The sequence below is a fragment of the Hibiscus syriacus genome, unplaced genomic scaffold, assembly GCF_006381635.1.
Source record: "Hibiscus syriacus cultivar Baekdansim isolate YM2019G1 unplaced genomic scaffold, ASM638163v2 tig00110287_pilon, whole genome shotgun sequence".
Classification (NCBI taxonomy): domain Eukaryota; kingdom Viridiplantae; phylum Streptophyta; class Magnoliopsida; order Malvales; family Malvaceae; genus Hibiscus; species Hibiscus syriacus.
Window position 1 is genome coordinate 91,432 of NW_024062662.1, and position 70,882 is coordinate 162,313.

At 32.8% G+C, this 70,882-nt stretch overlaps 9 protein-coding genes and 3 pseudogenes across 13 annotated transcripts in view; 7 read left to right on the forward strand and 5 right to left on the reverse strand.

Moving 5' to 3' along the window:
* Positions 1-8,333: 8,333 nt before the first annotated feature.
* On the reverse strand, positions 8,334-9,170 carry LOC120116181 (vimentin-like). Its single transcript, XM_039136725.1, has one exon. The coding sequence runs from the start codon at positions 9,168-9,170 to the stop codon at positions 8,334-8,336; it is 837 nt and encodes a 278-aa protein (XP_038992656.1).
* Positions 9,171-9,177: 7 nt separating this feature from the next.
* LOC120116182 (trichohyalin-like) lies at positions 9,178-10,155 on the reverse strand. The gene has a single exon (XM_039136726.1). It carries the CDS (start codon positions 10,153-10,155, stop codon positions 9,178-9,180), a length of 978 nt encoding a protein of 325 aa, XP_038992657.1.
* Positions 10,156-11,527: 1,372 nt separating this feature from the next.
* Positions 11,528-15,433, reverse strand: LOC120116175 (39S ribosomal protein L45, mitochondrial). Of its 2 annotated transcripts, XM_039136721.1 has the most exons (12): positions 15,285-15,431; positions 14,956-14,990; positions 14,744-14,847; positions 14,556-14,630; positions 14,241-14,320; positions 13,706-13,757; positions 13,302-13,391; positions 13,002-13,070; positions 12,762-12,863; positions 12,451-12,519; positions 12,098-12,154; positions 11,528-11,731 (listed from the first exon to the last, which is right to left on the reverse strand). In XM_039136721.1, exons 1-12 carry the CDS (start codon positions 15,359-15,361, stop codon positions 11,645-11,647), a joined length of 897 nt encoding a protein of 298 aa, XP_038992652.1. In that variant the 5' UTR covers positions 15,362-15,431; the 3' UTR covers positions 11,528-11,644. The 2 variants fall into 2 exon arrangements, with proteins under 2 accessions (XP_038992652.1, XP_038992653.1); XM_039136722.1 differs by lacking the exon at positions 12,451-12,519 and having other exon boundaries at positions 15,285-15,433.
* An 811-nt stretch (positions 15,434-16,244) lies between these two features.
* LOC120116204 (putative uncharacterized protein DDB_G0277003) lies at positions 16,245-44,701 on the forward strand. Of its 2 annotated transcripts, XM_039136740.1 has the most exons (13): positions 16,245-16,414; positions 16,523-16,592; positions 16,731-16,859; positions 16,954-17,005; positions 17,098-17,185; positions 17,336-17,420; positions 17,516-17,572; positions 18,061-18,177; positions 18,797-18,867; positions 19,053-19,498; positions 39,270-39,273; positions 42,925-42,934; positions 44,691-44,701. In XM_039136740.1, the coding sequence occupies exons 1-10, from the start codon at positions 16,314-16,316 to the stop codon at positions 19,483-19,485; spliced, it is 1,203 nt and encodes a 400-aa protein (XP_038992671.1). In that variant the 5' UTR covers positions 16,245-16,313; the 3' UTR covers positions 19,486-19,498; positions 39,270-39,273; positions 42,925-42,934; positions 44,691-44,701. The 2 variants fall into 2 exon arrangements, with proteins under 2 accessions (XP_038992671.1, XP_038992672.1); XM_039136741.1 differs by lacking the exons at positions 39,270-39,273; positions 42,925-42,934; positions 44,691-44,701 and having other exon boundaries at positions 19,064-19,209.
* Positions 23,375-24,584, forward strand: LOC120116206 (E3 ubiquitin-protein ligase ATL6-like). Its single transcript, XM_039136742.1, has one exon. The coding sequence runs from the start codon at positions 23,391-23,393 to the stop codon at positions 24,489-24,491; it is 1,101 nt and encodes a 366-aa protein (XP_038992673.1). The 5' UTR covers positions 23,375-23,390; the 3' UTR covers positions 24,492-24,584.
* LOC120116208 lies at positions 27,481-29,415 on the reverse strand (annotated as a pseudogene).
* On the forward strand, positions 31,429-34,106 carry LOC120116207 (probable E3 ubiquitin-protein ligase LUL4). The gene is made up of 4 exons (XM_039136743.1): positions 31,429-31,835; positions 32,859-33,378; positions 33,810-33,908; positions 34,000-34,106. Exons 1-4 carry the CDS (start codon positions 31,492-31,494, stop codon positions 34,039-34,041), a joined length of 1,005 nt encoding a protein of 334 aa, XP_038992674.1. The 5' UTR covers positions 31,429-31,491; the 3' UTR covers positions 34,042-34,106.
* A 6,246-nt stretch (positions 44,702-50,947) lies between the features above and the next one.
* Positions 50,948-57,880, reverse strand: LOC120116183 (annotated as a pseudogene).
* A 554-nt stretch (positions 57,881-58,434) lies between these two features.
* LOC120116243 (heavy metal-associated isoprenylated plant protein 34-like) lies at positions 58,435-60,388 on the forward strand. Its single transcript, XM_039136783.1, has 3 exons — positions 58,435-58,672; positions 58,765-58,846; positions 58,935-60,388. Exons 1-3 carry the CDS (start codon positions 58,643-58,645, stop codon positions 60,341-60,343), a joined length of 1,521 nt encoding a protein of 506 aa, XP_038992714.1. The 5' UTR covers positions 58,435-58,642; the 3' UTR covers positions 60,344-60,388.
* Positions 60,389-61,641: 1,253 nt separating this feature from the next.
* LOC120116245 lies at positions 61,642-63,084 on the forward strand (annotated as a pseudogene).
* Positions 63,085-64,724: 1,640 nt separating this feature from the next.
* Positions 64,725-70,073, forward strand: LOC120116209. The gene is made up of 12 exons (XM_039136745.1): positions 64,725-64,844; positions 65,290-65,630; positions 65,707-65,857; positions 66,416-66,753; positions 66,826-66,976; positions 67,311-67,651; positions 67,725-67,872; positions 68,109-68,443; positions 68,518-68,647; positions 68,824-69,149; positions 69,225-69,342; positions 69,475-70,073. Exons 2-12 carry the CDS (start codon positions 65,298-65,300, stop codon positions 69,939-69,941), a joined length of 2,838 nt encoding a protein of 945 aa, XP_038992676.1. The 5' UTR covers positions 64,725-64,844; positions 65,290-65,297; the 3' UTR covers positions 69,942-70,073.
* A 783-nt stretch (positions 70,074-70,856) lies between these two features.
* The window catches only part of LOC120116211 (nuclear transcription factor Y subunit C-9-like), a 2,003-nt gene continuing 1,977 nt past the window's right edge, over positions 70,857-70,882 (forward strand). For all 3 annotated transcript variants that reach the window (XM_039136748.1, XM_039136749.1, XM_039136747.1), the window contains exon 1: positions 70,857-70,882. This exon is cut by the window's right edge and continues 120 nt beyond it. The gene's annotated coding sequence lies outside the window, so the exon portion shown is untranslated.

A 70,882-nucleotide genomic window follows, 5' to 3' on the forward strand; every position in this document is an offset into this window, starting at 1 on the left:
GCCAATAATTTTCTAAGCTAAATGCAAAGTGAGTTCGAGATGAGCATGATAGGGGAGCTCTCATATTTCTTGGGACTCCAAATCAAGCAAAGAAAAGATGATATATTCATCAATCAAGCTAAGTACGTCAAGGACATGCTCAAGAAATTTGGATTGGAAAATGGGAAACCCTATGACACTCCAATGAGTTCTTCTACAAAGCTTGACTTGGATGAAGGAGGTAAATGTGTGGATGTTAAATTATATAGATACATGATTGGTTCATTGCTTTATCTAACCGCAAGTAGATCGGATATTATGTTTAGTGTTTGCTTGTGTGCTAGGTTTTAATCATGTCTTAAAGAATCACATTTACTAGCTGTTAAGAGGATCTTTAGATACCTTAAGGATACTCCTAGTATAGGACTTTGGTATCCTAGAGACTCTAGCTTTAGCTTGCATGCTCAGATGCGGATTATGGAGGATGCAAATTAGATAGGAAAAGCACCTCCGGTACTTGCCAATTCCTTGGAAATATGCTAATTTCTTGGTTTTCAAAGAAACAAAATTGTGTTGCATTATCTACCACTGAATCGGAATACATTTTAGCTGGTAGTTGTTGTGCATAAGTTTTATGGATGAAACAACAACTTTTTGATTATGGAATTGAAATAGGTACCATTCCTATCAAGTGTGACAATACTAGTGCTATTTGTCTCACTAAAAATCCCATCCAACACTCTAGAACTAAGCACATTGAAATAAGATATCACTTCATTAGAGACCATGTCACTAAGGAAGATGTAGTTCTAGAATTTGTTGATACTTTGCACCAACTAGCGGATATCTTTACAAAAACTTTAGACAGTGAAAGATTTTGGACACTTAGGAGAGAATTAAGTTTGACCAACCTATCTTCACTTAGTGTTTAAAAATAATTTTAACATTTTTAATAATAAATGAAAAATGCTTATAATAATAATTTTTGATTGCATTCATTGCTATTAGTTAGGGGGAGTTTATGATTCTTGATGAAAAATTAATTTTATGTTCAAATATCGTTTAAAGATTAATTTAATTGTTTGAACATGATTAATTTTCAATATATGAGTTGCCAATACCACTAGAGGAAATTAATTTAGCATTTTAGGTGTTTAAAATCGGATTTTAGCATTTTGGTACAGAGTGAATCGATCCCCCCATGAGGGAACCGATTCCCCCTTTGAAGGGTAACCGATTCCCCCCACAGGGGAATCGATACCCCCTGGGGTTATGGATATACACGGGCAGAACCCTTCAAAACTTCAAACCCTCTTCTTTTCTCTTCCTTGCCGCCTATCACTCATCTACTCTCTCAAATCTCTATTTTTGCCTCAAATCAACGTTCTTAATCGGAATTCACTTCAAATATCATCTTCTAAACCTGTTGGAATCATCAAAAACGTACAAACTTCATCTAATCTCACTCAAATCCGAAATCCTTCAAGGTATTTTTCCAAAACTTCTATTTCATCAATTTATGAATATAGAACTAGTTTTAATTAGTTCTAGGATGAACTTTAGATCGGGCATTTAGTGTTTAGTGATTACAAACTAGATATCACAACTAATTTCATCAAAAACACAAGAATTTTCCAAAATTTTTTAAATTTTCGAAATAAAAAAAATGTTGATTTTCAAATTATTGTGTTTTGATTGAATTATGTTGTTGTTATGAAAACTATACATTTATTGTTTCTCAAAATCGTATTTTTCAAAAGTTTTTAAAAACTTTTCCCATTAGGATTGATTTAAAGAACCTTGAAATATTGAGGACTCAATTGAGTTTTGGGATTGATTGAATTGCATACATGTGTTTTCTAAATTGCAGGTTATTCATTCTATTCTGATTTCCTAAACCATGTCCAATCCTAAACGTGCTAGGTCATCATCTAGTCGCTCACACCGTCAACCAAATCCACTTCCAAATCCTCAAAATCCAATTCCTAATCCTAATCCCATTGATCCTAATTTGACTATCCAAAATTCGTGCTTCAATCATCCTGGTCCTAGAAATCATCGTTTTAGGTATTATCAATATTTCGACTCTTACAAAATCCGGGAAGAACGTATTCCTTCTCGTCAAGCTATGTTAGATATTAATTTTAAATATCTTCCTCTTTTACAAGAGTGAAAATTTGACAAACTTTTTATCTTGAACCCATTGTCTACCATCAACTTGTTCGTATTTTCTATTCTAATGTCATTTGTGTTAAAAACCAAACTGAAACCGAAACCATAGGAATTCGTTCCTACCTCCTAGGAAAATTCTTATATATTGACGCGGGTTACATAGCCAATACATTCGGATTAGATAACGATGATATTTCAAATGAAAAACAAATCTTAGGATCTCGTTATAAAAGAAGAGATAGTGCAAGTGTCTAAGACCTTCATGAACGTTTTCTTCATATAATGATTTCTTGGTGGTTTCGACCATCCGGAGCAAATACTCCGGGAGCTAGTTCTTCACGAGCTCCACCAGAAGCTGATGACGATCTCGAGCTTGAGCAATTAATGCGAGACATCGATGAAGCCGAAGATGAACCTGAACAGCCCGAGGAGCAAGCACAACAAACGCATCAAATGCCTCCATATTTTTAATCCTTTATGAAGACATTCGATTTTCGATATGCTACCATGGATTCACGCTTTACTTCTATAGAGTCTCATTTATCCACAATGGGAGCTCAACAATTAGAAATTCTTCGGGAGATGCGTGCAAACAACGAAGCAACCAACGCGCGTATTAATGAACTCACTCACGAAATGGCTGCTATGCGAGCTCGTTTTCCTCCTCCTGATCCGGATATGTGATTCTGTGCTTAGACTTAAAACTTTGAACTAAACGATTATTGCTTCAACTTTTTGGATTGTTTGATTTTGTGACTTTGGATTTGTCTGTTTGAATTTATATATTTTCTTTTTTTGGTTTAGTTAAATTTATTGCATCATTTACATCATTATAGCAATATGATCAATTTTTCCATGTCACATTAATTATGAATATTGATTATGAAACTAATGACTAATGTTTCTCTTGCTTGTGATCTTAGCAGCTTAAACTATAATCAATTGGCTAAATGATTTAAAACATTGTTTAAATTCTTTAAAATGTCTTTTTGATTTAAAAAAAAGGGGGAGAAGTGTTAAATGTGTTTTAAATGATAAATAGGAGAAGTGTGTTAAAGTAAGGGGGAGTAATTTCAAAACTTGATTTCAAAATCTTAAAATTACTAAAATGTTTTGTTATATCAAAAAGGGGGAGATTGTTGAAAACATTTTGATATTTCAATATAACAAATTAAGTTAAATGAATTTTAAGATTTTCCAAATAATTTTCTAAGTATATTCGATATAACTATTCGAATATCAAAACATTACTCCAAATCTTTCAAAAATCATTTTTAATCCTTACTCAAGTGTAAAATTAAGTTTTAATTTAAAACAATTTCAAAATAATTTTACAAAGTATTTCGAACCATTTCAAAGCCAAAAATTCCAGATTGCTCATAGGGAACCGATTCCCCCCTTAATGGTTTGGCTTCGAGAATTCCAGTATGCTCGGAGGGAACCGATTCCCCCAAGGGGGTACCGATTCCCCCTTGTATAACGGCCGAAATATTTAAATTTTACACTTAGGGAACCGATTCCCCATAGGGGGTACCGATTCCCCCCACGCTCTAAGTTGTTTTAATAATTGTTTTCACACTAAAACGGCTATAATATATTCTCTAATCATCCCCAACGTTTAGAAGTGATTCAAGGTGTATTTAAGCAAGCTTAGAAGCCATTGATCAATAACAAGAAACATCAAGAAACTAGAATCAAGAGAGAATCAAAGAAAAAGCATCAAACCTCAAGTTTGAGCATTTCAAGCCTATTTTTTATTCAATATTCATTTTGCTTTCAAGAACACTTATTGTGCTCAATTGTATTTATTCTTGAGTGTTCTTTCTTTGTTCTAGAATTGTGCAAACATATTTGCCTTGTGAGGTTTTTCTTGTAAGTTTGCAAATTTGTAATCTTCTCTTTGAGAAAAGAGTGTTCTCAAGAATTGGGGTATATTATTGAGGGAGTTGTAAGGTTATCTCTTTGGCCTCAAAAGAAAGAACAAATTAGTGAATTTGTTGGAAAATCCTTAGTGTGGATAGCTAAGGTAGTGGACGTAGACTTTGGTTGATAAAGTCGAACCACTCTAAATCGCTGTGCAATTTCTTTCAATTTTCTGCAAAAGCTTCCACCAAAATTTTTATTGCCAATTCACCCCCCTCTTGGTCGATTCTGTCAATCGATTAACTCAACAAGGTTTGAGCTTGTCCCCCGAGCTTTGCAAAAAGCACCCCCAAACGAAAATATGTAGTTTTTACCAAAGCCACTACAGGTAAAGTGACGTGCACCCTTTAAGGTTGAATTGATTGCCTCAGCCAAGTTGGTCGTCATGTGTCCATATCGATATCCATCATCATATGCGTTCGTCCACATTTATTTATCGATGAGGCTGATGTAATCGTATCCTTCCTCGTTCTTCGCCCGCAAATCTTGAAGCATTGATTCAAACGTTCGAGGAAGTAGTTCGTAACCTGATCAAAAAATGTATAACTTACTAACTTGCTTTATTTGCAAAATTAAAATGATCAAAAAATGTATAACTTACTAACTTGCTTTCACTTACCCATGCGCACAATTAATTGACGCTCATCATTCTTCTTGTACCTTCCATGATAGTTCGCATCAATGTGTCGGGGACAATACCTATGTTGGACAAAGGGTGGTTGCCACATTGGACCCAAAGACTCCATTGCTGTTTTGATCCCAGCTCCGCGATCTGAAATGACACAGATTTTTTTCCCTCGTGATAACATGTGCACGTAAATTTCGGAGAAAAAAAGACCAAGTATCTGTATCTTCTCCTTCGACAAGAGCAAAAGCAACTGGAAGAATGTTGCGATTGCCATCTTGGACAACTGCCAATAATAAAACTTGCTTGTATTTTCCATACAAGAAAGTCCCGTCGATCTGGACCACAGGCTTGCAGTATTTGGCAGCATTAACGCATTGTGGTCGGGCTGTCAATTTGATCAACTTGTTCAGCCAGCCCATAGTGTGAGCTTAAAAATTGACCCCAAACAGCACGCACTTGAACAAAATGTGCATACATCTCAATAGCGGCGTCTGAATAATTACTTTGAGCTTCAACCATCATTTGAACATCATCATTGTTCGAAAGTTCGAACGTTGTATAAGTTAATGGCAACAATGATGTTGGAAATCTGTACTGCAACGATGACATTCTTCTGTTACTTCCAACATGAATCTTCCTCGAAATCTTCGTTATCATCTCCTCAAGAGTTATGTTTCTCTTTAATGATATTTTAACATGCTCATTTGATACGAAAACAACGCCGGTTTCATCTTCTCGAATTTCACCATCATAATAAACAATAGCTGAAAGTCGCTCCATTCTTTGAGTTTAAAAGTGCAGCAATATTATATCTACAAAAAAATAACTTAAACAAACCTGATTAAATAAATTATATATGAACGAAAATATAACACAAAATTTTTTTTACACATCAACGTAAATAATTTAAATAATATAATTTTATATTATTACCTGCACCGCAAAACTATTTTGACGTATGCTCCCGCTTTTCAATTTTACAAACATAAAAATTAATTAAAAAATAATTAGTATAATATTTTTTCAAATAATGATAATAAACAATAAGTATAATTAAAAAACTATAACAAAATTACCTTATAACGAAAAATCGCACGAACTTCTAAATCAAATATAAAAAGATTGTCAGAATTATTACTCGATGACGGAATTGCTGTATTAATTTATAAGAGAGGAGAGATGCGAGGAGATGTGAGGAGAGATGCAAGAACGGGAGGTATTTATAAACAGTACATGCACCGCGTTATATGTAATTATTATATAGCGCAGATCAGGGACCGCGTTAAATATAATTTTAGTACGGCGTATAGCGCGGCTACTGATCCGCGCTATACCCCTACGTGGCGTATAGCGCGGAGCAGGGTGCGCGCTATACCCCACGTGTAACCCAGTCAGCGTATAGCGTGGTATAGGGGGCACGCTATACTCCACGTGGCGCCAAATCAACATATAGCGTGGTTCAGGGGGCGCGCTTTACTGCTACGGGTGTTAGATCGGGAAATATAATCTGACCGGTGTTAGATCGAGAAATATAATCTGATCGGTGTTAGATCGGTATATATACCGATCACCGGTGATTTTTGGAGAAAATCGCCTAAAAAAACGTGATTGATTATAAAATTAGAAAATGATTTATGAAAAATAAAAATATACGATAATATGAAAGTATAAAAATGTTTTCAATATTTTCATTAAATTGTCTTGAAAATTTTAAAAATAGAAACAAACGAGATTTAGATTTTTAACTTGTACATGTTTTCAGTATCTGAAATTTTCAAACTTTACAAAAAAAAAATCAAAGTGATTCCAGAATTTTTTCACATTCAATGTGTTCCTTAAATTGAATTTTTTAAATTATTTGATTTTTTAATATTTTTATATGTACTATATTAAATATATTAGTAATTATTTACATTTTATATTTTAAATTTAAATAATTTCTTAATTTTTATAAAAAATAATTAAGTCATTGAATTTTCAAAAATTCAATGGCTCCTCAAACTTATCAAAAAAACAATTAAACCTATTTACCATATCATTGCATATCATGTATTGCCACAATAACATCATGAACTATCATATCAATAAACTATCATATAAACGTCGTGACTATTAACGTTTGATTTTGTTGGTTATAGGATTATATTATTTTTCTCACTTTAAGGGACACATTCAGGGGCTACACTAGTTTTTTTCTAAAAAGTTTAAAGGTTTTAAATACTAACTAACTGACTATATATATTATTTTAATGACACTTTATGTGTTATTGTTTACGATATGTACAATAATATGATGAACTACTATATTAATATTGTGTTATCATGTAAGTTTTGTAAATTGTCATATAAGCATCATAACAGTCAACGTTTGATTTTGTTGGTCGAAGGATTAAATTATTTTTTTCTCACTTTAAGGGACACATTCAGGGGGCTACACTAGTTTTTCCCTCAAAAGTTTGAGGATTTTAAATACCAACTAAGCATATATATATATATATATATATATATATATATATTATTTTAATGATATTTTATGTGTTATTGTTTACAATAATATTTTTTAATTTAATTGATGTTTAATATATATTAATATTATATTCTTATTATAAATTAAAATAATTTTTATATTGTGAAAAAAGTTATCTAACTTATTACAAAATAATGGCCATTGAAGAAAGTGAAATGAATAGAATAGCCTCAAAATACAAGAATTGGATGACATTTGTGACTGTCTTATTTGCCACCCTAACTTGATAAAGGTCGCATGGCCTCTTCTGAGATTGGAACCCAAGTATTGAATGTGTAAAATCAAACTATGTTATTCCGACTCCTTATTTTTCTTTAAGTTCGAATACTCATGTGTAAAGTATATTCGAATATGAATACGAAGATGTGACTTTCCATATACATGAAAGAAGTTTTTGAAAAACTAAACTAACTTGTGTTGAATATATCTATATATATTCGAAACTCAAACCCAAATCCGAGAAACATAGGAGCCAGCTACAAAAGATATCACAAATGGCTCATCTCCTATGATATTTGTTCATGCATTTATATCAATACTGAATTAGTCATCATGAAACATACCTAGTGAACAAATAAATTTCAGAACTTTACTTTCTAACCTACTGACAACGTACACACACCTTACAAACGCAGTTACTCGAACTCAGTATTGGCTTGTATTGTTGGGTTCTCCAAAACTCACACGTTAACCCGGATAACAAAGACGTGTAATCAAACAGTATAAGCAACAAAATGACATATAAGCAGACAACACATGAATGGCACTAGAAAAATATATGAAGCATTGGCATGTAGCAGTTGAAGAAGGTTATGATTCTTTTCTTATCCAAGAACCCATTATTGATCACTGAGCTAAAAGTTCAAAACTAGACAACATACCATGTTGTACATTAGAGTTTTCTCAGTTAATCCTACAAGTAAACGAAAAAAGTTGAGCTGAAAACAAAGTTAACCAGTAAACCACAAACCACTCAACGTCCTTTTGCAGCATATGCCAAAGTAATTGCAGCCAAAATTGTTGTTGCAAAAGACACTAAAGTCCAGAAACTCTTTTTCTTTTCGGTTTCCGCCATGGATTTCTCCATCAACACAACTTTCTGCTTCAAGTCTTGAGCCAACGTCTCTTTGTTCTTAAATGCCTTTTTGATTGCTTCCAATTTTTCATTGCATATGCTTCTATTTCATCTTCGAGTTTCTGTTCAGCAACAACGGCTTCTTCCTTCGATTTCCCATTGTTCTCAGCTTTAAATTGACATAACAGTGAAGCAGTGTTCTCCAACAGAGTCGATGCTCGCTCGTAATTAATGGTGGTCGATTCCATTTTAGCTTTCAAATCACTGAAACTTCTCTTAGCCTCCAAAAGTTCCTTATGCAATCTATCTCTATCTTCAGCCATTGATCTACTGTGACTCTCCATCTCTTCCTTTCCCTTGATTACGTTCCGCCATTCAGCCTCCTTCCGTGCTAGCTCTTCCACAGTTTTCTTGAGTGTATTCTCCATTTTTGTAACTTCTGAACTCAAGTTAACACCATTATGCTTCTCCCCATCGAGTTGTTTCAAAGCATGGTCCTTCTGAAGTGTTACTTGATCAACCAACTCTTGATAACAGCTAACTTCAGAAATCAATTCAATTTTCTTCTTTTGATGATCTGAGCATTCCTCTTGCAGCTTCTGCACAACATTCTTCAGCTCAATCACTTTATTGTGTAACTCTATATTTTCTATCTCGAGACGGCTTTTGGCCTTCTCGATCTCGATTTTATATCCAGACAATTCCTCAATCTGCTTGTGCATATCCTTTAATTCATTCTCATTCATTTCCAACACCCTTCCAGCCGCAGCAATTTTGTCCAACAACTTCTCAATTCTTCTCTGCCTATCCCCTGACTCCACCATTGTTGCCTCCAATAATCTCGACACAAAATCCTTTTCATCCATTAACCTTTCAATGCTCCTTTCTTTTTCTCTCCTTCTCTTCCACCAATGCACCGATCTCTATCGCTCTTTCAGCCTCCCGATCCATTGCTTCACAATAGTTGTTTTCCAACTCGAAAATCTTCGACCTCAAAATACCATCTCCCTTCCTCAAACTCGATATAACTTCATTCATTTCCCTCATTTCCTTTTCCATCTCATCAATTTTCAATCTTTGCTCATTTTTCTCAACCTCAATCCCTCTCTTCTCCCTCACAATTTTTTCATTCTCCCTTCTCAAATTCCCAACTTCCTCCGCCGCATCATTCATGTTCTTCTGCAACAAATCTCTATCTTTCATAATCAAACTCTTCACTTTCTCCAAGTCATCTTTCTCCCTAACCAACCTATCATATTCCGCTTTCAGTTTCCCAACCTCTTGTACAAATTTCCTCTGATTTTCCTCCATTTCCATCAGTTTCTCTTTCATCAACTTACCCTCATTAACCTGCAATTCAAAATCTTTCCTTACCAAATCTCTCTCTTTATAAACCAAACTCAACCTTTCCCTCTCATTTTCAAGACTACCCATCAGTCCATTCACTTTTCTTTTCAAGTCCCCGATCATCTTTTCCATCTCAACACCAAGTTCCAACATTTGGGTCCCCGTGTAAACTGAAAACAGTTCACATTGAAACTCAAAGCTCACATCTTTATCACTCTCCTCAGCTTCAAGTTTCTTCTTTTCACTCAACTCAGCCTCAAGAGCTTCCTTGGCTTGAGCCAAGGATTCAATCTGTTGCCTGCTTTCAAAGGCCTCCTTGACAAGTAAAGAGTTTAGAGACTTCAGATTTTGGAGCTTCTCCTTAGGGTCTTCAATGGAAGATTGGCGGCTCAAAGGGTTGGAAGATTTTGTAAAGGTTGAATCTTTGGAAGGGTGATGGGTTTCGTGAGATGGGTTTTGAAGCTTGGGATCATTGGATTGAGGGGTAACTTTCTTTTTGCCCATTCTTGGCAGTAATGGAGATGAGGTTTGGAGCTTGAAGACTAGGGTTTTTTGTTTTACGGTGGAGAAATGGGAAATGGTGGCGACAGACTAATAAAACAGGATTATATGATACGAAGAAGAAAAAGGAGGGATTTTTTGAAGGCTAGTTTTGAGATTCAAATTTTGGGACCAAAGTTCAAAGCTTTTCTTCGGAACTAAAAATAGAAAAAAAATTATGGGATTTTAGGGTTTGGTGAAGCCTCTATATGGTTAGGACTTTATTTTTATTTTTTTGTTAATTTAGGCTTTGGTAGGGGAGATTTTTTATTCGGTCAAGGATAAAAAACGTAATCTGGATTAAATCTTTTAGTTATTAATATAAAATTTAAAATGATTTATCTTATTTAATTTTAAAACCAATAAATATTTCATTAATATTAAATTTTCAAAATAAGACTCAAATCTAATTTGTCTATCTAAAATATATTTTTATAAAAAATATTCAAATAAAAAAATATAGGTCAAGACTCGAGTTTTTAGTTTCAAAACTAAAAATACCTTAAAAGTAATTAGATATTTAGAATAAGATTCCATACTCTTTTAGTTTTCGAAAATACAGAGTTAATTTGATATTGCTTTTAAAAAGTATTTTTGAAAAGTAAAATTTAAAATTTAATTGTTTGAGATTATTGTCAAAAAGTTATTTTTGAAAATATAACATGTTCATCGTAGATATAATATTGTAAATTAAAAATATAACATTTAAATTACATTTACATTTATTAATACTATGATATTTGAAATATATCAATTTAAACTATAATAAAAATATAAAAAATACTTTAAAGATGATTCATTTATAATATTCTTATATATGAAATATTTTATTAAAAATAAATTATTAATATTTTTTAATATATAAACTTAAAATTATTATGAAACAATAATTTCGATACTTGTTTTGATAAAAAAGAATTGTATATACTTGAAGCAAAAATACTTTTCATAACAAAGTCCCCCACACCACAACTATAAGTCATTACTTTTGCTTAAACAAGTGATTTTAGATTGCCAGAGGCAATCCCAAAAGATTTGTTGACTTAAAAAGTTTGAACGCAAGTTGCATAACCATATTTCTACTCAATATCAGGTAATTTAAAAAAAATCAATTAAATTAATTATTTGTTTGATATATATATTATATTAAATCCTTAAATGTTATATAAATTGTTTTTTTTTGCTCATCCAATATATGAAATATTACTTTATCAATTATTTTGCCCACTTCCATTACACATAAGTGAAAATAATAGATCATTCGTAAATTAACATATGACGTATTTTAAAAAAATAAAATTATTCACTTAGGGTATAATAACAAAATTAGTCTATCCAAATCCATAGAATTAATGTACGACATACCCCAGCAAACAAAATCGGGAAAGACCAATTTATTCGACATCACCATCCCAATTACATCGGTTTGAACTCGCAGTAAATTATAATTGGCTCACACTTTAATTCGTCCACACAGACGCCAGTGAGCTCCTTTATGAAAGAGAGATTTCTCAAATACCCAGATGGACCGGACAAGAACCTGCAGATCACAGGGGCAAGACTTATGTGCATAGTTCAAAGCAGAGGAAGCCACGTATAATCATGGTATTGTTTGTGCTTCGATACACCGATGCATGTCAATACAAAGTAGTATACCATCTAAGTGCAACCCGACTTTACGTGTTTCACAGTTGTTCTTTCGACGTGATATAACATCTTCAAGTAGGTTAATTCCAGAATCTCCAACTATCCTAAGCAATCTAAAATAAATTCTTAAGCAATTGACTTTTAACCTTCTACGGTGAAGTCATAATATCACAGAAAATTAAATCCATAAAAAGGAAATGAACTTAAAAGGGAGGAAACAATCAAGCATCCATGTCAAATCAAACATGACGAACAATACCTCCTTATTTTTATCCCCAGCAACAACAGCACCTTTTGAATCATATGCTTCGAATTTCTGTCAAAACAAAGGAGACATAATCGAGATCAATCCATGATTATACTTTCATCAATTAGATGATATTAATAAGTGGTTTTCAACAATTGTTGCGGAAGAATCAATAACAAAGGATAATATTTCATCCGATAAACAACAAAAGACATGGCTGCAATATTGCATGTGCATCATACCAAGGATGGGTATCTTCGAAGTATGGGTCGACAGTGTCATGATTTAAATATGTTACTGCTATCAAATTGGCATGCATGTAGCCATACAAAGAAGTCAGGGAAGTTGAAGAATAATCAGTTTACCTCTTTAGTCAGGAACTCAAGAGTAAGTTGGATAAATGCTTTATTAAGGTCGTTCTTATCAACACCAATCTGTAATACAGAACCACCAGAAGGCAAGACATAAGTTAAAATAACGAAAAGGTGACACCAGTAATTAAGATTAGGGTTTTAATCTGTATTTTTCCTTCATTTGCATAGAAGCATCATTATGATAGAAAAAGAAGGAAATACACTATATTACAATCATATATGAAGGGTTTGGTTCCACTAGGAGTCTAAATACAATATGGAGATGAAAATATCTTCAAAGAAATAATAAGTCGGGCACTAACCATTCGGGCTCGCAAAGTTCGTATTTTAACAATAGGTTCAACCAACTCCCAGTGAAGGTTGCTCCATATAGATTCCCTTTGCTTAATTTCATTTTTGAGTGCCTATCATAAGTCAAACACAAAACATGCAAGTATGAATTGGAAAGCAAGGTTCTGTCAGTAGCCTAACCAAACCAAAAGAATAAAATAAAATAAAAATTTTAAAGAAAAGAATGATCGCACGTAGGAGTAGAGACGTACAGAGAACATATTCTCTGTAACAACTTTTCGTAATGATGTCTTGTCACCATTTGCTATTAGAGTGTTCATCTGTGGGAAATGAAAAGCAGTTCCATCAATGGAATTTTACAAGCAATACCACAAGAAAATATAGATCTTTATTTTAGAAAAAGAAGAAGCTAATTTGCTCATGTTTTCCAGAACACCATAGATCCCGGAGTAATGATAGTTAAAAACCGAGTTCCAGAACCTATTGCACAAATTTAAAAGAGTGAACAAATAAAAGTAATAGCAAATTCAGGACATTTTCAAACTGCATACCTCTTTATATAGTTCTACGGCCTCCTTATAGAACTGATTTTTTGAGTATCCAGATTTCCTCAACTTAGCAATGGCATAGGCGCTCTTTAGCTGCAAACAAGAAACTAGAATGTAACTAGACAATGATGCAGTGGACCTCTACAAGTCTAAATCTTAAATTCTACATTACACTTTGCATATGCCAGCTTCACATTATCACTATTCTGTCTTTACGGTATTTAAAAGGAAAGGAGAAAAGAGATCTTTCAGAAGAACAGTATATTATGGCTAGATATTATTGCATAAAGCATGCAAGACAGTTATGGAATCATAAAGCATGCAAGATGGTTATGGAAACAAAGTGTTCTAACATTATACACTTGAGTTAGAACAAATAAATAGCATAAAGCATGCAAGACGGTTACCTCAGACTTGATATCTTCTTTTGTTCTTGTCCAACCAGTTCTTGTGAAATACCTGATACACACCAGATAAGAAAACAGACAAGGTAAAAGGCATATTGGTGATCTGTTTGCGGAAGCAAGTTTAAAAGGCTATGTACTACAACACAAGTCAAGTGAGAATGAACCAAGAAATTTTCTAAACATCAACAGTAATGCATGTTTTGCAACTTGAAGTTGGACCAGTTCTCCCTCCCTCAATAGAAACTTTACTTTTACTTTCACAGATGACATTACACCTTCATACTGGCAAGTGACACAGCAACCAAAACATTTTATAATTTTAGTTGGATCTGATTCTTCAAATTTATTAACCTTGTCCTCAAATATCTATGTCCAGAAAAGACAACTTCCCAATTCAGTTTCAAGAATTTTTATCTGCATCTCCCCAATATTGATCTCACTTGACAAAAGCAGCTTGAATATAATGCTACAGCTGCTTTTAGGAGAATTCTTTTTAAACTTAGTCTAATAACAACTTCCCGAAAGTCAGACTAACCTCTTCCAAAATGGCATTGGTTCGCGAGGTGCATAAGGCTCATAAACAAATCCAGGGCTAGTCATAGAAATTTGAGCTCCCTGAAATTGCAAACGATGCAAGCATAGGCTTAAATTAATTTGTAACCCTGATCATAGAATAATAGAACACCTTTATAAGTTTCCTTCATCTATGTTCTAACTAATAACATATCAGAAAACACATTTATGTATAAAAAATGCATGATAATGATGCACCATGAGGGAAACAATCATCATTCCAAATCTGAACAGAAATGAATAAAAATAGAATATGGCCAGTCTAGGTGTTTCATACCACTTTTCGTACTTGTGCAGTAGCTTGCGTAGATAAAGACTTTTTTTCATTCAAAGAGACCAACAATTCAGCAGCCTATAAAAACAAATAAAAGATGACACATTAAATGTATTAGCAATCTAACATCAAGAAATCCAATAAAAACGAAAAAGTAACTAACTTCTGCATTTCATACTTCAGAATGTTACCATGGTAGAACGAAGTGTCATTGTGTTTCTACAAGTCCAAGGTAGAGCATTATTTTCTGTCTTATATAAGCAAGAAGTCACACCTTGGCCATAGAATTGAGGCACTGAGAACAATGAAACCATATAAATTTATGATAAAAAGAACTTTCTTGTATGGATATAAAATTCACTAAGCTCATCTGATCGCGTTTGACAAAATGAAAATTTCTTACCATTTGAAAACCCACTGGAATATCTTCTTAAGCTTCTGCTCCAGAAAAAAAAAATCAAAGCTTTAACATGAACAAAAAAATAAAAGAGACTAGAAAATGTATATTCTTCTGTTTTCTATCATATTTCCTTCATTTTCCGAGTAACCAAACATTGCATTTTGTAATATCTCGAAAATGTAAGACAAACCCATATATCTAGAAATGGAGTTTCCTTATTTAAACAGGAAAAAAATCAAAACATCTTTTTAAAAATCTGAAGAAAAAAAGAAATTCTATAAAATTTTGAAGGACCCAAAGTGGTAAATTGGAAGAAGTAAATGAGAGCTTACAGGAATGAAGAAGATTGATGAGAATCAAGGATTTGATAAAGGGAACGCATAGTGTTGAATCTCCTCATAAGAGCCATCCTTTTTGGGTTCAAAACCGAACTTAAAAATTTGTAATGATCTTGATTTGATTTTTGACGATGAGAGAAAGCAGAGGGGTTTTGGTTTACGGTTTTTCAAGGGTTTATGGTACATCGTGGATGTATGGAAGATCTATGCTGCTTACATTTATGGGTTTAATGGACCATGTATTGGGCCTATTATAGGAATATTCAATAGATATACGAGTATATCTAGTTTGTCAAGAGCCCATGGCCGCCACTCCTCCGCCGACAATTGGATAAGAGTTTTAACTTAAAATATTGAGTCATAATTTTTCGGATAATTCTGATTTTATTACTTAAAGAAACAGAGTTTGCTACAAAAAATTAATCACCAATTAAAACCTATGAACAATCTACTTACAAAATCAAATGATCAGTTAGACTATTCTCCATAAATTACAATGGTTAAAATTAACATTATCTAGTCTATTAATATTTTTCTCTTTTATATCCTTAATAATTTTAAGAATCTCTTAAGCTGTTCTGGACCAGCCTTGGAAAATGTTTTGGTTTCTTTCCTCCCACATGGTATAGATATAAGCACACCAATCGCTCTTTAAAAAAAAATTGAGTCATATTTTGAATTAGGTAGAACTCTATTAAATTTGAATTAAATCAAATGCATATGAAAAGATTTAATTTTTGAGTTAAATTCGAATGGACTAAAAATCTAACTCAATTCAACCCGACTGGCTCATAAACATTCCCGATAACCTTAATATAGCTACCACATAAAACATTTTTAAAATATAACCAATTTGACAACCTTTTGAGTCATTTACTTAGTAGTACTAAATTGAACATATTCAAAGTACAAGTGATATATTGACAAATTTAACAAACTTTGGTGTTATTTATGACATTAACCCTACATAAAACTTTAAAACCTCCGAAAAAACCCATGGTATGACCCGATGAGACGCCAAAGATGGAGGAACAGGAGCTGGATTCGACGTCTCCGCTGCAGCTCCAGTTGCTCTCCGCTTTTCTGGCCATGGAAACCACCGATACGTTGCTCTGTTTAGCCAGGTTTGTTTCCATGAACCCGGCACAATTTAAAATCATTTTTCATTTAGTATCATGCATTTTTAATTAATTTATTTGATTTTGGGATACGTATTATATATATTTTGGTAGGGAATGTGGTGGAGGAAAGGTGACTGAAAAAGTTCAAAGCTTTATTTGGGGTCATTGCTTAACCAAAGCTGTGTGTTTTGTTTTTAATTTCGATTTTTCATATTTTAAGTTTTATTTTGGATTATTGGGAATTTTGGTACCGATCCTTTTCCCCCCTCTTTTTATTAATGCCCATTAAAGCTTGGTTCGGTTTTATGAATTATAACAGGTTGGAAAAGGGTATGAATCTTATTTGAAGAAGTTTGTGAAGAAGCTTATTACAGAGGTTGAATCAAACCATGGCAATGTGTTGGATGAATTATATGAACAATATGCTTCCTACATGATTTCTTTCAAGGTAATGATTTCGACACAGTTCGGTTCTCTTTAGATCTTCTAACTTTATTCTTTATGGACCTTTCATCGTTTTTGATGGAAAGTTTATCTATTAGGACAAAGAAAATGAGAGAGTCTGCAAATGCATTTCTTTCCTTTTTCCCGGGGGTAACAGATGCTACTTATCACTTGCTGGTTTTGAGGTATTTTACAGCTTATTTGCATTACCTCACGTTTAACTTTATATTGGATCTATGTAGATTGTTTTAATCTATCTAGTTGTCCGAAATCACGGAAACTCGTTGTCCCACTACAATGTTCACTCAACATGCTTGAGGGAGATACTGGGTATGTTTAGTTGATTCACATTTGTCTCTGCATAAGAATTGCCGCATTTGGTTCTGATTATGCAGATTGAGTTTATTATTCTTTTTTCATTTCCCTATATTCAGCATGTAGCTAAGATGATTTTGTTTCTAATGGGTTTGGTTAATACAGGTGCTCAGTTTGGCCCTCCAGTCTTTTCCTCTCAGAGTTGATACTTTCTTTCCCACATATTTTCTCAGGGAAATCATGCTTTGAGGTTGGATACTCATTCGATGTTCTACTTGGCTGTGTAGAATATCATCTCGAATTCAACTTTTCGATTTACTTCAGGATTGTTATTTCTTAAAACAGGTTGGATCCGGTGTTGGCTTGGTAGGAATTTGTCTAGCTCATGTAAAAGCCTCCAAGGTTTGTTATTTAACTTGGTACAGTTACAAAAATTATCACCATTTTTATATCATCGATGTTGCTTAATTTTGAAGGAATAACTTATTTTCTTAATATTTGTTGCTTGGTTGCAAGTTATAAAATGTCTGCTTTGGAATATTATAGTTGCAGTGGAAGCCTTCTGCAACATGATCTAGGACATGTTTAAGTAATCGCTCTTTATGACTATTAAGTCTTCCAACCGTCAAATGGAAGTGTTTTAGGTTAATAGTTGTTCATGTTTGTTAATCTTTCACTTCCTTGACTATCGTTCTATGGAAAAGGCTGCTAAAAGCAAAATTTATGTTTTAACTAGTAATGGGATTGCAGTTCTGTTTGAATGAGGATGTTTAGTGTTTTCCTGGATGGAATTTATCCTATTTTTTTTAGGGGAATCATTACTAACATAGAATTCGTTGTCGTTTAATGTTAAATGATGATGAAGACCACGGTAATTTTACCTGGTGCAGGTGATATTAAGTGATGGTGATTTTTCGACTTTAGCTAACATGAAGCTTAATTTGGAGAAGAATCAGCTGAACACAGAAACCGATTTGCTCGAAACAAATATCGAAAATCATAATGTGGTGAGTTCTCGTCATAGGCATTTCATACCTAGCCATTTCCTTCTGCAGCCATTAGATGGTTGTGTTTCTTGAATATATTGGTTTTATTACAATATTCATGGATATACCTTAAGCCGAGGTGATGATGGACTATTTACATGAAAAGAAAGAATGTTCCTTGAAATTTTATATTGGTGACAGCTATAATAAACATGCAGTGATCGGTCTAAGATCCGGCATTGTTGAAGATTCATTGTGATAAATAACTAACCGGATGAATCATTTCATTTATCATTGTAGTTTGAATCTTTTTAGTTGATCCTGGGTTTTGGGGCGTTGTTTTGAGTACTTAATTGGTTCGTCTTATACTTAACATTCGAAACACATCAAGTCATCAACCGGTTAGATCTTTGGCTTGAACCCTATGAACCATTAATTTTGCTTTCAATATTATCATGATAAAACCAATGAAGGAAATCTATAACTTTTTGCATCAAATGCGGGCATGTGAGGCTCTTTCTTCGCTGACTTTGTTACTTGCGCAAAAGATATTCATTTATACTCAAAGGTCATACCTGTTTAATCAAATTTTAAAAGTTAATTATTGCATCATCAAAGTTTAAATAAATGTTATTCTTAGGTCAAATGCATTCATTTACCTTGGGAATCAGCATCAGAAAAGGAACTGCAAGACTACATGCCAGAAATTATGTGAGTATATTGGTCCTCTTTTAATTTGCCCCTTTTCATTGATCGGGAAGAAGAACACGATTACAATTCGAATTTTGAAGGAAGGGTATTGATGATAAGTCTGCATTTTCTAATACAATTTCTGATCAATTGTTAGTTAAATATATACGTAGTGATAGTTGTGAGATTGATGTTGGTGTCTACAGTTTGGGTGCAGATGTTATTTATGATCCATCTTGTCTTCCACATCTTGTTGAAGTACTGGCCATTCTGTTGAACAAAAGGAAGTCATGTACGGAGGATCGGGAGCGAAAATCTCCAAACTCATTACCCGACGTCACATGCGAAGACAATAAGATAAACGATGCATCTAGTTTTCGTGCTCATCCCATCAATACGAGTGAGGTAAAAGGGATTATTAATGATGCTGCCGATCTCGTATCAGTGGCCAACCCTGTTGCTTACATTGCTTCCGTCATTCGGAATGCCGATACGTTTGATCATTTTCTTGCACTAGCAGATCAGGCTGATCTTACAATCAAAGACCTAACATCTACACTGAGGCCCTTTGATTTGCTTCCTTATATGAAATCATATGATCGTTCAAGCATACGATTGTTTACTGTATCATCTGAATAAGTTGATCCGTGATGTTTAATAGGATACTAATGTGGATATTTTGAAATCTTTAAAAGTTGTGTCGAAATACCGTAGCATTTGGTTTCACATTTTCTTTGCTTTACAGTTTTCTTGAATTCAAGTAAATTTCCGTGTTCTCTTGCATAACTTTGCATTTATGGTGGTAATGAATGGAAAGAAAAATACCTTTGAACGTGAAAGTCTGGCATTAGAGATGGAAGAACAGAGAGATACTGATTCACTTGCTTTCTTCTATTGCGCTCGACAGCAATGCGAGTCATCCTTTGGTTCTCAATCTCTTGTTTGTTCTTCCTAGTCTTCGATCGTCTCTTGTGACGGTTGTAAGTTGTTGCTCAAGTACCGAAAGCTGAAGGGTCGTAGTAAGATGATAATGATGAATTTGGGCAATGGTGCTGCCGTTTATGATGTTGGTGAATGAAATGGGATACAGGTGCAGCCATTGATGAAGATGAGTTCCCTTAAACAAAATAATCACTAATCTCGATTGTTTGGTTGTCATGAAAATATCCAAATGAATCTTGAGATTCTTGGTTTTCTAGGCCGAAATCATGGCTCCAATTGCAGTTGTAACCACACAAATCTTGCTGACATTTCACAGCTTCTAACGCCATTGTTTACATTGGAGATCTCAAATGAGAACTATAGGGGATGAAGAAGTGGGTGTTTTAACAATCAGAAACTAAAATACGCTTTTAACAATTATTTTTTTTTTATCTTATTATCATTATAATTAATTATAACCTCATTTATGGGATCAATTGATTTTATATATCAATATAAAATTTGAGAGATGGCATCCCACCTGAGCTTAATATTCTATTGGACGTTTGACATACGATTATGTCTCTAATCTGTTACGTTATTATTGAGTGCATCTAGTGACAGTGTGTTTCGCTAGTTATGTTTCATAAAATTTATTTTGGGATTAACCATTGACCTTAACAATTCACATAACATTGACAGATGAAATAAGACAGGTGTTGCTTTTTGCTGTAAGAGGTGCAAGTTGTTTTTGCCTTAGTGCAATGTCTATGTTCATACAATTAAGTAGAAGCACAACAAGTATCTTTTTCATTTTTTAAAAATTACCCATTAAACATGAGAATTAAATTGATATTAACAGAAATTATGACAATAGAAAAATTAATTGAATATAGAACAAAAATAAATATGAGTTCATATCAATATTCACAAAGCAAATAATAAATTCAAAAATAATGATTAATTCTTATCTTGAGATACCCAACACAACATTAATATCAAGTTTTTGGATAGTCATACTAAAAAAAATAGTATTTTTGTTGTAGTAATCGAACATTAACAATAAACTATGTTGAATAATCAATTATATAAGTGCTACCTATCTCTGATTTCATCACGAAAATAATCAATATATACATACGTTAAAAAACACTTGGAGTTATCGCAAAACTTGTTTTTGCACATTGAATTTGCTAACTCTAAATATTATAATGGTACAATCTTAAAATCTCTCTAATAAATAGTCCAAAATTAGAGAAAGTACCAACTATGTTTTAAAGATTTGATACGATGAAGTCTTGATTTTCTTTGTTAGAACCGATCATAATATATAATTATAATATGTCATATTAAATCATTAATAATAAGATACTAGATTGCGAAAACGTACTTGGATGTATTATTGAAGCTAGTTTTGATTTTCCAAGAAAATTGGTTTCTCTTAAGTATAAACTCTCTGGATAAAAAAACACGAGTTAACATATTTCTTAGGTTAATTTATTAAGTATTTATAATTATGTTACTCATCAAATTATATATACAATGCATAATATTTACACTTTAATAATTGGAGGGAGTATTTTCGAAGCAAATATGAAATCTAATGTTAATCACGATATTAAGATATAATTATGTTGAACATATTGAGTCCTCGTTTCAAATCTGACTATTGAGATAATGTTGTGCATTTTATTTATGTTAACCTAATAATTTAAATTTTGTTATAAAATAGGAATTTACTTTAAGATATTTTATTAAACCAAACCGATTACTGCTAAAAATATTATTCTTTAAAATATTAATAAAAAATAAATTTTATCTTATCTGAATCATCAATATTATACACTTTAAATCTCTAACACCAAATATGATGAAATTTTATATTGATTAGGGATTCATATACTATTAAGTTGTTATTATATACAATAATAAAGATATATAATAATTGTGTAACGCCCACGAAAATGAAATTCTCGTGTTATAATTAATAAAGAACATTTGCCTAATAGTAGACGTAACGAGAATTTAATTAGTGTTAGGTTTAAGGTTCGATTCCAATGTTTATAATTCATTGTTGTTTTTTCAATGTTTGCAATGTATTTGTTTTAACTTTGTATTGAAAATGTGTTTGTTCATATATAGTTACAGCGACGCTAAATGAATTTACTTTAAAAATAAAATATTTAGAATAATTTTAATATCATAATATATTGTATTCAGTATAATGGACTTATGAAACTAAAAAAAATAGATTGATTATAAATTAACACTTATAACTATTAATTTGTATAGTTATTTTGAAAGTGTTGTAAATAATTACAATTAATGTGATCCTGGTTATTTATTAATAATAAAAAAATGAAACTAATAATTAACAATGTAATTCTATGGAACTTATTTTGTGAGTAAAAATAAATATTTTATATAAGAATCATATTTTTAAAAATTACATGAATAAATAGAATGATAAAACATTTATATATAAATTTTTAATTATTATATTTAAAATTTTATAAACATATAAGAAATAAAAACATCCTTATTAAATTAAAATAAAATCTTAATAAACTTGTATATAAGAATCATCTTTCTAAGCGTTGGATTATGCATCAAAGTGTAAATGCTAAATTTTGACTTTAGTGAGAGTAATTATCATGAATTGCCCGTCTAGCTTAATTGTAGCTTAATTGGTATATCGCAAAGATCTTAATCTTGTGGTCGTGAGATCGAGTCTTTCACGAAAGTTGCTCTCAACTTGATGTTGGGGGCATCCTACTACTCTACATCCCCTTATCCCATTACATATGGTAATAGGGCCAGCTAATTTTTTTAGAGTAATTATTAATAAGAGAAGCAGCAAGCCGAATGCCACGAAATCAAAAGTTAGCTCAACTATTTATGAAAACTTTGACCCTAAAATTTGTTTAAATATACGCCTAAGTTTTAAATCTTATTTATTGAATTAAATTAAAAAAAAATACACTAAAATCTGAGAAATTGTGTTCATATATAGAAAGGAAGAATTTCTTCCATTGTTTTTTTTCATATGAAAACAAAACTTTGGACGGTTAGGAATTAATGAAAGCATGTTTGGGACAAATCTAAAACATCCACCTAGCTACTTCAAATTAACTTCCACACCCAAAGTTTTGAGGGATTATTGGAGTTTTATACTTGGTACATATATAATAAACAGTTAAAACTAAATAACATTTGAATTTGATCCAATATTATAAAAATAAAACTCGTATTAAACTTTTAATTATTTTGAACACATTAAGTGACCGAATAATTATTTTATAATTTTTAACAATCAATAAATATCGTCTTATAATTAAAAGTTAGTTTTCTTATTTATTATAATTGAGATATTTAATAAAATAATATTTTATAATTGAATGATTATTTAAATAGTTTAAAACACACAACCCCTAAGAATCTCCCGGAACCTTATGATGGGACAAAAGTGAGTTACACCCAAATCCCATGTGGGTGGCTTTGTCTGAATTTGAAAGCAGGTTCCAAGTTCAACACTCCACCCCCACCTTTCCAGCTACCTTCTTCTCATATATATATAAAATAAAACCCTTGTTTCTTCTCACCCTTATGCTCCTTTTCTCACCATGTCCTCCTCCTCCGCCAAACATACTATCTTTTTCTTTCTCTTTTTCCTTCTTTTTCTCTCTCTGCCTCCCTCCGCCGCCCAACCTACCGACCGCAACGATGGCCGTGACCCCTACGCTCGTTTCACCCCTTCCATGGCCATAATCATCTTTGTCTTGGTTGCTGCTTTGTTCTTTATGGGTTTCTTCTCGATTTATATTCAGAACTGTTCCGAAGCCAACGCAAGCGTCGTCCGACCTTTCAATGGCGGAACTGGGCGTTCCCGTCGCGGGATGCGTGGGCTTGAAGCGTCTGTGATCGAGACTTTCCCCACCATGGTTTACTCCGAAGTTAAGGTTCATAAGATCGGCAAAGGAGATTTGGAGTGCGCGGTTTGTTTGAACGAGTTCGAAGACGACGAAACGCTCCGTTTGATACCCAAATGTGACCACGTTTTCCACCCTGAATGTATCGATGCTTGGTTGGCTTCTCATACCACGTGTCCCGTTTGTAGAGCTAATCTCGCTCCTGAACCTGATCACTCGGTGAGTCAACCCACCGACGTCGCCGAAGTGGACCTCGAGTCTCAAAACGACGGCGGTGACTCTGATACGGAAGAAGATAGGCGGAGAAATCCTAATAATGTTGACTACGACGTGGAGGCCCCGGTGGTTCAAGTAATGGGCTTGAACCGAACTTTAAACAGGAACCGTACGCGTGGTAGCCGAACGCGTAGGTTCTTTTTCCCACGATCACACTCGACCGGACACTCTTTGGTCCAACCATGCGAAAACACGGACAGATTCACTTTGCGATTACCTGTCGATGTTCGAAAACAGTTAATGAACCGGAAGTTGGGTCGAGCAACGAGCTTGGTGTTGCCCAGGGAAACAAGTTCACGACGAGGATACCGAATCGGAGAAGACGGTGCAAGTACTAGAGGAAAGTCTTTGAGATGGCTTGACAAGTCGGACCGGTGGGTGTTTAGTACGGCACCACCGTTTATTAGTAGAGCACCATCCATGAAATCACCCAAGGTGGCGGCCGCTAATGGCGAAGGGACCTCCGCCTCAAGTTTTACTGTTAGACCGGACGTTGACTCAAGCCGTCCTCCGGTTTAATGTCCTACTTTAGTTTTTTAACAACTTGGACGTGGATTAATGCTATAATTAATTTTCTACCTAAAAGCCACGACATTGGTGTAGATTCGAACATCATCAACCATTTAATCGTTTTTATTTAATTATTAACATTCGATTTATTAGTTGTTAATTCATGAATTTGGATAAAACTTTGTTAGCCCCTTGATTTGGATATTTTATTTAAATTAATTCATGAATTTTACTTCCGTACTATAAGTTAGTCTTTCATGCTGATATTGCTAATTTATAACATTGTTAATATTAACATCTGATTTCTTTTATCTACATCAGTCCCTAAATTAAAAATGAAGCAAAAATAACTTACTTTAATTATTAAACAATTAGAATAATTTGATCAAATAATATATGCAACAACAACATAGAATCTTCATCAGTTAGCAGTGTTAGCAAATTGAAGAGAGCAAAAACTCGATGGATGAATATTTCCTCTTCACTTTTACAAGTAAACCGTACGTTCTGGTTGAGCCAAAAAAATGTACAAGTGATGACATTAGAAAGATGTAGACAAAAAGAGATTAGGGACTAATATGAAAGGTAACCAAACTCAAGGATTAAATGAATATCAGTATTTAGAGTGGAAATGTTTGAGATTGAAAGGAATCTTCGAGTCCAATTCTAGAACGGCAGAAATGAACGATTTTCTTCTTCATAATTTAATAATAAAAGGCATTGAAAAGGTCAATAAATAAATTCCGAATAATTGTAGCCGGAATGGTGCTCATGATTGAAAAAAATAAAAAAAAAAGACCGAATAAATTAAAGCTTAGCGCAAGGATTCTATTACAAACTTCCCACTCATTCTTCTTTTGCTACAATGAATGTTTGAGTTATTCGTCTAAGTCCGCCTTACAAGTAAACCGTTTGATATGTGTTTGGCAACAAATGTTTTTGAAAGAATATAAAATAATAAGATATTTTACTATTAAAATATAAGAATAAAATAATAGTAAATATATTTTAACTTATTAAATAATAAGAATAAAATAAGATACAATATATATTTACTTAAAAGTTAAGATAATAATAAGATACAATAATATATTTTAATAAATATTGTATCTTAATTTAAAATAAGAATAAAATATATTTTAATATATTTTTAAAAGTTAAAATAACAGTAAAATATATTTTTAATTTGAAATGAGAATAAAATATATTTTAAGTAAATATAATAGTAAAATGTATATTTTTATATTAAATTAATAATAAAATATTTAAATATATTTTAAGTTAAGATATTTTAAAAAATATATTTTTTAAGTGATGATAAAGATAAAATATATATTTTTACATTAAAATAAAAATAAAATATATTTAATAAGTTAAAACAAAAATAAAAGATAATTTTAAAATTTAAGATATATAAAATATTAATAATTTTGAGCGAAACATTTACATTCTAAGATATAATATATATGTCATTTATTGTCAAAATCATTTTAAATGATTGCTTTGGTTCAATGGTTTGACTTCTCTTATTCCAGCCAAAGGTGTTAGGTTCAATTCACCTTCAATTCACCTTGCCCCTCTTATTCCGTAGTTTTTTTTTTAAAAAAAGAGGGTGCAACCATTTGATTTTATTGGGTTGATTTTATTGGTGAAAAATAAATATATTAAATTAAAATAAATTTAATTATCCGATTGAATGAGACAAGTGTCACCAATAACACATGACACCTCCTGATTCTATGATTAAATTTATTTTAATTTATTACAATTAGGATCAAATTGAAAGAATATATAAATAACAGAGACTAATTATATAATTATACCAAAATATTTTAACTGCCTCATCTGCTCCGTTAAATGTTAATGGCTGGCTTGATTAAAGTATTTAAATAATTGCATGGTCTGATTGATTTAATTGAAACATTGATGGTCAAAATGATCTTTTATCATACTTGAGTGGTCACTTGTGTATTTTACCCTATTATCTAATAGTAAGATACAATGCAACAACTGAAGGTGTGCCCAAGTGCACGGCAACAATTGAAGACTAGGTGCACACCCACTTGATAGTAGAATTATGAAACATTTTAATAAATTTTATATTTTTATAATTTAAATTTAAAATTAAATTTTAACATATTATCTTTTTAAATTGTTCTCAACTTTTCAAGTCGAATATCAAATAACTCATTTCAACTTTTAAGAATTCAAATCAAGTTCTAATGTTAGATTAACTTTACTAAATTAAACTTGAATAACTCGTAATTTGTCTCACCTAATTACAGTCCTAACTGCAACAACATGAGCCACGAACCAGCCTCTTTCATAGAACAACAACACTTTTGGCTCTTGAATTTGTGCAAAGCATGGCTACTCAAACATCAGTCTCGAAGGGGATGATATGCTAGTGATTTTGTTTACAAAATACCATTTATAAATAGGTTTTGATGTTGAAAACACCGAGAATTTCATTAGCTTTTAAAGATAAAGCAGTAGAGCTAGAATCTGGCAAAGATTTCCATCACATCATCTGTTTCCGACCACCACCTCTGATGATGGCCGATGTTTATCAAATACCATTTATAAATACCTTTTGACCTTCTCTTTCAACCCATCAGTTTAGATTTCTCAAATTCTCTAAATCTCAAGCCAAACATTCAACAAGGTGAAGCAACACATTTTGGTCTTTAAGGGCGTAAGACTTTAACCACCCCTCCAGCACTCTCTCGGTTCATCTCTGCACACATGACGCACACCAACCCTAAATCCAGGTAACAGAGATGGTAATGCTCAAGACAGCATTACCATGGCATCAACCAAAATCACTACCTTATAAACAGAAAATACCAGAGGATTTCCGTTTTTAAATGGTTAACATGACATTACATGTTTTTTAGGGTATCTTCACGTGGGTGGGAATTGTATATGATACTCAAGAGGTACCATTCATCCAGGAAAGAAACAATATAATATAATTATATAAACTTTGGTTGGGCCCATTGGCATATTATACAAGAAGCTTTACCTATGAATGCTCAGTTTCTTGAACTATATTCAGCCTCCTCAATCTTCTGGAAAACCAAGAAACCTATTTATGAGTTTGGCCACCGGTGTGGCATCTCCAGGAGAGTATGGAACAAGAGTCTGCAGATCCATACTGGCTATAGTTTGGTGAAGTGTAGGAGGACGAGCACAAACTAAATGTTTTCTCTCTGCCAGTTCTTCCGCTAGCTCGTTCTGATGATTATCCATCAGATCTTCATTGACAACCACGATTAATGGTTTGCCGAGCTGCAAGGTCTCAAATATGCTCCCGGAACCTGCATTATTGTTGGAAACAGTTCCTGAACAGTGTTTTTTGTGCTTGGAGAATTTAACAATGTATACACACGAATCTAGCAGAAATACTCATGACAACCACAAAAATAGTAATTTCAGATAAACGAGATAAATCTTTAGCTTCTAAATGACTTCAAGAAGTTGTGCCATGACAAAATCATGTGTTGCGTATAAAAGCTGAGCAAAAAAACAGGTCCAGTGTATCTTACACTTCTGCTTGTAAATGTCTGATCAATTTAATTAAGGGTAAACTATGTATTTAGTTACTCACCTATTCTCGTGCTTCTATTTTGGTCATCCAACTATTTTTTTCTTTCAAAATCATACCTAACGTCCCGTTTTGGTTCTGTTTTCGTCACACGCTGTTAAAAAATAAAGAGAACTGCTGTTGTGCCACATCATCATTGAAAAAATAAAAAAATATCACATCAACAGTTCTGTTTAATTTTTAACAGGTGGGTGACCAAAATGAAACTAAAACATAATGTTAGGTATGATTTTGAAAAACAAAATATAGTTGGGAGACCAAAACGAAACCGTGAGAATAGGTGGGTGACTAAATACGTAGTTTACCCTTTATTTAACCATATGTGATGAATTAGCTGCAATAATATGGTAATGTTATCCAGGGATCACGCCAAAACCCTCAAATGTTCTTTTTTCTGAATGGAAAAAAAAACAAAAACAAAATAGAGCAGTATAGAATATGCTTAACCAAGTAGATAACATCCAACAAGCATGTACAATATTTGCAGTATGAATAAAGGGAACACAAGAGTGATACCCTATTTTTTTACCAAGGAAAGTTGAATATAAACAGGGTAAGGAATGTATGAATATATGCATGTAACTATGTATCAACAGCTACCTGCATGACTGATCACAAGAGATGCAGATCTCAAATGGTCTGCAATGCTTGACGAAAATTTGAAGTAGTCGACAGCCAAAGATCCATCATCACCAGTAGACTACATTAAAAAATAAAACTTAGGAAAATCACAGAATAAAACAAAAGGAAGAAAAGGATGCAATCTTCATTTCAAAAGAGAAGTGGCATAGATTAATTTGGATATCTAATGGAATAAAACTCTATCTTCATCATTAAAAGTTTGAAACATTCAAAGCAACCAGCAAACCGATAACAAAATTGTGAATTACTTGACATAGAATCCTGTTGGAAGATTTGAACTTGGCTTAGAACACTGTTGGAAGAATTTGATACTTCTTTATTTCTTGCTCTTCTCTAAACTCATATTCATAAATCCACATCACAATTTGATCAAAGCAATTTCAATAATCAATTCTTTTTCTCCCATTAAAGATTATCGAGCACTATTTCATTACCTATATACAAGTCAAAATGAGGAGCTGTTCACTAGTCACTCAGAGTTCTGATATACCTCCGTAGGAAGATATGACCCTCGACCCATTTGAATGAGAAGATCAGTGTACCCTCTTCTCAATAACTCATCCTTAACTTCCTGAGAATCCACCACTTTAACAAGTGCATCGAAACATGTTGTTCCCACTGTAACAAAACCACTCTCTTTCCCTTCACCTCATACTGAGTCTCTCCCATCTAGAATAACCTACAGTTAACACAACATACAAAAAAATTGTGATGACTTAAATCATAAATAACCAAATTCATATTTTATTATTTACTCAGCCAAAACAATAGTATTTATCAGACATCTCAAATGGGCAGAGTATAAACTCTGTCAAAACAGAGAACAATAGAATAAAACTCTCAGACTGGAGTACGAAATAGAAATTTCAAACCTCAAACAACCCTTAACAGTAGCAGAGGCACCTTAAAGCAGAAACATAAGCAGAACCAGCCAAAGACAACCTCAATAAAGAATAATGAAAATAGGGAACCAAGAAACAGTATGACCATACCAAACTGCACTCTATACACTATTCTTTGGTAAGTTTGTCTGATGTATAACACATAGTAACATTTTATCTGGTTTGATTATCCAAATCAGTTTTTGTCAAAAAGAGCCCAAAGAAAGATCGCATTTGTCTAAGGTGACTCAAATTGAAATAACTCATCCTTGTAAATACAAACATTGGCTAGGAACCTGACTCTGGATGACCACCAACAAATCTGCAAAGCAGGGTTTTGGCCCTTTTGGGTAATCCTTCTTTCCTGTCTAGAACCTTAATGGCCATAACAGATCAGCATAAATCATAATTTGAAGTATTATTAGTAAGAGAAAAAAGAAACGTTTCGAATATAAAGAATAAGATCTCATAACAGAAATCAAAATTTGAAGTATTATTAGTAATAAAAGAATGAAGTTTGAGAAAAAAGAAAGAAAGGATTCCAACCTCGCAAGTAGTGGCAGATGAGGAGCAAATGAACAGATCAGCAGAAGAGCAGTCGAATCAGAAAGACGCAATAACAGATCAACAGCAATCAGCAAGAGCAGAGGAAAGCAGCGATGGGTGGAAGAACGGAACTGGAAGCAAACGGCGGCAAAAACAAAGAAAAGAAAAGTAAAATACAAAATTGGACTGGATGGGGGCCGTTGGGCTGTGACAAAACAATTCATATGGGCCACTTTCTATTTTTCAAAAAACATATGCTAAAATGATCAACGGCTTTGATAATGGGGAGAGTAGAATTCCAGTTATCTTTTACAAGTCGATCAAAATTGTGATGTAAGGACCAACCATAGAAGTATCGAAACGGTTGTTTTTTGTGGTGTTTAGAATAGCATGAAGAGACTATAATTGTCCTGTGATCGAATTTCATATGAAGAAGATGAACTTTTGATGATGGGAAGTAGGGTAACCATGTGGAGTTACGTTAACCTCTATCAAGTGAACAAAGTAAGGGACTTTGTACAAAGATAATATTTGTTTAGAATTCTCTTAATCAGTTGATAATCATATTTATTTATAAATTTCTTAATCAATTGATAATTATAGACTCAACTGCTCGAACTTATAATCTCTATGTAAAATAACATTATCTTTTACCACTAAGATCACTTAATGTGTTCAAATATAAAATATTAAAGTGACAATAAACCCTTCTTTGATTTAGAGGTGTTTATTGTACGGTTTTAACCGAAATTTAGTTTGGATAATCGGTCGGTTCATTTGATAATAATTTGATCGACGATTAAAAAGTTTTCAAAGTTTGATTATCGTTTAATTCGATTCGAAACCGATTAATTATCCGAATTAATTGAAATTATTAAATATTTTATATTTTATATATATTACATCTCAAACCCTTTAAGAATTAATATCTAACTATTTTTTAATCATAGTATACCTATTAAACTTTTAATTCCCAATCAAATTTTAACCTAAATGGAAAAAAATACCTTTAATAAATTCAAATTAATCTAACTAAAAAAATTATAAAAGATTTCAATTAATTCATTTAACTGATCGAATTAACCGAAATTTATTTATTTCTGTTAAAATTTTTTGAAAAAAATTGTTAGATTAACGATGAATGAGAATAGATTTTGGTTCAGTTATTTTTTTTTAAATTAAATATTAACCGATTGAAAATCTCTACTTTGTTTTAGTTGATGATGCACACACATATATATATTGATCCTTTGCCCAAGTCCCAATGCCGAAAACCATAACACATAAAATGCCAAAAACAAAGGTCTCGTTCTGAAAAACAGCAATTGAATCCATGGGACATTCCCTTAGCAAACTACGACGATTCCACCATCAAAACCAAACCCATCTTCCTTCACTAAATAATCCAACATCCTTCAATGGCAGTTCTACTCAGAACATCTCAATTCCATCATCCTCGCCGTCTTCTTCTTCTTCTTCTTCTTCTCCTGATGTTAATGCACCCCGCCCTTCTGCTTCCATGATGTCTCCCCCGCCTCCTTATGTCGATCACACAACCGCCAAGAAGATCAAGAATGATATTAATATTCATAAGGACAGTATTTCGCTTTTCCTTGATCACACTCACTGGGATTCTCACTTGATTTCTTTCACTTTTGATGCTCTTGTCGATGGCAGGTCAGATATATTCATATATATATATATATATATATATATATATATATATATATATACACTCTCATATATGTCATGAGTTTTTTTTGTATCTTCACTAGTTTGAACGTTTTCGTGATTAATACATTACTACATCTGGTTTTTTTAATTATCTAGAATGATTACGAGAGTATCTGTTCATAATTTTTGTAGTCATTGATAATACATTCTACAAACATAATTACTCGAACAAATTCTGGTTTTAAGTATGTGGTGTCAACGATTTCTGGTTTAAATCTTCATGGATGGAGTAAGTTTAAAGTTGAAGTGAGTAATTCATGGAGAAGGCATACTTTATTGATGATAATGATACAAACGCTCTTCTTCTTTTTTTCTTTTAAAATAAAGCATTTTCATAGAAAAGGGAGACAATGTGAAGACCATTGAACCCTTCTTGATTGCTAGACATTTAATGTCACTCCAATCTTTATTTTTCCTAAATACTCGTAAAGGACACTTATGTCCCATATGTTGAGACATAATCATTAAAATGTATATAAAATATAAAACATTTGAATAGTAGAATCCATCACTCTGAAAAATATAAGTTGAACTAAAACCAGGTTGTTCTACTATTCAGCTCTATGGATTTAAATTACGGTTGCGGTTACATTTTCAATTACGCTGTGTTTATTTTGATTGCGACATGGCGGGTGCTATTGCAGATATCGCGGTCATGCAATAACAGTTTCAGACGGCACCGTTACCGCTATATAACGGTCGCTATTCAAAAAACATACCGCTTTATGTTCAGCTCAATATCAAGGTTCATTGTATTAAAAAATGCTGAGAACTGATAGCTTGATTAATTCCAGTAGTTTACTTCTTTATGTGCTTGAGATTCCGAATTCAAGTTAGATGCATACTTTCCCTGGTTTTTCTGATGATTAAAAGCAATATTTTATTGAGATTTCAAGAATGTTCCAACTGAATTGACTGTTCATTCTCCATTTGCTCCTGAATTATTTCTTTGTTTCTTTATGACAGTATCACCATATTTTACTTTGCCAAGGAAGGACCTAACTGCAATTTCATGCCAATGTATCCTGAAATTTATATGCCTAAGACAATTCCATTCCATAAAGGATTGGCTCAGAAATTCTATCAGCCATCAGGAACCGGCATCGACATCGGTTTCTTCGCATTCGATCTTCTTTCAAGACCCTCAAAGGAAGAGGATGACATTTTCCCACTTGTTTTATATGCAGAAGCATGTTTACCAACTTTAATGGGAACTGCAGATATTGGTCAGCCTCCACCATTTTCGATTTCTCCTCATGCACAAATCACTGAAGCTGCTTTGAAGCTGAACAATGAGGGCCATTTTGAAGTGAAAGTAATTAAGCAAATATTGTGGATCGAAGGGATTCGATACGAGCTCCGGGATATCTACGGGTTTGAGAATTGTAATGAACAAGGTTTGGATGATGACAGTGAAACGTTTGGGACATGTGTGATTTGCATGACTGAGCCAAAAGATACTGCTGTTTTGCCTTGTAGACATATGGTAAGACTTCCCTTCATAAACCATTCCTAAGTTAATTGGGATGAGTGTTGGCTACATGTATACTCGATCTCCGTATGTATGTTTGAAAGTGTCGGATATTAGTGTCAAATACGAATACTTTATGAAAAATGATGATTCGAAGCAACATAGAATAATTCCATCTTTCTAGCAAAAGAAAATTCAACCATTGTTTCATTTAAACCAGGATAACAGGCTAGGAAAGCAGATTCTTCCTTCTTTTAGCTGATGAAGCTTGATTGTTAAGAAAGCTAGGTTATGATTCGGTATGTCTATAAACTAGTATGGATTTGATAGTACGATCCCTCGGTCACTCCATATCGAAAAAAGGCAATCTCGTAGTTTTTGGTCTCTGAAGATACATTGTTAAATGCTCGATTTTATCTTGCTAATGTAAAGTTTTTCTTCACCAGTGTATCTGCAGTGATTGTGCAAAACAATTGAGGTTGAAATCGAAGAGGTGTCCTGTATGTCGCCATTTGATCCAAGAACTTATAGAGATAAAGATTGAAGTAAGAAATCAAATCAAAATCTATGTTTTACATTATTCTTGAGATCTTTAGCATTGAATTGAGTTGCAAGCTTTTATATTTCTTGTTGCAGAATCAAACCAATCAAAGCCGGTTTAGAAGGATAGCAGAATAAAAAGGAAAACACACAAGACTCATTGGATGGACAGTGTTTATAAACATCTTTTGTGGCATATATTATATCTTCTTTAATATCTGAAATGTCTTCTGAACCATTTAAGACATTCTCCTTTACAATTACATGCTTTTGCTATTGTTCAAGATTGCTGGTGTAGTTGCATACACTAGAAAAACAAAGAAAACTATAGAACCACGGAGTTGTTTTATGTGATGTCAACCAGTGGACTAATGTTGGAATCTTAGCTTCTTCGACTCTTTTTCTCGTCATCGGCTACGGTCTAGTATAGTTACAATGTTACACACTTACATACACAGGCAACCACTTTTCTTGTCAAATCATAGCAACTGCTTTTAAAAAGTGATATCTACCGGATTTTCTCTCAAATCATAGCAACTGAAACCCCTTTTCTTGTCACAGATTACGGTCTAGTATAGTTACATATACAAGCAAACGAAAGTGCAGACCTGGGGGTTTATTGAGTTAGTTCATGCAACTACTATTAAAAATTGATATGCAACAAATTTACGTTCGAATCTCAACATCTGCAACTCTATTTTTAGTCCCGGACGATGGTCTACGGTCTGTGTGATGCTTGTGGAACAGAAAAGGCGGAGAGAATGTTTGGTGTACAAGTTAGCAGAAAAGAAAAATAAAGTATGGGCGAAGATTGATTTGGGGTGTGAGGAGGGGACAAAAGTGAGGTGTTATGTGTTTGAATAGTATGTTAAAGTGAAAAAGAATGATGAGCTCTTAGAATTTGAATGTTTGTTGAGATTTTTCTTTACAGCAAAAAGCGTCGATGTGGGACTTTCATCATGTCAGCTGCAGAACGTTAGAATAATTATATTACACTCACTTTATTCCCATTCATATTGTCCTTTGAATGCTCCATTCTTATGCTACGCTTTGCTTTACTGCTGCTCTTGAGATGTTTAAAATAACATGTAGTCCAAAGTAAAAGATGTTGACGTGGGACAAGCCAATCTGATATTACAGCGTATTTATGAAATATTTGAAATTAAGTTTTTTAGGATAAATTGTACGTTTAGTACCTAAATTATTGTTTTTGTTAGATTTTGGTGTCAACCTAAATTATTGTTTTTGTTATATTTTGGTGTCTACATTTTTTTCCCAAACCATATTTAATGTTTAGTTTCTTCTTCTTCTTCTTCTTCTTCTTCAAGAAGAAAAAGTAAAAAACATAACACCACCTTCTCTAACTTATACTAAACAAAATCCCATGATATCTCTATTGTCAATTTTTTCTACTTCACTTTCTATATACAATCAATCCTTCACCATTTTTAGTCTTAAAACACACTATAAAGCACAATATTCTCTTTGTTTTTTTTTACAGAAGCACACATACATTTCATACATACAAAGAGAATGTTGTTTTTTTTTTATTTGATCAATGTCAAACAAAAGGTGATCATTATTTGCCCAAATCCACCAGCTTCCATGCCTAGAAATGACCTTGAATCTGAAATTCAAGGCATCATTCGAGAATCTGTTTGTATTCTGAATAGCTCATGTGACGCTGCGTACTTTGGGTTAAGAATTTCAGGTTGATCTGAGTGGACTATGAATGAACATAATATGATATCTTGAAGAGTTTGATCAAGTTTGGGCTTGATTGGGTAGGATTGAATCCAAATAGCCATAAAAAAGTATTTTTGAATTAAGACCAAAAGAGGAAGTACCAAAGATGAAATTAATCCATTCTTTGAAAATAAGGTTGAAAATCTATTGATTTGATGAATTCATAATTGAGTTAATTGTATCATATATCCTCAAAGTATGACCTTCATTTTAAATTGGTCCATAAATTTTTTAATATTCCAAATTTATCTCTAAACTATGACTATCATTCTAAATTAGTCCTCAAACTTTTAAACATTTCAATTTCATCCCTAAACTATGACTTTCATTATAAATTTGTCCCCAAACTTTTTGAACATTCTAATTTCATCCCAAACTATATGTATACACTAATCACATCCCTTGTTAATAAATAACTATGGTTGAAACTAATTACATGTTTGGATGAATTTGGGGGTGAAATTAGAATATTCAAAAGTTTAAAGACTAGTTTAGAAAGGGGGTCATGGCTTAGGGATGAAATTAGAATGTTCAAAAGTTTAAGGACTAATTTAGAATGAGAGTCATAGTTTGAAGATGAAATTAGAATATTTAAAAGTTTAATGACCAATTTAAAATGAAAATTATAATTTTGGGATATATGATGCAATTAGCTATTCATAATTGGATAATTAAATTCATAGTTTAATGTACTCTAAAACCAAAGATAAAGTAGAAAAGGTTAGTAGGGGGAGTAGTTGCGTTTTGCTTATTAGCCTGTGGTTCATGCCCTGAACCAACACACGACACGGTTGAACCACTGACCCAATTTTATCAATTATTCATTTATATTTGGCTCATGACAGTCACCACACCAACCGTACCATACCATACCATATAATATTAATCTTATCTCTAACAAAACAAAAGGGTTTGTCCTATGAAAAAGCTTCCAGGTAGGTGACTGGTGGACTAGTTAGGTCATCGGATTAAGGTTGATTTTTGTATTTTAATATAGGGTAAATTGCACTTTTAGTATCCTAACTATCATTTTTGTTCTGTTTTAGTCACTAATTATTTTTTTCAAAATTATAATCACCATTACGTTTTAGTTTCATTTTAGTCACATATCGTTAAAAAATTTATAAAACTATTGACATGACATTTTTCAAAGAAATCAATAATGATGTGGCATATCTTTTGGTGATACGTCAACATCGTCGTTAATTTTTAACAGTGAGTGACTAAAATAAAATTAAAATATATTATTAGATATAATTTTAAAACAAAAATTAACTGAGTGACAAAGACGGAAAAAATGATTTTTAAATATTTTAATATTTTATATAAAGAAATTCGGTAACAATAAGGTACTAATAGGGTACTTTTATTTGAGTTGTTGGGGTTGGGGGACCCTCCAGAGATCGACTGTCCCAAGTTGTTTGTCCTGATTTAAGGACTACTAGACACTTATGTTGCGGACCTAACATTTATTTTAAGTGTAATTGTTCTTTTTAAGGTCATAGTTTTGGTGACATAAAAATTTTGATATGAAATAATTGAGTAGGACCATAATGACCTCAATCTTTATTTTTTATTATAAATTTTAGATTTAATCTCAATCTTACCTAGAGGGGAGGAGAATGAAGATTATGAGAAAAGGAAGATGAGTGCTCCTAGTAGATCAAAAAGTAATGACTTAAAAGAATATATAGAATAAAAATGAGCAACTTAACAAATCAACCAAATGTATTTACTCACCTTAACCCCTAATTGAAAGTTTATTATGAAATTAATTTATATATTATAAGTTAATTAAATTCAGAAAGATTTAATCCGGTCGATGCATATTGTTACTAAACAATAATATATTTCAACATGTTTAAAATTTAAATACCATTATTTATATGAATCTATTAACATATGTGTTAAAAAAAATTACCATTATTTACACTAGCTTCTTTTACTCTCACATTATAACTTCTTTTTACAGGGAAAAGGACTTAACTTATTTTTACTGTTAAACAGTTGTGAAAAAGGTGGAAGTGACAAAAGCTTATTGTGAAGTTCTTTTTTATTTCATGAGAGGAATGGTAAAACTCCATTGTGTAAATTTTTCCCAATGCCTGACGAACATAGGTTGATTGCATCAAGTCATAGATAAAAGAAATGTCAGTTCATCCAGGTTGAAAAAACTATATCTCTGCTTTATATTCAGTCTTTACTTCTTAGCCTCACATCTCGTTCTAGATATTGCCCAAAAGATTTTCTTATGTAGCAATCTTTGTTTTTTTTTTTATATTAATCTTAGTTGATAATAACTAATTGTATTTATTCTAAATACTCTCAATTATTTGACAATGAACGTTCAAATACATTGCAATCGCTGATGTCCAAACTTGAGACCTCTAAGAATAACAATCATCTCTTTAACCATTAAAATCGTTTGATTTGTGAGTTTTTTGTCATTTTATATGAACGGATTAAGACTGAAGGGATTAAATTATAAATATATTAAGAGTACAAAGATTATATATATATATTATTATTAGAATTATAGGTTCATGGTTGTCCTTGATAATATCATCTCCAAAGTTTTAACTTAAGTTTTTTTTACTATGAGTGAAATGTGCCTATATCATTGCACCCAACACTTGTTATTGTATAAAGTGCAACACTTGTTATTATATAGTGTTATTAATCTTTTTTTTTTAATCAAAGATAAACTTTCATTAAAAAAAAGGAAAAAAGATTACAACAAAAGCGAGCCAATGACCCGAGAACAAATGGACCAACAAAAATTCAAACATACAAAGCCTAAAGAAATGAATAATCTTAAACCAAATCTAAAGAAACAATGTAGAAGGTGAATTGAATTATGCTTTTTGAACAAAGTTGAAAGGTTTAGATAGGAAGAACCCCAATTGAATTATATCATCAACAAAGAAAAATAAAGTTAATAAATTTAAAAATTAAATTACAATATATAACAACTAAAAAGATAATAAGTGATAATACAACCAATGATTAAAGTTCAAATAGTAACATGATTATGTGACTTTACGCCCCCCGCGAGTTGCGAGTAGAGTTAACAATGTTCAACGTGAGAAAGTGACGATGAAATAGAAATGAGGTAGTGGCTTGGTTAGTATATCAACGGCCTGGTCCGCAACATAAAGATGTATTACTTCAAGAAGGCAATTTTCAACTCACTGTTCACATACAAAATGGAAATGAATAGTAACATGTTTTATTCGACTATGAAAGATTGGATTGACACAAATGTTGGTGGTGCTGACGTAATCACAAAAGATTTTCGGAATGCTTGAAATCGGAAATTGCGATTCGAAAAGCAAATTGGTGAGCCAATTTATCTTAGAGACTGTTGCAACAACAAAACAATATTATGCTTTAGAGGAGAGTGACTAAACCTTTTCTTAAGACGGAGAAAATAGGAATAGAGCCTAAATAGACAACATAATCAGTAGTAAATGTGCGATCAATGATATCACCAGTCCAATCAGAGTTAGAATAGGCAATTAAATGATGATAAATTTTTCAATAAATTTGAAGGTTAAAGGTTGTAGCATGTTGAAGATATCGTATAATGCATTTGAGAGTCATCCAATGAGACATGGTAGGTCGGTGCATGGCTTGAGAAAGACAATTGACGATGAAGGCAATATCCGAGTGAATAAAAGTCAAATAGTGTAAATTGTCTATGATATGGCGATAAAAAAGCTCAAATTTATACGTACCGATAATGTAGGCCAAGAAAACTTCATACCCCTTAGAAATCAATTTTATCAGCCTTGATAGCTTAAACTATGGAAGTTGGACCATTAATCTTCTCTTCCATCATAGTGACACTATTCTGCCCCAAACCAAACATAAATAATCTTTATTTTTTTACAATCGATCAAAGCTTAATGTCTCGTTAGTCAATCAAATCCTAAAATGAGGTCGCGAAAGGTAATTCCTTGAGATCAACGAGAAATTGAGTCTCTTGAATCATTAAAGAACTGTAATCCCTTCCAATCTAGAGTGTCATATTAGGGTCACCGGAGCGACCCACTGTAAAAATAACGGAAAATTTAAATCTTTTATTAAAACATGTAACTTATAAAATGATTTATCAGTACACATAAATAAAATAGATTTTCAGACTCGTATATAAAATAAAATACAATTAAATGCCCCTAATCACATGTACCATACTCTGCAAACAACGCCGGAAGAACTCCTTTACTAAAGTCGATAGATGCACTGATACTATTCTTCTATCCTGAAAAGGTGAGTAACAGAGTGAGCTTTGGAAAACTCAGTAATACAGAACTACCAGATGATGCTGAAGAATGTGCAGATACAGATAAAAATATATTTCCTTATTGGTTCCGACATCTACATATTTTTTATGCTGAGCAGAGATCCTACTGATATTTCAGGTGGTAACGGACAATGATCTTTCAATTCAGAGAAATATTTCGGATGACTGAGTTCAGGAGATCAGAATAGGTAATCTAGTGTGTTCCCGTAAAACCAATAAAAGATACAGATCTTTTTAAAATATATATATATATATATATATATATATATATATATATATATACCCCCATCCTTTCACAATCTGTTTGTGTAGGTTCCCAGGAACCATACACCCCGCACAACCAGTAAGGCCCTGAGCACACAGCATAGAAGCCTGCAGATATACTTCCTCCAACAATAAACCCCCCATATAAAACATTTCTCCGTCAATAAACGAAGATATCAGAAATCAAAACAGAATTCAGATCAGATATCAGAACATAATCCAGATCAGAAATCAGAACAGAATTCAGGTAATGTATCAGAACAGAATTCAAGTCGGAAATCAGATAAAATATTTATGTGATTAGGGAACACACCAGAGTTTATGGATATTATTCAGAGGTACATGATAATCTTAACAGGCAGAGACACACGGATCTTCAGTACACCTGTAACATCCGCAATACCGGGTTAGTGACCAAATTGTAAAGTTTTAGAATTTGGTGACTAAAGTAGAAGAATGAAATAATTCAATAATTATTTGAATTTATATAGGGAAGGTTATTTGGTAATTATTGAAGGAAATTAAGGGTATTATGGTCTTTTCCTTTAAAAGATATTCTTCCCCCTTTTATAAGAATGAAAAACGTGGGAAGAGAGCTATCTGGAAGCTTTCTTCTTCTTGCTTTCTCTTCTTCACGTGGGGCTAGCTACAAAAGGTAAGTTAATTTCAGTTGGATAATTCTTAAGTTTTAAGCTTAGTTTTGATTCTTTGGGTATTAAATAAGCTTAAGGAAAGCTTATATGGGATTTAAACAATAAGATAAAGGAATTATGAAGGAAATTTCAATATGAGTTTTAAGATAAAATTTTGATATGGTATGGTTGTTGAGGTTTTATGGATGAATTTGACTTGTCATCAATCTAATTAAGAAGTAGGAAGTGTTAGAATTGGAATTAGAACACATTGAAAATTTGGTATGATTTTTGAATCTTATATGGAAGATAGAATTTTGAGTTTAAAGAAGTGATTATGGAGTAGAAATGAGTTTAAGTATGTGTATGAAAGTTAGGAATATTAAAGGGAATGAAGTATGATGTGTTGAACTGAAAATGAAGGATTTTCGAGCTCAAAATATGATTTCTGGGCAAGGGGAATCGGTACCCATTCAAGGGGAACCGATACCCCTTCAAACGAACAAGAATTTCCAGTATGTCATAGGGGAACCGATACCCCCATGGGGGGGGAACCGATTCCCCCTAAAGGAAAATTGGGAATATGGGTTTAATTAGTTAGTTTAAGTTGCTAGTATCCAATTACAAGGTGTAGGTATCTAATGATGGTCTCGAAATGTACATTTATGTAGATTCTACGCATAAAGCAATTCCGAAACGTTTGGCAAGTAAGATCGATCAAGGGAAAGATAAGAGATTGGAATTGGCTAGTGAGGCCAGGTGAGTGCATATTAGTTAGTTGATGGTGCTAAATGGAAATAAGACTTGCGACAAGTCTATTTCCTATGTTAGAATGCATGAATATATGATTATACGTATATGAATGACATGAATTGTATGTATGCATGAATATATGTGTTGATATGCTTTTGAATGTAATGTTATGAGAAGTATGTGCTATATAAGGTATATATATATATATACATATGTGAAACTGAACTATGTGACTGCATGAGAAAGATATGAGCCATATGACATAATATAGGTGAATATGAGAAAGCAAAGTATGAGATATAAACTATGTGATCATAGTAAAAATATAATTATATTTTTACATGATAGGTGAAATAAACTGGATAATATTGATCTATAGGATGAAGTGAAAATAGTACACCAACTAGGGGATTTGAACATAAATGATAAGATGAACGTATAAGATAAGCTAGATGGGAAGGATTCATAGGTTTAAATAAAACTATAACACATGGGTTGAATGATAGAAATTTGTGAAGTTATATGAGAAGATTATAAGAGCTATATGAAATTGAATTAAGTAACAGATTAGATTATATATAGAAATAATAGAAGTGAGATATGTTTATAAGTCTGCCCTAGATGAATACGAAATATAAGAGTGCTATATGATTTATATTAGGATAATCTTGAGGATATATATATATATAGATAGATATGAAATGAAATGAAATGAGTTATATGAATACCCCATTTATGTGATGAAATGGTGAATTACCTGAACATGTGAATATATATGTTTAAGAGAAGGCATACGATTAAGATATAAGCAATGTGACTATAAGTATATGTGCTTTAAGTGATATGACTTATAAGTATTTCTATTATAATGTTATATGATATGTTATGTATGTTAAAGGAATTATGTGATGGTATAAGAATTGATAGGAAATAGATATGTGAAAACAAGTATATGTTACGAGACAAAACTTATGACTATAAGCTACGTGAAAGTGTTCTAGGTGTTTCAATATATTATATGAAGTATATGATCTTATGTGAACAAGATATGATAAGTATGTTTATATGAATAAAGGTGATTGGGTGAGAAATGATAGAATTTATATGAAAACATGACATATGTGACATGTGAATTATATGGAAATGATCTACGGGTAAGTGAACTATGTGACTATGTGATCATATGAAAAGAAGCTATGTGATACGTGATATGTGAAAGTGAATTACAAGTTTATGTGTATATTTGAAATGAAATAAAAGATAACGCCCATGTTATGTGTCATGAGAGCTAGGGGTATAGTTGGCATGCCAAGAGTCGAGGGTTTATTCGGTTCTTTAGGACATATGTATATCCTTTGGAACCTGTGTGAAGTCTTGAAAGACACATACTTGATCCATAGTATATGTATATGATTCTTAAGGAATTCTACGTGGTCCTTATGGACAATTCTACGGGCACTTCGGTGCAATTCTACGGGCACTTCGGTGCAATTCTACGGGCACTTCGGTGCATTTATACGAGCTGTGGTGACAGCATAGTGCACAACCTCTATAGACTCACATATCGATAGTTCTCACATATGTACATGGGCTAATCCAGAAATATGAACAAATATAAGTTAGTGGTATGATAAATGCTATAGAAATGATATGATGTTGTATGTATAGTGTTTGATTGAAATAGTATGTGATTATATGATAAACTGTTAATGATGAACTATGTGTATGCATGTCTTTACTGCAATTAATCTGATATGATTTTATACGATATGAAAAATGCATGAAGTTGCTGTAACATGATAGAACAGAACATGCATGTATCAATATAGGTTTTAAAGTGCATTAAGTTATGCCTCACTAAGTCTTCGACTTAGCGTGTGATTGTTTCATACGTAGGTTTCGAGAAGGGTAAGGAGTGTTGCGGAGCAAGACAGGTCAGTTTTCCTTACCAAAAGATCAGATCAGAAATATTTGACAAAGTATGTTTTCGGTTATGTATAAAGTGTTGGCATGTAATAAGTCATTAAGTACGAGCACTCTGATAAAGTCTGTATTTTGTTTTAAATAAAGTTTTAAATTTCCCGGGATTTTTCTTAAGAGTCAAGGTTTGAAAAGTCAATGTGACACTTCGGACTCGTATCCGGGTCGGATACGGGTTGGGGGTGTTACATTTAATGGTATCAGAGCCATGGTTTAGCCGATTCTCGGCATAAACCGAAGTCCAAAAGGTCATAAAAGGTGTACATGCCAACATAGATTGAAAAATTTCTGATCTGATAGTGTAAGGAATACGTTGTCTTGCTAATAAAATAAGAATAGTTTAACACAGTAGAAATCCGATCGTGATAATTTCGAAGTAAGTGAAAGGTGATATTCCTGATTGTGATAGCTATTCACTTGCCCTGGCCAGGCAGGATGAAGAGCGGACACCTCAGGAAATGCCTAGTAAGATCAAAAGTTGATTTCAGAAAGCTGAAATCATATCTGAATAATGATAGAAAATTTTCATCGTTTGGAATCGGAAAAACGATGTAGAGTAGTTTTGCTATTATGTGAATAAGATAGAATATGGTGAACGGGTGTCACCATAAGAATGTTAAAAAGATCTAATGACGTGAGGATTACATATAGAAGAACTCAAGGATAAGTGCATCAGTGACAAGCGTATAAGATGTATATGTCAGAGCTTATGAGTTTGGAACGAAGTGATAATATTGCGCATAAACAAGAGTATGTTTATGATAAGGGTTTGCGGTTAAGATGGAAAGAGTTAGCATTGGCTAACTAGAGTATGTGATAAAAATGTACGGGAATTATAAGATTATAAGATATTGTCAGGATATGATAACCAGATCTGTAATGGATCTGGATACAGTTGCATATTTGGATCATAGTAATGTGGTATAGTAAAGGAAAAGGAAGTAAGAATTTGTATATTTAAATAAAGCTGAGGATTGATAAGAAGAGTTTGAGAATATGTATATCGATGATCAGATGATAAGACACAGAAAGTCAGAATGTTGAGTTTGAGCAAAAGAAATTTCAGGATATATGAGAATAGAGGTGAAATTGATAAGTTGAGTAAGTGAATTTTTAAGATAATTTCGATTTGACAGGATGTATGTGTTTGGTGGATTAGGGTCTGTACCCTAGATTGAACATATATTATTGACTAGCGGTTAGAGTAAAAGTGATAGAATAATAAGATGGAAGGAAAAAGGTAAAGTTGAGTTAATTGATTATGATGTGAATTTGAATATGATTGTATATTCTGAGCAGATAGCTATGATGTAGAAACTGAGATAAGTATTTGCATGGAATCTTCAGGAAGAAAAATACAAGTATAAGAATGATAAAGAATGAAGTTATGTATAAGAAAAGGGTTATTAAAGTAATGAGGATGCAATGAAGATTGGTACATAAAGATGAGTATAAGTAATAAGACAAGAGTATGTGAACATGAAAGGAAATATATGATTTATGTATAAGGAATAAGGAATAAAGAAATGAAAGGGATTGATTTAAAGGATCAGATACGATGACTATGGAAGTACCGAGGACAATTTTGATATAGAAATAAGACAAGTGTACAAAGTGATGTGAAAATATTGTTTGACTCCTTAAAGTATAGATTTAATCACATTGAAGAAGATTTAAAGTTGTGTTTTGGTCAAATGATGACGAAATACAAGTTTGGTATGGTTATAAGGTAATTAAAGGTTGATAAAGAATTTGATTGATTAAGGATTTTGAGTGATAAGAACTGATGCTATTGGTTATATGATAAGTAACATGATAAGGATGTATAAAGGAAAAAGGTAGTTGAAGAACTAAGAGAAAGAAAGATTAAGTCAGGGAAGCAACATAAGAACATTAGAAGATATGTTCTTACTAAGTTGTTCAGTGAAAAAAAAAAATTCGAGGACGAATTTTCTTAAAAGGAGGGGAGATTTGTAACATCCGCAATACCGGGTTAGTGACCAAATTGTAAAGTTTTAGAATTTGGTGACTAAAGTAGAAGAATGAAATAATTCAATAATTATTTGAATTTATATAGGGAAGGTTATTTGGTAATTATTGAAGGAAATTAAGGGTATTATGGTCTTTTCCTTTAAAAGATATTCTTCCCCCTTTTATAAGAATGAAAAACGTGGGAAGAGAGCTATCTGGAAGCTTTCTTCTTCTTGCTTTCTCTTCTTCACGTGGGGCTAGCTACAAAAGGTAAGTTAATTTCAGTTGGATAATTCTTAAGTTTTAAGCTTAGTTTTGATTCTTTGGGTATTAAATAAGCTTAAGGAAAGCTTATATGGGATTTAAACAATAAGATAAAGGAATTATGAAGGAAATTTTAATATGAGTTTTAAGATGAAATTTTGATATGGTATGGTTGTTGAGGTTTTATGGATGAATTTGACTTGTCATCAATCTAATTAAGAAGTAGGAAGTGTTAGAATTGGAATTAGAACACATTGAAAATTTGGTATGATTTTTGAATCTTATATGGAAGATAGAATTTTGAGTTTAAAGAAGTGATTATGGAGTAGAAATGAGTTTAAGTATGTGTATGAAAGTTAGGAATATTAAAGGGAATGAAGTATGATGTGTTGAACTGAAAATGAAGGATTTTCGAGCTCAAAATATGATTTCTGGGCAAGGGGAATCGGTACCCATTCAAGGGGAACCGATACCCCTTCAAACGAACAAGAATTTCCAGTATGTCATAGGGGAACCGATACCCCCATGGGGGGGGAACCGATTCCCCCTAAAGGAAAATTGGGAATATGGGTTTAATTAGTTAGTTTAAGTTGCTAGTATCCAATTACAAGGTGTAGGTATCTAATGATGGTCTCGAAATGTACATTTATGTAGATTCTACGCATAAAGCAATTCCGAAACGTTTGGCAAGTAAGATCGATCAAGGGAAAGATAAGAGATTGGAATTGGCTAGTGAGGCCAGGTGAGTGCATATTAGTTAGTTGATGGTGCTAAATGGAAATAAGACTTGCGACAAGTCTATTTCCTATGTTAGAATGCATGAATATATGATTATACGTATATGAATGACATGAATTGTATATATGCATGAATATATGTGTTGATATGCTTTTGAATGTAATGTTATGAGAAGTATGTGCTATATAAGGTATATATATATATACATATGTGAAACTGAACTATGTGACTGCATGAGAAAGATATGAGCCATATGACATAATATAGGTGAATATGAGAAAGCAAAGTATGAGATATAAACTATGTGATCATAGTAAAATATAATTATATTTTTACATGATAGGTGAAATAAACTGGATAATATTGATCTATAGGATGAAGTGAAAATAGTACACCAACTAGGGGATTTGAACATAAATGATAAGATGAACGTATAAGATAAGCTAGATGGGAAGGATTCATAGGTTTAAATAAAACTATAACACATGGGTTGAATGATAGAAATTTGTGAAGTTATATGAGAAGATTATAAGAGCTATATGAAATTGAATTAAGTAACAGATTAGATTATATATAGAAATAATAGAAGTGAGATATGTTTATAAGTCTGCCCTAGATGAATACGAAATATAAGAGTGCTATATGATTTATATTAGGATAATCTTGAGGATATATATATATAGATAGATATGAAATGAAATGAAATGAGTTATATGAATACCCCATTTATGTGATGAAATGGTGAATTACCTGAACATGTGAATATATATGTTTAAGAGAAGGCATACGATTAAGATATAAGCAATGTGACTATAAGTATATGTGCTTTAAGTGATATGACTTATAAGTATTTCTATTATAATGTTATATGATATGTTATGTATGTTAAAGGAATTATGTGATGGTATAAGAATTGATAGGAAATAGATATGTGAAAACAAGTATATGTTACGAGACAAAACTTATGACTATAAGCTACGTGAAAGTGTTCTAGGTGTTTCAATATTATATGAAGTATATGATCTTATGTGAACAAGATATGATAAGTATGTTTATATGAATAAAGGTGATTGGGTGAGAAATGATAGAATTTATATGAAAACATGACATATGTGACATGTGAATTATATGGAAATGATCTACGGGTAAGTGAACTATGTGACTATGTGATCATATGAAAAGAAGCTATGTGATACGTGATATGTGAAAGTGAATTACAAGTTTATGTGTATATTTGAAATGAAATAAAAGATAACGCCCATGTTATGTGTCATGAGAGCTAGGGGTATAGTTGGCATGCCAAGAGTCGAGGGTTTATTCGGTTCTTTAGGACATATGTATATCCTTTGGAACCTGTGTGAAGTCTTGAAAGACACATACTTGATCCATAGTATATGTATATGATTCTTAAGGAATTCTACGTGGTCCTTATGGACAATTCTACGGGCACTTCGGTGCAATTCTACGGGCACTTCGGTGCAATTCTACGGGCACTTCGGTGCATTTATACGAGCTGTGGTGACAGCATAGTGCACAACCTCTATAGACTCACATATCGATAGTTCTCACATATGTACATGGGCTAATCCAGAAATATGAACAAATATAAGTTAGTGGTATGATAAATGCTATAGAAATGATATGATGTTGTATGTATAGTGTTTGATTGAAATAGTATGTGATTATATGATAAACTGTTAATGATGAACTATGTGTATGCATGTCTTTACTGCAATTAATCTGATATGATTTTATACGATATGAAAAATGCATGAAGTTGCTGTAACATGATAGAACAGAACATGCATGTATCAATATAGGTTTTAAAGTGCATTAAGTTATGCCTCACTAAGTCTTCGACTTAGCGTGTGATTGTTTCATACGTAGGTTTCGAGAAGGGTAAGGAGTGTTGCGGAGCAAGACAGGTCAGTTTTCCTTACCAAAAGATCATATCAGAAATATTTGACAAAGTATGTTTTCGGTTATGTATAAAGTGTTGGCATGTAATAAGTCATTAAGTACGAGCACTCTGATAAAGTCTGTATTTTGTTTTAAATAAAGTTTTAAATTTCCCGGGATTTTTCTTAAGAGTCAAGGTTTGAAAAGTCAATGTGACACTTCGGACTCGTATCCGGGTCGGATACGGGTTGGGGGTGTTACAACACCGATAGAATGTCGGAATTTAGAATCACTATTGGAAGAGTTCAATAACTGACGGAATCATCAGTTATTCAGAATGTGACTTGAGCTGATAAGGAAGAAATGAAGATTCAGGACATTTACTATCTGTGTTGATCTATCGGATTTTCGAAATAACTCAAGCTGAACAACTCCCAGAACTAATGCATGTTGACCGGATCATTATTTGTCCTTCAGGTATTCACTCTTTAATACCAATAATTATTGTTCATAAATCATCTTTGAGTCATCATTGAATGAATCTTCCAATGTTCTTTATTTTATTTCCCCACTTCAACGATATCAGGAAATGCTAACGTACTTGATTTTTGGTTCATAACCCACAATAATAGTACACTATGTAAACTCATCAAAGTTTTCAGACTTATCCAAATCACTTACTTAATCCTCAATCATTGAGGTTACTTAGTTCATTTAGCAGTTAAGTCATTTACAGTTACTTCAGGGTTTTCCATAATAATTGAGACGTTTCTGAATTTCATATACATATTGTACTTTCGTTCAATTCAATTTGGTATTCGTAGTTGATTTGTCTAATGAATATTCACTTCTTAATATCGAATGCGATCTAGAGTTTAGTTGAGCTGAATACTTCCAAAATTATCATCAAGCCACACTTGAGAAGACGAACACACTTTCAAGTAATATCTATGTCGTTCAGGTACTGACATATCATTAAGATTGATCAACTCAATTAAGATGTGTTCCATAACTTTTAAAGGTAGTCCAACACCTATGCTTATTTGGATTCCTTAATTAATCTAATATATTTACTTAGTATAGGCCATAAGGGTATTCTGGTCATTTTGGTGTTTAATTTTATTCCATTCATTACAGAGCTCGAGGATATCCAATCATTCCTAAGCTTGGCGATATTCTTGGGCCATTTCCATTACAGGGGTATTTTAGTCATTTTACAGATCTGATGTAGTTCAATCCTTTCCTTCCATATGATCTTATTAATTCAAACGTATCATCTTTTCCATACCTTTTTTAACAATTCTAACAAAAGAGCACCTTCGATAATTTATTCTTAACTCGGAGATTTTCAGGTCAATTGCCTTCTCAGAAGTTACAAACATGTTATCATGAATTTTCTGTACAAAGACAGGAACTTAACAATTAAATCTGTAATTTATCGGGTTAAGTGTAAAATCTCAGGGTGCTTTCTTATTCAGGGTCAACTCGGACTGTTTTTACCTCTCAAGGGTATTTTCGTAATTTCTTAACCAAATAATTTCGGTATTAACTCTTAACTAAAATAATCATAATATAGAGATCATATGATTAATTACTTTCTCGAACATTCTCTGATCTTGAAATGATTCCTTAACAGACTCCTAGAATCGTGCATAAACCTTCTTGGGTTAAAAACCAGTTATCCAAATTTTCTAAGTAAACTAGCATTTCTTATGGACATCTATAGTTTTATCAGATCAATATGTCCTTTCAGAGTTATTAATCAACTTCCAGGGACAATTCTTGACATTTTACAACATAAGGGTATTTTCGAAATTTTATCAAACCGGAGTATTCTCATTTTTTCATCCATGTACCCTTAACGTTTAACATTTGATGACATAAATATATGCTACATCCAGGGCTGATTCCTTATCACTAATCACATAACTTTAATTTAATTCTAACAATCCTTCAATTTCTTATATAAGTCATCTAAACCATATTCAGTTACCGAATTTTTACCGTATTCGGATCGAGTGTAAAAATTAATTAACTACACAAACGAGACCAAATATTAACTTATTCATGCATTTACCAATATAACATGTTTCATGAAGCATAAAGAGGTAGTAAAATATTACCTCTATTTCCGTGCCATACTGTCTGACCATGTAAATTCCATTCAAATGCCCTCGATATTTAATTTAATGTCCAATAGTTCCTCAGATACATATCAACACAAATTTCATAAAAAACGGGACGTAATTCAGAAAAACGAATCGAATCAAGTGATTAATAAGTGAAAACAACTTACCAACTCAATTTCTAGCTTCAAATATTTTCTCAAGAACCCGAGCCTTCAAATATACGAACCCAAATCCAAAATAATTTCCAATTTCAAAGGACTGAGCCTGCGATTTTTCCCTTTTTTTCTAGCTGTCTCCCACGTGAATTTACTGTTGAAATATAAAATCATTTTTTCCTTTTCTTTCCCAGTTCTTTCCTTTCTTTATTTCTTTCTCTGCAACTGGTTTTTTTTATCGAAACGAAAACCAAATATGAAACAAAGCATGTCGTTGTGATTCCAAGGTACAATCCGTACGGATGAATTGAAAATTCTAGCCCCATCAACGTGAAGCTTCAAGCCGTGCTTCTTAGCTAGCTCACCAACTTTGTTTATGTATTCTACAGACAAACCTCTACCCCTGGTGTTTGCATGTGAATTCTCCAAGCAACCCAACCTCGTAGTTGGGTAAACAATCTCTCCTCTCGGATCTCTAATGGTGGCTTTAATCGAATTGATGTCCATAGTTCCATCATCATTGTTCTTCACTGGCCTAGGATGAACACCTCCAATGGTTGAAATTCCACCATTCCCATAAACACGTATATGAGAATTGTCTCTAAGAATGACCTCACTTCCCCTTATATCACAGTGAACAAGAACACTAATGAGGTTACCCATTGTTCCTGATGGAACGAATAAACCAGCTTCTTTGCCCATGATTATTACAACCTCTGATTCTAACTGGGGTCGCAGTCGGATCAACACCCAAGACATCATCATCAACTTCAGCAGTTTCCATCGCATCCCTCATTGCCTCGGTAGGTTTCGTGACAGTATCGAATCGAAGATCGACTGTTCTGGTCACCGTTGATATCAAGAAGAACACTGTTTTGAAACCTCTCCAGATTCTTCTTGATTTCTTTTCCTTTAAAAAAACCCATCTTTTTTCTCTCTATCTCGTTGTAGGTGTTTTAGGGTGGAAAGAGCAGAGCTTATGTACAAATAAAGAAGAAGAAATGGCAAGGAAGGTTCACTCAGTGATTTGAAAAAATTATGTGAAAAGGAAGCGATGACAAAGACTTTGGAACTTTACACGGAGAGGCAACTCTTTCATGTTGGAGTGGTTGAACAATTCATTTTCTATATTAAAATAATAATAATAATAATAATCAGATTCACATAATTGAGGTGTGACAAGAACATCTCTTGCAAATTTTGTTGATCAAAACACTATTTTCTAAAAGTTTAAAGCCACCATCTCCTAAATTAATTCTTTAACATTTAATGATTACATCTTAAATAAATAAAAATAAAAATGATCAAATATTATATTTTTTTTAAATTCAATAAAAAAATATATAAAATTTAAACCAAATTTATCAATTATGTAGTTCACCTTAAATATAATTAAAAAAATTAGGTTGAGTGATTCTTCTTTTCAAAAGAAAAGCAAAATTGTTTGAGTGCATTTATGATCCCAAGGCTGCAATCATAAAAATCCAAGTTATAAAAACCAACTTTTGAATAATTTGCCAACTGCCACTTTGATAACGATATTCTTTCATGGTTGATTTGATATGATCCAATTAACTACGAAATCCAACATTGCCTTGAAGCAATGTTTCCTTTAAAAGGATAAATTGTATATTTAATCATTCGATATTATATATATTGTCATTCAACCTTGAAAACTTTTATTTTTAGCAACCAATTTTTGAATTTTATTATTTATCACCGAGCCATAGTTGTGTAACGATAATAGTAAAACAATGCATTTTGAGTAGTTTTATTTATGAAATTAACATAATTTTATTATCACCCAATTTTTATATATAATAATGTTATTTATCATCCCATTTTTGAATTTTGTGATTTATCATTATTTATTCACCATTTTTATTCTCAATAGTTAATATCTTTTCATCGTTGTCCGAATGTCGTCGACCATCGTTGACTACATATTTGGTACTAAAATATTTCTCTTCATCTCCTCTTTCTTCTTTTCAAATTGGGTTTCCTCAAAATTGAGAAAAATATAAATCAAAACTTCGATGTTATCTCGGTGCAATATGCAATCTATATCTCCTTATAATTGTGAATTTGATATATATTATTTTCCTCCTTTTTGACCTTTCCACCATTTAAATCTCGGAGAAAATACTTCAATGCTGGTGAATCAAATGAAATTCGAAGATCTTAGTTTAAAATAAAAATTTTAGAGGCTTTTTTCATAAATTTACTCAAAATTTTGAATGCCTTGAACACTTAACAACCGGGGACAACAAATTAAATGTGACAAGTTAAGTGGTAAAATCAAAAAAATTTAAAATTAAATGAGAAAAATGTAATTTACCCTTTTTAAAATTAGCCAAAGTAAATTTATTCATAAATAGAATAAAATTAGATCAATTTTATAAAATAAAAAATCCATTCGTGGTTCAAGTCATTTTTGACCTATCGAACTTAAAAGATTGTTTTAATATTTAAAAATATTTTATATTAACATATATTTTTCATAATTAAATCTGAAAAATAGCAAATAAAAAGTTGTGCATGCTAACGTTGAAAAAGAAAATGAAGATGAATATATTTGGGACTAAATTTATCAAAGTAGATAGATGAATAATTTAAGTTTTGGGCAGATTTTTTTACAACAATCATGTGCCAATTATTGAACTATTTATAATATATAGTTTCACGAGATTAAAGTATCGGAGAGTTTCTATTAAACAATTTATTTTTTTTCAAATAAAGAAGAAGTTGATGCCATGGGTCAAAAGTTTAGAGTGGAAAAGCCATTTTTGAAGCTTAAAGTACAAACATATCTTAGATTTCTTTTATAGGGTATGTACCCTATTAGTGGATGGGCATCTTTTCTGTCACTATTTAGACATGTTTTACAGAGGGTGGGGAACATCATATTTGTTTGGATAAACCACATATTTAGTCACCGATTTACTCTCATAGTTTCGTTTTGGTCACTTAATTATTTCTTTTCAAAATCACACCTAACCAGTGGTGGACCAAAAGGAGAGAGGATGGGGGCGATCGTCCCCTAAAAGTTTTAAATTTAAAAACTATTTTTATCTACTTAAAATTTATAAGTTCGTATTTCCATAGCATTTTATAAATTCAATTCCTAACATAAAATTTTACATTTGTCCTTGTACGTAACATTATATTTTTGTTATGTTTTGATCACTCATTGTTAAAAAAATAAATAGAACTACATACATAATATTTTTATATATTTTAAGATTTGATATTATCTTATGGTGACACGTTAGCATCACTATTAATTTTTTAATAACAAGTGACAAAAACATAATGTTAGTATGATTTTGAAAGAAAAAATAGTTAATTTATCGAAACAAATCACACTAATAGATGAGTGACTAAATAGGTAGTTTATCCTATTTGTTTTCATCATAAGTCATGGGTTAGGCTTCCAAGGTGGAGGACAAACAAACAATCAATTATTTTATTTCTGAAGAAAATAAATAGAAAAAGAAAAGAAAATACATCATAGCTGCAACAACTTGAAATTGCTGCACCGCTTTAACTCTTGGTGATTGTCTGTATCTCATAACAACTTGACTTTTTTTTATTTTTCAGATTCTTTTGGTCACCCCTACCACAACTTTAAATTATTAATATATATAATGTAATATTATTTCACTCTACAATAACTTTTATTTCCATTAAGAACAGTATACAAGACGATCGATAAATATTAATTAAACGATCTCAGTGATAAAATAATAATTATTATTTTTATGTTTTTAGTTTGAGAATTATGAATGTTAGGAATATAGGTGTTTAATGTCAAATGACTGAGAATTATCTTTAAACATATACTACCTTATATTTACTTCATATTACTTAAAAAAGGACAGTTGATAAATCTTGCAAGCAAAGCTAAATTTCCCTTATACATATAATTAATACTGCTATCAAAATCTAATTATCAATCAATCTGATTGTAATTTCATTATGCATTGTATTAATTAATTTCAATTATAATCATAAAAATATATTATTTATATTATAATTTTAACTTAAAATATAAAATGAATGCTATTAAAGTTTGTATATTGTACTATGAAATTGTCGAATTTATTTAAGTTATATTAAAAAATATGTAAATATATATATATATATATAGTACCACATTTCCCAATAATTTTCTTAATTTTGAGATGGTCAAACAAGTAAAGATTCACTGTAAAATTGCAAAACAAAAGTCTGCAGTCCACCCTTCCCTGGTTGTTATATACATGTATTGGCTTATAAAACTTGAGATTTTGGTTCTTCGATGCTTTTTACCAAGGCTGACAAATCTTATATAATAATACGAAGAAGAAACTCATAAAATAATATTACACAAAATAAAATATTATTTTTTATAATCATCGATATTTGATTTATTAATTAATTAATTTATATCAAGTACTATAGAAGTAAGGACGATCCTCTCAACTATTTTTTACAAATTTATTATATAGATGTGGATAAAGATAAAGTTAGAATTTTTTGTAGGGTTAAACTTAGATTATAAATTTTATGAGAGTCAAATTATAATTTTATATAAATTAATATCTATTTTATCATTTTAAAAAAATTAAAAATCATTTTAGCATATAGCAACTTATAAAGTTATAATTTATAAAGAACTTAATTGTAAATTTTATCAATTTAGGGATATGGTCAGCCCGTAAACATATGGGGAAAACATTTTATAGATTTACAAAAAGAATATTAATACATGTAAGAAGGTTGGTAAATGGTAACTCATCAACACTATAAGGCCGGTAATTTTTTAGTTTTACCTAAGGGAAACTCTGCTCGAATAGTTAGAGCAAACATTAATAATAAAATTGGAAAAACTACCATAATTAATTTCAAATCTATTTTTAAAATTTTAATTTAATTCTCTAATAAAATTATGATTTTCATTTTATATTTTAGCCACTATTTGATGAGATAAGGGTTTTGGAATTTAGGAAAATTGCTATAATATAATGTCACATCTTATATTGCTTTTCCTTATTGCACTGATGCTTGGAAGCGATGAATTATAGTGAGTGCTAGGTTTTTAGTGCATTTATGATCCATCAATATTATGCATGTATTTTTCTTAATTGTTTATGCTGGAAATTTAATTTAAGTGTTTTGTTTTATTATTTGATAAAAAATATCATGATGTTATTTATTCAAACACCTTCCTATATGGGATTTTTTTACTCAAATATCGAAAAAAATATTTTATTATTAAAATAATAATCATTTTTAATATGAAACTCTTTTAGTAAAGATTGTCATGTTAGCAACACTTTTCAAAAGACATTTTATACTACAAGTACCTTCAAGCCCGAAAACTACCTCTAACTCCCTTCTTCCAATTCTGAAGGGTTAAAATACTTACCTCGTTCACCCGTCTAGAGAATGTTTCCTGATGTGTACTAAATTGTTGAGAGTTGACGATCATGATATTGATTAAATCTTTGATTTCTGTAGAAGTTTTGTTAACAATTGTTCCTCCACTTGTATCATCCATCATCTTTTTTTCCATAAGTAACAAACCTTCATAAAAATATTGGATGAGCAGTTGATCGGAGATCTCATGTTGTGAATAACTTGCATATAGTTGCTTGAAACTCTTCCGGTAGGTGTGAAGTATTTCAATGCCTCTTTGTTGAATCTCATAAATATCTCTTCTAATATTGACGACTCTTGAAGTATAAAAATACTTGTCAATAACGATTCTTGTCATGTCTCTCCAAGTGTGCACAGATCTGGATAGTTTATAGAACCAGAGATTCAAATCACAGTCACGGTCACGTTTTCGATCATGTCTCGTTTACTGAGATTGTGGTCATAGCGGGCTCTATTGCAAGTATATCAGAAGGCAGCACTACCGTTATTTCACAAGCACTATCGCAATCACATACCACTATTTAAAACCATGTATAGAACAACTAATCCTTTGCATGATCGACAAGAGAGAATGAGAAGACATGTAGCTTCACTTGAACCATAATCACATGCGATTATGTTTTGTACTTTTTCATTTATAATATTGTATTTTTTCCCAAATAATTTTGGTTTTATTATAACTTTACATAACACGATTTCATTAAACAATAAACATGCCTTTAACGAAAATAATTATATCCCTAATGACAATCACTCAAGTGAGAACCCTAAACCACTAAAAGTAGCCTAACGTAACCCAAAGCTAACATTAAACCCTAAAAAATTTAATTCAAAATACTCTTCAAACATAACATATACATAAATACTGAAACCTTCAAACTATGTGCCCTAAACTTAAAAGAATTCGGCTCTTAACGTAAATAAATGTGCCCTTGATAACTTTCATCTTGTAATCTTGAGAGAAAACCCCCCTAAATTTATTCACTTAAGTAAAACTCCTAAACCATTAAAATTAAACTAACATGACCGTAAACCTTAATTCCTAAATATCTAAATCATAAACCCTAATCTTAGACTTAAGAAAATTGACCCTAAACTCGAATAATTGTATCCATAATAACTTTCATTCCATAATCTTACACAATAACCCTAAACTTATTCACTCAAATGAGAATCCTAAACCTCTAAAACTAATCGGTCATAACCATTGATCATAATTCCTAAATCTTTAAGCCCTAGCATAGAACCCTAAATACCCTAAAACATCAATAACTCTAGAAAAAACTTAAATTCTAAAAACATAAACCATTAACCTAAATTCTAAGACCGAAGATAAATTTAGAGTTTAAAAGTCATTTTCTATAAAAAGCGTATTTGAGGGATATATTCACCTCAATAAAAAAACCTTTTTATAGAGCGCCTTTATCATGTCTGTAATAAGCGATTTATATAGAAATTATTTATTTTAAGTTGTATTTTTAAGTAGTATTAGTTAATATATAATTAGAAAGGAGTATTAGTTAAGTAGTATTTTTCAAATATATTTGGGTAAAAAAAGCCTCCAATATATATATGTACATTGGAACAACAAACATAATATATCTTCTTGCCTAACAAGTCCATCAACAAGACAGAAACTGCATCAGCAGTGCAATGGGGACCAGAGCAGGGTAGAAGAAGAGTGCACTGTGAAACCACCAGCTTTGCCTTTGGTTCCATGACCACTTACTGTGCTAAGGATCACTGAAATTACCCTTTTCTTCTTAATTTTCTCTTTAATTAATTAATTAAAATCTTTTCATTTTAAAAAAGGGTAAACTACGTGTTTAATACTTAAACTATCAGTTATGATCCATTTTAATACCTAAACTTTTAATTTTTTTAAAAACATATTTAATTTTTGTTTCATTTTAGTATCCGTTAAAAACTTAACATCAAGTTTTTTTAAAAAATTGAAAGTTTAGGTACTAAAACAAAAAGAAATAATAATTTAGGTACTAAACGCATTAAGATTTTAACGGTGAGATATTAAAATGAAATAAAAATTAAACGTTAAATATGATTTTGAAATAATTAAAAGTTTAGATATTAAAAAAAAAAAAAGTAGGATTTAAATCCCTTGGGAGGAAAAGAAGCTGAAGCTTCAAATAGTTTAAAGCCTTTGCCAAGTGATCCAACTTTAGTTCATATTACCATAGTTTCATGTTCCCAGCTGCTTTTCATCTCTTTTTGTTTATTTAACTAAATCTTTCATGGTTCCTTGAATCTTCTGCAACAGCCTTCTCTCTTTCTCTAAAATTAAAGCTTTTGCAAGCTAAAACAGAGGTTTTTTAATCTCCCATATCTGCATTTGAACTCTTCTTCTTTCTCAAATCTTGTAGCTCAGGTTTTCTTTTATCCTTTTCTTTCACAAACCAAAAACTAAGGGACAAAACTTTCATCTTTTGTCTGTCTGTCTCTCTAGTTTCAGTTCTTTGAAGGATGAATAAACAAGAAGTCATGAAGATGCAGGTGACTTAGCTGTTTTTTATTTCCAAGAGTGTTCAAAACCCTTTTCTCTTCTTTGTTTTTAACAATGTTCTATGGTTTTCTTTTCTTCTCAGACATGGATCCTTAAAGTGAATATACAGTGTAGTTGTGATGGCTGCAAGCAGAAAATAAAGAAACTGTTGCAAAAAATTGATGGTACGTTACTATGTTAGTGTCATTTTTTTCTTTATTTTGTTAAAGTTTAGTACTTTGGGTTTTTTTATTTTGTTTTGGTTGAATTCAGGGGTGTATACTACAAGTATAAATGCAGATCAAGGGAAGGTTACAGTGACAGGGAATGTTGACCCAGCTATACTTATAAGGAAGCTTGAGAAGTCAGGGAAACGTGCACAGCTATGGGGATCAGCTCAAAAGGGTTCAAATAGTTTCCAAAACCAGATGACCAACCAGTTCAAGAACATGCATTTTGATGATGGCAAAGGTGGTAAAGACAACAGATCTCAAAAGGGTGGCGGCGGTGGTGGTGGTGGAAAGAATAACCGGCAAAACGGTGGGCAGCAATTTGCATCACCACCGCCCCGTATGCAGCAAATGATGATGAAAGGGTCTAAAGATTTCAAGTTACCACCTTCCAAGGATCAGAAATCTATCAAGTTTCATTTGCCTGATGATGATTTAGATGAAAGTGATTGTGATGAGTTTGGTGATGAGTTTGATGATGGGTTTGATGATGATGGGTTTGATGAAGGGGGGTTTGGACATGGTCATGGCCATGGGCATCAAAAGCAAAACAAGATGGTGCCTATGATGGGAAAAGGTCATGGTTCATATGGGCCCAATGGCATGGTTAATGGCCCTGCCATGAATGGTAAAAAAGGAGATGCTTTTGATATACCTATAGTGATGAAGGGCATGGGAGAAAACAAGGATGGGAAGCATGGCAATGGAGTGAAGAAAGGAGGTGGTGAAAAGAGCAAGGGAGGGAAGCAAAACAAGGGAGGTAAAGATGATGTTGGAAAAAAAGGTGGTGGATTACTAGGATTCTTTAAGAAGGATAAAGGTGTAAAAGATTGTAATCACAAGAAGGGTAAAATCGAATGGGATGGTAAAAACAAGGGTGCCTATAAGGGGAACGGAGGCAGCAATGGCGGAGGTAACAATAATGGTAATGGGGCTAAAAAGGGTGGGGGCAAAAATGGTGGTGGGAGCCAAGAGATGAACAAGGTTAAAAACGGTGGGTTTCATGACATTGATGTTATTAATCATGGCAGAGGAGCTGGCAGTAAGAAGAACATGGGGCAGATGGGTCAAATGGGCGGGCAAATGGGTTATAATAATATGGGTCGAATGGGGAACTATCCAATGAACCAAATGAGTAATTTCCCTGCAGTTCAAGGACTACCTGCTGGTGCAGCAATGAATGGTGTTGGTGGGGGATACTACCATGGGATGGGACCAGCAAATCCCCATAATCAACAACAACAACAACAATACATGGCTATGATGATGAACCAACAACGTGCGAATGGGAATGCTGGGGGTATGTATCAGCCAATGATGTATGTTCAGCCATATCCACCACCCCATGCACCATACGGTCCGGCTTATCCGATGCATACTACGGCATCGAATTCCGAATCTTATGCTCATTTCTTTAGTGATGAGAACGCAAACGCCTGCAATGTGATGTAAATTTTTCTCAGATTAGTGAATGTTGTCTTTCATTTTCTTGGTTTTATTTTCGCTTCATTAGGGTGCTTTAAACAAGCGCAAGAAAGGCATTGCTTGTGTTTCTTGCCGATTTGCCAAATGTAATTTTGATATGATGATGTTGGTTTCAATCCCCATCTAATCTTATGGCCAAAAAGGGTCCATTTAGCTTCAGCCTTTGACTACTAAATTCCTTTTTTTTCTTTCTATGCTTCAATTATTTGCTTTAAACAAAACTCCGGCTAGAGGCTCCCATGCTTTCTTTTTGAAAGTGATTGTTCTCATTCTTGTTGCTTACTTGCTTTTTCTTTTTGGCTATTTTCTCAAAAGCAAAGTCCTTAGTCTCCCATTAAAAGAAAGAGATTATTAATGTAATTTGGATTCAAAAACTTAGAATAAGAGAAAATAGACACATTGGTGCGTGGCTACTATCAACTTTCAAGATTGCAAACCAAAGCATGAGGGTCGTGAATCATCCTCCAAATTCTGAACAACTTATTTATTCTAACTTAAATTATAGTTATTAACACGTCTTAGTAATTGGATTAATTTTAATTTTTAAATTTTTTGTTCCCATTAAAAGAAGAGATTGTTAATGTAATTTGTTGTTGATGACCAGTTTACTTCCTCTAGTGGCCTTCCAGCTAAGGCACGGTTAAAATGGCAGTCCCCGCATTTCCGATCAACATGGGGACTATTCCGAGATCATCATGGTAACTTTCTCTTAGTTTATAACAAGAATTTAGGCATTTCTTCTGTTCTTCACACCGGACTTGGAGGTGTTTTTGAGGGACTCAAATTTGCATGGTTGCATTGTTTTGAGTCCATTCTCTCATCTCCTTCGGCTGAGAGTCCATTCTCTTTGATCTGATCATTTGTTACCACGGTTAACAAGGCTTGGTTTGTTGATTTTGTCTTAATTCCAGCCCAAGACCAAGGCAAGGCCATGAAGTGATAGAATGAGTTGATGGCAACAAAATAAAATTAGTGTCTTGTGATGCCCTCAGCCATTGCCAAGTGGCTTTACAGTTCACACTTACCAATTCAATTTTGTTCATTTGCTTTGATGTTCATCTTTTAGCCTGAATTTTGCCAAACTTAGCCTCTCAAAGCCTCCCTTTGTGCTTGCCAAATGCATATAATCCCAAAACGGTCACATGAACAATGCTGAGATTACAAAAAAGATAAGACTACATTTTAACAACTCTATTTTGCCTATAAAATAACTCAAGTTTCTTCGTTCATCTCCGCACCGCTTAGCCTTTCTTACACCACTTGAGGCATTCATGGCTTCTTCTTTCCATCATTTCCTTCTCATTTTCCTTTCCTTTTCTTCTTTCTACCTTTTATCGGAATCTCTAACAACTCTGAAGCCGAATAGGTTTGTTTTGCCGGTGCAAAGAGATCAAAAGACCAACCTTTATGTGGCCAACATATACAAGCAAACTCCTTCATTGAAAGTCCCATTTGTTGTGGACTTGAATGGAAGGTTACTATGGGTCACTTGTGACAAAAGTTATCTTTCATCGACCTACCGTGCCCCTCGGTGCCGCTCGACTCAATGTGCTCGAGCCGACGGTTACTATTGCCACACATGCTCCGCCAAGGCTAGACCGGGGTGCCATAACAACACATGTGGCGTGATGTCGGTGAACCCCGTAACAGGCATAACCGCAATGAGTGAGCTTGCGCAAGATGTGCTATCAATCCAGTCCACCCAAGGGTCTAACCCTGGTCCAATGGTTAGGGTCCCTCAGTTCTTGTTTACATGTGCACCTTCCCTTTTACTGCAAAATGGGTTACCAGGAAATGTTCAAGGGGTGGCTGGATTGGGGCATTCCCCAATTTCTCTACCCAGTCAACTGGCCTTACACTTTGGATCTGCTGCTTTTTCCCCAACATTTGCCTTGTGTTTAGCCCCCTAATGGGGTCATGTTCTTTGGGGACAGCCCTTACTACATGCTGCCTGATGTCGAGATCACTCGACCTTTAAGCTACACTCCACTTATCATCAGTCCCCAAGGAGAGTACTACATGGAAGTGAGATCAATCAAGATAAACAACAAAAACGTTCCGATCAACATGACGCTGTTGTCGGTCGACAAACGAGGTGCCGGAGGCACGAAGCTGAGCACAATCAATCCTTATACGGTTCTGCACCACACGATCTTCAAAGCCGTCACTCAGTTTTTCACCAAGGAGCTGTCTGATATTCCCCAAGTGGGAGCCCGTTGCACCATTCAGGGCTTGTTTCAACTCGAAAAGCTTCAAAAGCACCAGGGTTGGACCAGCGGTTCCTAACATCGATCTCGTGCTCCATGACAACCATATGGTGTGGCGGATTTTCGGGGCGAACTCGATTGTCGAAGCTGCACCCGGGGTTTCTTGCTTAGCATTTGTTGATGGAGGAATGAAGAACAATGGAGCTTCGATTGTCATCGGGGCTTTCCAAATGGAGAATAATCTGATACAGTTTGATATGGCAAGATCAAGGCTTGGTTTCAGCTCTTCCCTGCTTTTTTTCAAGACTTCATGCAATAATTTCAACTTCACTGCTATCCCATGAAGCAGCAGCTATAGCTTCCCAGTAGGTCACCTTTGTAATTTGGTTTTAGTTTCCACTTCCCCAATGTGATCAATGTAATAATTAGAGCTATAAATACGTATTCATATGTAAGTGCGTATGTATCCAAGTACGTACGTACGTACGTATTGCAACAAAAGGCCATCAATATGTGTTTGGCCTTTTGGGGAACGGTGAAGTGTAGTTTTTTTTTAAATAATGAACTACGGGAAAAATGGTTTATTTTGAGCCACAATGACATGAATACACGAATAATTCAAAATCTATTATTAAATAAATTATTAAAGTATGAAAATTTCAATTATATTTATAAATACTTGAATATGATTACGAAATAACATTATATAATGTATATACGATGGACATACTTTTATATTATTTTTTATTTAATCACTTATATTTGATTTATTGACCGAATAATTCGAATTGAATTTTGCAGAGACCAATTATTGTTATTATTACTTGATAGTCAACGCCAAGGGGGTGTTTGGTTCAAGGATTGTGGGATTCTCATGGGATGGGAATCCCACATTCCCATGTTTGGTTGGTCGGGAATTTCATTCCCGGTAATGTTTTATTACTAATAGTAGATTTTTTGGGGTATATTACCGGGAATGTCATTACCTCCCTTCCCTTAGGTATTGTAACATTACCGGCGTTTTGGACTAAAATGCCCTTAAATTTTTATTTTTTTTCAAAAATATCTTTCTTCTGTCATTGAATAATAAAAATTCTACGAAGGTTAAATTACAAATTTATCCTTAAATTATTTTAGATTTACAAAAAAAAATCTATAATTAAAATTTTATATGAAGTTCAGGGGTTAAAAATTTTTTTTACCCTTTCATTAAACTTTTTTTTATATTTTTAATTTTGTAAAAAAATTATATAAATATTATGAATTTAATTTTTTAAATAAAACATATAAATATTTTACAATTTGTAATATTATACAAATATATAATAAGGACAATTTGGTCAAATATACATTCCAATAATCTTTTATTCCTTTAACCAAACACGGTAATCTTACATTCCTGCTAAACCAACCAAACACAAAATACAACATTCCCAGTAATCCTATTCCCTAGTAATCTTTTATTCTCACTGGTCTTCTTACATTCCGTGAACCAAACACACCCTAAGGGTATTGTTTTGCACCAATACTATTTTCTAACAATGTAGAAGCAATTTCTCCCATATTGGTGTAATTATGAAAATAGATGTTGCTTCTTAAGGTTAACACAACCTCCCAAACCGCGTAAACCTGAAGTGAGGAAATGAGATTCACTTGCATTGTTTTTTTCAAAAATGTATTTTTCTCGAGAAAAAAATACTAAAAATATCAAATTGTATATATGATTAGGGAGTGAATAATCCTTATTATAAAAGTGGTAGAATGATAGAATTATCAAATGACAATTATTTATTTCAACTACTCCCTAAACATGGGTACGGTGTTTCTAACTCAGTTTACTTCATTTATAAACGTTCAAATTCAAATAATCTTGCTTAAAAATCTAATAACTTAATTCGATTAATTTATGCAATACGTACGATCGGATAATTTCTTTACGAAAATCAATAAAGTGTTGGGTTCAATCTTCAGATTTTGGGGGAATAAAGGGATTTTAGCGGCCCATCCGACTGGTCCATTGAAATTCGGTTTAGACCAAGTTTGAAGGGTCCAATTGAAGCCCCGTTAACAGCCAAACAGGCCGTTTCTCCTTTAAGCTTTCAATCCAAAACACCCTTTCTTTTCATGGTTGGATTCTAAAGCACCCTTTCTTTTCAATTATTTTGGTTGGATTCTAAAGCGCACACACACTCGCGATCAAATTTCCCGAAAATTGAATCAAAATTTCTCCTTCGCCACATCTCTGACCAGAAAATATAAAGGTATCAAACTCTAATCCTTTTTACTCTATTTTTTACCAGCAATTTCGCTTCTGTTTCCGTATCGTTACCGGAAAATGCTGGAAAAGACAAAAAAAAAAAAAAGAGTTATGAAGTTTTGAGTTTCAGTTGTTTGATCGAATTAATTTAACGTAATCTCAGCTTAATTTAGATAGGATTTCTCTGCTTTAAACTCTTAGGTAGCAGAAACCTTAAATTTGACCATTATTTATGCTTAATTTAGATAGAATTTCTCTTCTTGAAACTCTTAGGTAGCAGAAACCTTAAATTTGACCATCTTTTGGTCATCTTTACAATTTTTTATTTCATTTTAGCTTATATTAGCTTTGAATTTTGTATGCTTGTAAGTTGTTACTTAAATTTCAATATTTTTTAAAGCACTGTAATTCTGATTTAATTAATTTATGAATTTTTTGTGTATTATCAGGGGGAAGAATGGGAAGCAATGCTCCTAATAGCAGTGATAGAACAAGAACAAATTGGACGCCGGCAATGGAGCGATTTTTCATTGATCTTATGTTAGATCAAATGCATAGGGGCAATAGATTAGGTCATACATTTAATAAACAAGCTTGGACTGATATGTTATCTATCTTCAATGCAAAATTTGGGTGTAAATACGATAGAGACACTTTGAAAAGTCATTATACCAATCTGTGGAAGCAGTATAATGATGTGAAGAACCTTCTTGAACAAAACGGGTTCAGTTGGGATGATACAAGGAAATTGGTAGTTGCCCCTCCTCATGTTTGGAATGCATATATCAAGGTGAGGATGATGTTCTGGTTCATGTGAAGGACTTTTCATTTTTATATGCTCTTATTTGATTATAATGGATTTGTAGGGTCAGCCGGATGCACAGGTGTATAGGAATAGAACTTTGGTGAATTTCAGTGACTTATGCTTGATATATGCATACACACAGGCGGATGGAAGATATAGTAGGTCAAGTCATGATATTGACTTTGATGATGATGCTCAAGGGGTGAATTTCGGTGTGTTCTTGTTACTAGTAAGGTTATATATTTCCATTGGCATTGATAAGCTGAGTCCGTTCTGGGGTTCTTTATGATTATTGAAAACTCCTTAACTTTTTAGAATTATGAATGTAGCTAGTAAAAGTCAATAAATACCATTATAATAATGTTTCACATGAATTGATTGAGAAATCCAGTAACATTTTCAGTGTATTAGTATCATATCTACTTCTATGAAGAGTGTCTGTGTACTAAATGCAAACCTGCGATTTTGTGAAGCCCTTAATATAACCTTTAATGAGCCTTTTGGTTACAGAACCTTAGCTTACTAATATATGTTCTCTTTCTCACTTATTTTCTGCAAACTAAGCCAGGCAGTCCTTGTTACTTCCTTTTTTATTCAAACTCCAGATCTGCCAGGAGACATGAAATTTTTTATGATGGGTTTTCCCCCCTGCAAGTGTTGTAAATGATATGAAATGGATTATTATTGCATTTAAATGTCTTCATCATTTGGCAGGACCTTTTTTTTAATGAAGAAAAATGAACAAGCTTTTCACTAATTCTCAATTCTAGGTGTTGGAAGTTCCATTCCTGCAGCAAGTGACGAGAACCCAAATATAGAATGGACACCAGCCATGGATCAATACTTCATTGAGCTTATGCTGGAAAATCTTAGAAAGGGCAACAAAAGTAAGAACACATTCGGCAAACAAGCATGGAATGATATGCTTGGTTCATTCAATGCCAAGTTCTGTTTTCAGTTCGCAAAAAGCTTTTTAAGGTGTAGATATAGGAAACTGTTGAAGTTCTACAGTGATGTTCATAGTCTACTACTACAAAAAGGGTTTTCTTGGGATGATAAACAAAAAATGATGGTTGCTGATGATCTTGTTTGGGATAACTATATCAAGGTATATTTCTCTCTGCATTCAACATGGAAATTGACTGATTAGCACATTATAATTTCCTTCGTTATATTTTAGGCACATCCAGATGTTCGTACCTTCAGAAACAAGAAGATACCGAACTACCAAGATTTGAGGTTGATTTATGAAAATGCAAGCAATAGTGTAGTTTCTAGTCATATACGCCAAGGAAGATGTACTGGGCCTAAAATGTTACCAACTTGGATTGGTAAGTTTTGTTTGTGTGTAAGTAAACATGAAATTTCTCTTCAGAGGGGTAGGTAGTGGACTGTATCATGCATCCGATTGTTTTGCGAAGTTAGCAACATTGAAACTTGACAATAAATGTGGATAAGCTATGCTAATTATTATCTTAGCCTTTTAGTGGTTGATGTATTTTCCTGGTTGGATATGGATCTTCTGCCTTGGTTATCTTATTACCTTTTCATCTTATTACCTTTTCTTTCTCTGACAGCAAGCTATAGGAATATTCTGGTGATAAATATTTGTCTCCTTCTGTGATACTTTGGAATATGTATATGATGCGTTTACTGCTCTTGTAGGTGAAGAAAACAAAGGCCATCTCAATGATAGAGATGAGATGTTAAGTACACATTGGACACCAGCTATGAATTGCCATCTTATTGACTTGATGCTTAACCAAGCACTTGGGGGGAATAAAATTGGTCATGTTTTCATACCTGAGGCGTGGAAACAAATTGTTGCAATGTTCAGTATAAAGTTTGGATATCACTATGATGAAGAGGCTTTGAAGTCCCAGGCCAGACACTTGAGGGGGCAATATAATAGTATAAGGATACTACTCGAACAGAATGGATTCTCATGGGATGACGCACGAGAAAAGGTCATTGCTGCGGATTATGTTTGGGATGCTTACATGCAGGTGAATTTCTGTATATCTCTTTCTGTTTTCTTTGTGTCATGCTATTATTTTAGCTCAAGTGTAATCAATGCAGGCACATCCCAATACTCAATCATACAGAAACAAAATATTGCCCGACTATCACAAGCTATGTGTTATATTTGGTCAAGAAACTTCTAATCAGAGGTGCAGTACGGCCCAAAGGGTGTGTCTTGAAAATGAGGACCCAGATTTGGGGATTGGTATGCATTTTCTTATATAATTCCTAAACTACCCATAATCCCCAAACTAATTAAATTGGAGGCGATTGCGCTTAAGTAAACTCAAACCTATGACCTCCAGGTTGTTGCAGTAGCAACGGTGCCAACTGATCTAAGACTCAGTTGGTGGTATGCATTTATTTTGAACAGACATGCATATTATATCAAGTTTTTTCTCTGCTGTAGTGGGGCTATTTTCTCATGTAAATACATTGTAGGAAATGACCCTCAATTCCATGCCAGTAATGGTTGTTCAAGGATAAATTGGACTCCTCCGATGGAAAGACATCTTATTGACCTTTTGTTAGAGCAAGTGCATAGGAGCGGTAGGATGAATGGTGATTTAGATACTGAAGTATGGATGGATATGTCTCTGTCATTTATGGAAAGTTTTGGATTACAACTTGACGAGGAACTTTTGAAGGATCATCATAAAAGCCTTGGCAAACAATATCGTGATATGAGGACTCTTCTTGATCAGAGAGTGTTTTCTTGGGATGAAACACGGCAGATGGTTACAGCCTGTGATGATGTTTGGGAGACTTATATCAGGGTACTTTGCTTGTTTTTCTGTTCTTAGATGTCAATTGTTTTCTTTTCTAAGTAGCTAACATATGGTAAGTGTAGGAATACCCAGACGTTGACTCGTACAGGAACAAATGCAAGCCTAATTATAATGATTTATGCTTGATCTATGGAACTTCAACTGATAGGAATGGCAGACGATCAGGTCAAGATGCTAGCTGCAATGGACATGGTGAGATTTCTGTTGCTAAGATTATATGCACTTGCATTAACTCTAGAACTGGTGCTATTTCTCATCATCTAAAAGGCAGGGTGCTTATTATTTCTCATGATTTATCAATTAGTTTTAGCAACTTTGAGGTACATTACTTTATCATTCAACTTATTCCTCATCTTGAATTGTTCAAGGAACCATACTGAAAAATGGCTACTACGGGAGAACCAATTGGATACCGTCTATGGATCGATATTTCATTGATCTAATGCTAGAGCATGTTCGTCAAGGGAGTATGATCAATAAAAAATTTAGCAAGCTTGCATGGGTTGACATGGTTGCAAAATTTAGGGCAGAATTTGGGCATCAATATGACAAAGATCTCCTGAAAAGTCGTTTTATGAACTTGAGGAAACGATTCAATGATATGAAAAATCTACTCGACCATGATGGATTTTCTTGGGATGAGATGCGACAGATGATAATTGCTGATGAAAATATCTGGGCTATTTATCTAAAGGTGCTGCTTGATCAAATTTTCTTATGGACGAAATTTGTGATGTCGTTAATCTTAGCTTAAATTTGGCTTGTGCAGGAACACCCTGATTCACGATCATACCGCAACAGAACCCTTCCTAGTTATAATGATTTGTTCTTGATTTATGGAAATGCAAATATAATTGGGTGGCATTTGGAGGCAGAAAATTGTGCTGGTGCTTTCCCCTCCCTCTTTCTTGCTCTCAAAATGTTTATGTGAATTGCCTGTATGCATGGACAATGTTACTTCATTCTTTTCTGGGGTCACTATTATGGTAGATGTTGGTTTTGACTTTGTACTTTTGCAGGTGAAGAGGTGGATGAATCCAGTAGCAATCCGACGAGGGTGCATGGAATCGGTAGTGTGGATATAAGATCAGAGATTGACAATGATGCTCTTGATATGGGGTTCAATGATATATTCGACGATCTGCAATCTCTGGCTGCAGAGTTTGAGATACCCGATCAAAGGAAAAAGCGGAGAACTGATACTTCATCAACTCCAGCCTCAAGAAAAGCCTCAAGAACCGATCAAGGAAGACTGCATCCAGTTGATGAGAGTCCGGTTAATGCCAACACCAGTTTTAGTGATGAAGATCGATATGATAGCTCAATTGAAAGCATAGTTGATGCTCTTCAGGCCATACCAGGCATGGATGATGTGCTCTTCTTAGACGCTAGCAAACTTCTTGATGACGAGAAAAAGGCCCGGATGTTTGTGGCTATGGATGTCGATCAACGGAGGAAGTGGTTATTAAGAAAGCTCCGACGATAGCATCGGTATAGCGCTTTCTTAGCATGTAAATTATGTTTCACTTTCACGTCACCTGTTAATGTCCTTTGAGCCGTATGTGAACTATTTGCATTCAATAGATGCGTGTTTATATTCATTAGTGGAATTCCACAATTGATTTCTTTCTCAGTTGAATTGGTCAGGATCCTTGATTTGGCTAATTCGGTAAAATTGATTCAAATCTAAAATAATTTGAACTGCTCTAACAATTTGAAATCTACCTAAATTCCGAATAACTTAAAATAATAAGAACTTAAAAGAAACTATTTGAAATGATAATAGAATAAAGTATACAAATGAGCTTTTGACTATAGGGTATTGTTTTATTAAATCGATTAGTAAAAATTACAAAATGATTATCAAACTTCATATATTTTAAACTCGGCATTTTCGTTAAAAAATTTATGGTCCTGAGTTAGACGTTAACTTGTTGATTCTAATATGATAAAATCTGATCTTAGAACCGTTTGAGCTGTATTTTTGTGGATCGACTATTCGTTTACATTATACTGTCTAGCTAGTACTTCAAAGCAACGATGATACTAATAACGTCAGTAAAATGTGATTTTATCATATCCTAGTTAACGTGTTAACATCTAGCTCAGATGACCATCATTTTTTAACTGAAAATGACTAGTTCGGAACATATTAATAGTCTGACGACTATTTTGTAACTTATAATAGTTGAGGACTTAAAAAAATGTCATCCTATAATCAAAATATTGTTTTAAAATTGATATTATTTTAAAACTCAATAAAACAATAACTATAATCGAGAGATGATTCATATACTTTACCTATAATAATAATGAAAGAAGGAATAGAGCCAAACTTAAAATCCCAAATTAAAAAGTGACCCAATAAATCCAAACAACTGATATCCGGAAGGCAAATTGATTTGAAAAGGGTAATTTGGTGAGAAA

What these genes read in the sequence shown, in the direction of transcription:
- LOC120116181 (XM_039136725.1), bottom strand. Translation starts at nt 9,170, where the DNA reads ATGGATGAAAAGGATTTTGTGTCGAGATTATTGGAGGCAACAATGGTG.
- LOC120116182 (XM_039136726.1), bottom strand. Translation starts at nt 10,155, where the DNA reads ATGGGCAAAAAGAAAGTTACCCCTCAATCCAATGATCCCAAGCTTCAA.
- LOC120116175 (XM_039136721.1), bottom strand. Translation starts at nt 15,361, where the DNA reads ATGGCTCTTATGAGGAGATTCAACACTATGCGTTCCCTTTATCAAATC. An exon ending in TTACAGAGAATATGTTCTCT is followed by an intron (nt 12,864 to 13,001) that starts GTACGTCTCTAC and finishes GACTTATGATAG; the next exon opens with GCACTCAAAAATGAAATTAA. An exon ending in GAACTTTGCGAGCCCGAATG is followed by an intron (nt 12,520 to 12,761) that starts GTTAGTGCCCGA and finishes TCTGTATTACAG; the next exon opens with ATTGGTGTTGATAAGAACGA.
- LOC120116204 (XM_039136740.1), top strand. Translation starts at nt 16,314, where the DNA reads ATGGAGGAACAGGAGCTGGATTCGACGTCTCCGCTGCAGCTCCAGTTG. An exon ending in ATATCGAAAATCATAATGTG is followed by an intron (nt 18,178 to 18,796) that starts GTGAGTTCTCGT and finishes TGTTATTCTTAG; the next exon opens with GTCAAATGCATTCATTTACC. An exon ending in GACTACATGCCAGAAATTAT is followed by an intron (nt 18,868 to 19,052) that starts GTGAGTATATTG and finishes TGGTGTCTACAG; the next exon opens with TTTGGGTGCAGATGTTATTT.
- LOC120116206 (XM_039136742.1), top strand. Translation starts at nt 23,391, where the DNA reads ATGTCCTCCTCCTCCGCCAAACATACTATCTTTTTCTTTCTCTTTTTC.
- LOC120116207 (XM_039136743.1), top strand. Translation starts at nt 31,492, where the DNA reads ATGGGACATTCCCTTAGCAAACTACGACGATTCCACCATCAAAACCAA. An exon ending in GATGCTCTTGTCGATGGCAG is followed by an intron (nt 31,836 to 32,858) that starts GTCAGATATATT and finishes TCTTTATGACAG; the next exon opens with TATCACCATATTTTACTTTG. An exon ending in TTTTGCCTTGTAGACATATG is followed by an intron (nt 33,379 to 33,809) that starts GTAAGACTTCCC and finishes TTTCTTCACCAG; the next exon opens with TGTATCTGCAGTGATTGTGC.
- LOC120116243 (XM_039136783.1), top strand. Translation starts at nt 58,643, where the DNA reads ATGAATAAACAAGAAGTCATGAAGATGCAG. An exon ending in AAGAAGTCATGAAGATGCAG is followed by an intron (nt 58,673 to 58,764) that starts GTGACTTAGCTG and finishes TTTTCTTCTCAG; the next exon opens with ACATGGATCCTTAAAGTGAA. An exon ending in ACTGTTGCAAAAAATTGATG is followed by an intron (nt 58,847 to 58,934) that starts GTACGTTACTAT and finishes GGTTGAATTCAG; the next exon opens with GGGTGTATACTACAAGTATA.
- LOC120116209 (XM_039136745.1), top strand. Translation starts at nt 65,298, where the DNA reads ATGGGAAGCAATGCTCCTAATAGCAGTGATAGAACAAGAACAAATTGG. An exon ending in TTTGGAATGCATATATCAAG is followed by an intron (nt 65,631 to 65,706) that starts GTGAGGATGATG and finishes ATGGATTTGTAG; the next exon opens with GGTCAGCCGGATGCACAGGT. An exon ending in AATGTTACCAACTTGGATTG is followed by an intron (nt 66,977 to 67,310) that starts GTAAGTTTTGTT and finishes CTGCTCTTGTAG; the next exon opens with GTGAAGAAAACAAAGGCCAT.